This window comes from Chiloscyllium plagiosum, unplaced genomic scaffold, assembly GCF_037043375.1.
Source record: "Chiloscyllium plagiosum isolate Xiang-an unplaced genomic scaffold, Cpla_swu_hap1 HiC_scaffold_27, whole genome shotgun sequence".
NCBI classification, from domain to species: domain Eukaryota; kingdom Metazoa; phylum Chordata; class Chondrichthyes; order Orectolobiformes; family Hemiscylliidae; genus Chiloscyllium; species Chiloscyllium plagiosum.
In genome coordinates this window covers 13397848-13449142 of record NW_028270165.1, presented here as the reverse complement: position 1 = coordinate 13449142, position 51295 = coordinate 13397848, and the positions used below count along the sequence as shown (strand labels likewise).

General features: G+C 46.5%; 1 protein-coding gene, 1 long non-coding RNA gene and 1 pseudogene across 10 annotated transcripts; 1 reads left to right on the top strand and 2 right to left on the bottom strand.

Moving 5' to 3' along the window:
- Positions 1–720: 720 nt before the first annotated feature.
- On the bottom strand, positions 721–2900 carry LOC122545312 (uncharacterized; annotated as a pseudogene). Its single transcript, XR_015751122.1, has 2 exons — positions 2796–2900; positions 721–2184 (listed from the first exon to the last, which is right to left on the bottom strand). The product of XR_015751122.1 is annotated as an uncharacterized LOC122545312 (transcript).
- Positions 2901–3096: 196 nt separating this feature from the next.
- On the top strand, positions 3097–29271 carry LOC148143166 (uncharacterized). 4 transcript variants are annotated; one of them, XR_015751125.1, is made up of 4 exons: positions 3097–3335; positions 4109–4236; positions 15294–15498; positions 28656–29271. It is a non-coding gene; the product is annotated as an uncharacterized LOC148143166 (long non-coding RNA). The 4 variants fall into 4 exon arrangements; XR_015751123.1 differs by having other exon boundaries at positions 4109–4390; XR_015751124.1 differs by lacking the exons at positions 3097–3335; positions 4109–4236 and adding an exon at positions 13318–13449.
- Positions 29272–31110: 1839 nt separating this feature from the next.
- Positions 31111–46959, bottom strand: LOC148143165 (uncharacterized). Of its 5 annotated transcripts, none has more exons than XM_087974060.1 (2): positions 46648–46959; positions 31111–33016 (listed from the first exon to the last, which is right to left on the bottom strand). In XM_087974060.1, exon 2 carries the CDS (start codon positions 32606–32608, stop codon positions 31556–31558), a length of 1053 nt encoding a protein of 350 aa, XP_087830186.1. In that variant the 5' UTR covers positions 32609–33016; positions 46648–46959; the 3' UTR covers positions 31111–31555. The 5 variants fall into 5 exon arrangements, with proteins under 5 accessions (XP_087830186.1, XP_087830187.1, XP_087830183.1 ...); XM_087974061.1 differs by lacking the exon at positions 46648–46959 and adding an exon at positions 40417–40438; XM_087974057.1 differs by lacking the exon at positions 46648–46959 and adding an exon at positions 34379–34492.
- Between the last annotated feature and the right edge of the window lie 4336 nt (positions 46960–51295).

The window sequence follows — 51295 nt, the reverse complement described above, 5'->3', positions numbered from 1 at the left end:
TAATATTCTATTCTTTCATGGTGATAAGATGGCAGGGAGGCATTGTTCTGAAAACATTACTATGTTGACAGTTATTCAGAGGTAGCTTTTGATGCAGAAATAGGCCTAAAACACTGCTAGTAGCAAGGGCTGGTAAGGGATGAAGGTGTGAAAAAGCAGGAATGAGTCAAAAGAGGTGTTTTAACTTATTCTATTTTGTAATAGTAAAATATACTACAAAACTGCAATTTTATGAATGAACGAATAAAGCTATGTTATAGGAAAGAGTTATGAGTGAATGAAATGGGAATGCAGTATTATTAGATATAGGGCTCCTGTGAGCAGCTTAGAAAAGAGTTATGAATGACTAAATAGAAAGCGTTTGAGAGTGGGTTAGTAAAGAGACCTATAACACAATATGTCACACCATGTTATCATCCTGGCGGGGTTGGAGAAACTGGAGCCAGATTTCTTCGGAGTCAAACATGACAGATACACACCTCCTGACTTCAGTACATGCTCCAAATCAGTAAGTGTGTCTTAATAGGTGCTCAACTCACCAGGGAATATAATGCCCTCTTGAATATTAAGGGAAACAGTGAGGACTGCAGATGCTGGAGATCAGAGCTGAAAATGTGTTGCTGGAAAAGCACAGCAGGTCAGGCAGCATCCAAGGAGCAGGAGAATCGACATTTCGGGCATGAGCCCTTCAGGATTCCTGAAAAAGGGCTCATGCCCGAAATGTCGATTCTCCTGCTCCTTGGATGCTGCCTGACCTGCTGCGCTTTTCCAGCAACACATTTTCAGCTCTTGAATATTAAGACAAGTAACACCCACAAAGCATCCAAATGTTCACTACTCAGTGTGACTGGATTGGTGTCTGAGCAGATGGCATGACTGACCTAATCCCTTCCCGCACTCGGGGCAGGTGAACGGTCTCTCCCCAGTGTGGATAGGCTGGTGTCTCCGCAGGGAAGACCAATCAATGAACCCCTTCCCACACACTGAGCAGGTGAACGGCCCCTCCCCGGTGTGGACCCGTTGGTGACTCTGCAGGTTAGAGGACTGAATGAATGCCTTCTCACAGATGGAACACGTGAACGGTCTCTCCCCAGTGTGGACCCGCTGGTGTCTCCGCAGAGAAGACGAATCAATGAAGCCCTCCCCGCATATGGAGCAGGTGAATGGTCACTCCCTGGTGTGGACCCACCGGTGTCGCCGCAGGGTGGATGAATCGCTGAAGTGCTTACCGCACACAGAGCAGGTGAACGGCCTCTCCCCGGTGTGGACCCGCTGGTGGTTCATCAAGGCAGAGGACCGTGTGAATACCTGCCCGCACACTGAGCAGGAGAAAGGCCTCTCCCCGGTGTGGACTCGCTGGTGGGTCAGCAAGGCAAAGACTGGGTGAACGCTTTCCCGCGCATGGAGCAGGTGAACAGCCTCTCCCCAGTGTGAATCCGCCGGTGGGTCACCAGGGTGGATAACTGAACAAACGCCTTCCCGCAGACAGAGCAGGTGTACGGCCTCTCCCCGGTGTGGACCCGCTGGTGACTCTGGAGGTTGGAAGACTGGTTGAACGCCTTCCCACACACAGAGCAGGCTTCTCCCTAGAGTGGACCCGCTGGTGACTATGCAGGGTGGATAACTGAACGAACGCCTTCCCACACAAATTGCATGTGAAAGGCCTCTCCCCCGTATGGACCCGCTGGTGGGTCACTCGGGCGGATGAATGGGTAAACCCCTTCCCACACACAGAGCAGGTGAACGGCCTCTCCCCAGTGTGACGGCGGCGATGGCTTTCAAGCAAGCATGGGAATTTGAATTCCTTCCCGCAGTCTCCACATTTCCACGGTTTCTCCATCACGTGGGAATCCCCACCGCCTTCTAGTGTTGACAATCAGTTGAAGGACCATTCACAAATGTAAGGTGTTCTATGTCTTGCTGCTGCGAACGGGATGTTGCTATTGCAGACTTTGTACCCGCTTAAAGCTCTTCCCACAGTCAGTTCACTGGTACACGCTCACTGAGGCCTGTGTACTTCAGCCTCACTGAAGTTTGAAACATTTCAAAGCAGACAGGACAGAAGAGAAATAAAATTTCCAGTGAGATTCAAAAGACTGATAACATTCCTATGCCAGTGAATCAATTGTCTCGATCAGATCTTGTTTTGAGATTTATGGCTGCAATTCCATCCATTCTCATATCCTGTAAAATAGAGAATACAGAAGACATCACTATTTACAAAGGATAGAAATTCCAAACAGACAATTCTGGTTCCTGTGGAACATTCTTTCTTCTCAATGCCACAGTGTCCCTCCATTCTCACTAGGTATTATTGCCCCATGCTCCACATTCTCCTAAAAATGCTGAAAAATGTTGACTGATGGATCTATGCTCACCTCTTCCTGCCCTGGACATAGGTTGTCACAGATTGAACCAGGAGTGAGCCATTCAGCTTCTGGGGTTTGCTCTGCTGTTCCATAAAATCATATCTGTGCTGCTTTGGCCGTCACTCCATTTCCTGCTGTTCTCCATAACCTTTCATATCCCTGTCATTTAAAATTCTCTTCAATTAAGTCTTGAATACATTCCATGAGCCAGTCTCCATTACCTTCTGTGGGGGAACATTCCATAAACTAACAAGAAAAGAATAAATTCCTCATTTCTCCCTGAAATGGGAGACCACTTCCAGGCAGGTGGAAACTAGCTAGTTTAGAATCATGTTCAGCATGGACTGGATGGAATAAAGAGTCAGAAACTGAGCAGTTTAACCCCAGAATAGAAAGGTGGGTGAGAAAAGAAAGTGCCGTACTCACAGATAGTGAACAGAGAAAGGAAGTTGCAGTCTGAGGTGAAGCTCAATCTTCATTCAGGGAGAGAGGAGCAGCATCAGCTTCAGAAGCTCATTGTCAAACTTCCGCATTCAGTCAATACGGCGGTTCTGATTGGCCTGCGGACCAGTCTCCTTCCGGTCATCCAGGGATTCCAATTGGCTCACAGTTTACCTGTGTGATGTCATAACGCGTGGTCAATAGAAGAGAACCATCTTGGAACACGGGATCGTCATCGGCCGGCTCCCTCCGGACGTCCCGCCCCGTATGAGGACGTCACAACGCGGAAGTAGTGCGATCAGTTTCAGACTGAGACCTCCCCAACTCTGGGCAATATCTGGGAGCAAAGCAATATCTCCCCCTTTCTATTCCTCATTCTGGGAGGGAGAGAGAAGAGGGAAGGCACTGTACACTTGTACCAACTGGCGGCGGATAGTGTGAATGCAAGCGAAGAGGTTTCAGATTCGCCCTCTCTTAAGGCTTTCTGATCCTCATGGCATTTATCAGAACTGGAACGTGAAAAGGGTCAGAGATTTGTCTAGTGTTATTGAGTTGTTAAACATTCAACGTGCTCTTCGTGGTTTTCTCACATTCGATTATAATTAATTGTTGTAATTATGTGTTGTAGCTATGTCATATACTTCCAATTATGCTGTTATTGAAGGGGACGGTAAGTGAGCATTGGACAGAGTCATAGAGATGTCCAGCGTGGGAACAGACCCCTCAGTCTAACTCGTTCATGCTGACCAGTTAATCTGGATAAATCTAGTCCCATTTACCAACACTTGGCCCAAATCCCTGTGAACCTTTCTTAATTCATTCACCCACCCATCCAGATGCCTTTTAAATATTGTAATTGTGCAAGCCTCCACCACTTTCTCTGCAGATCATTCCATTTGTACAAAGAGAGTCCATTCATCAGTCTAACAATGGCAGGGAAGAAGCTCTTTCTGAATCTGTTGGTGCATGTGTTTCCAGATTCTGTATCTTCTGAAGTTGTGAGAGAGCATTAGGGGGTTGGCAGCATTTCTGCGGCAAAGAGAAGTGTAGGTGGAGACCATGGATGGTAGGTTGACTTCCATGATGGTCTGCGATGCGCATAAAACCTTCTGGGTATCTTATCATTCTGGACAAAGCAATAGCCGGACTAGGTTGTTACACATCCAGATAGAACACTTTCTATAGTGCATCTGTAAAAGTTAGTGAGGGTCATTATTGACACACTGAATTGCATAAGCCTCCTGAGGAAGAAGTGTTGTTGTGCTATCCTGACTGAGATTGCCCCTTCATTTTTCCAGATGGTGAGAACAACCCACCGTGCAGTTTGCATTGCTGACAGAAAGCAGTTTGTGTTCAGCAGCAGCTTAGTCATTCACGCACTAGGTGCTGTGAGATTAAAAGTACGGACAGCCATGAGGAACCAGAGGTATTTCCAACCGACATTCAAACTGATCAATCTAAACCTTGAAGTCTCAAACGAAATCTAAAAGTTCACTTCGCCAAAAGCTAATGGAGGCATCCTCATAAAATTACCAGATATACTTGGAATCCTGAGAAGAATTCAAGTGAATCCTAGAAAGGTATTGCATGTCTTGGACTATTCCCAGTAAGTGAATGAACTATCAAGATTCATATAAAGATTTGTGGGAACTATGGCAGGGAAGGAAAGAAAACTAGATTTACAATTTAATGCCATACATACTATTCTGCAAAGTTACTCCTGTTGATTAGGTTTTCACATTTTTAAACAAAAAAAAAGTTGTTCTTCCAGTTAATGACTGGGTTTTCAAACTTCTCTTCAAAATTAATAGTTTTTCTCTTCAAACTGAATGATTGTAACAAAACTGCATCTCATTGTTGAATTTTGAATCTGTAGGATGTGCTTGGTAAAGTTTGAATGAACAATATTTCAAAGTGAATTTTATCATGTTAAGTACCAAGACGTTCTGGAGAGGAAAGACTTGTCCTTGTGTGTTTTGCAACACTTAATCAAGGTCAGTTCAATAGAAGAAGCAGACAGGTTGATGCTCGAGTTGACAGCTCGGGCAAAACAGCTGAAATAATGCAGGCAGTAGCACAGCAATTAGGGTTCGAAAGTTAGCCAAAAATATACAAACAGGTTGGAAAGTTTCTTCAGCTTTCTTTAAAAAAAGTTAACAAAATAAGTGTTGGTTCTATAGAAAATGAGTCTGGAGATTCAATAACGGAGTATAAAGAGATGGTAGATGAATTGAAAAGAGCTTGAATCTGTCTTCACTAGAGAGGATACAAGTAACACCCTGGAACTAGCTGTAAATCAGGAATTGAAAAGGAGGGAGGAACTGAAGAAAATTACAATTACCAGGGAAACTGACTAAACTGTTGGAACTATAAGTTGACAAGTTCCGGGTACCTGAAGGATTTCATCCAAGACTCTTAAAGAAACACTAACCAGTGAAATAGTTAAAACATTGGTTTTAATTTTCCAAACGCCATTAGTTTCAGGGAAGGTTTCTTTAAATTGGTAAACTCTTTTTTCTTCGAGGAGGGAGACAGAGAATGGGAAACTGCAGACCATTTACCTTAACATATGTCATAGGGAAAATGTCGAAAGGTATAATTAAAGATGTTATGACAAGGCACTTGTATAAGTTCAAGGTAATCAGGCAGCGTGAATGTATTTTTGTCAATGGGAAATAATGTTGTAGTAATGTTTTTGAAGAACTGCCTCTTCCCAATGCGACTGAGCTGATGAATCTCCAGTGCTGACAGGGAATGGTATCCCTTCCCCCAGTCCCCACATTCCCACGACTTCTCCGCAGTTCTGGTGTCCTTTTGGCTCTCTGTTTCTGATGAACAAGTGAAACTGTGATCACACTCAGGAAACGTGTACAGTCACTCCCTCCTGCGAATAGTGTAATAGTTCTTCAGTCTGTGTAACTGGTTAAAGCTCCTTCCCACAGTCAGCTCACTGGGGGACTCTGTCTGTCTGTCTGTCTGTCTTTCTCTCTCTCTCTCTCTCTCTCTCTCTCTCTCTCTCTCTCTCTCTCTCTCTCTCTCTCAACAAGGCGAAAAGATGTACAAAAGTTGAGCAGCGAGACAAAATGCAAAAGCAATAAAACAATTGTGGCTGTACCCTTTTTTTCCCTTTTGGCACTTGGACATTTAAATGTATAAATAACACCATCTCCAAAAAACGTATTACGCATGCCTGCCAGTGTCAGCAAAACACTGGGCATTGTCATCGCTGTCTGGAAAAAACGGCGCGCGATCTTCTCTTGATGGACCAATAGGACGCCCAGGAGGACCAGAAAGAGACTGGTCTTCCTGCCAATCAGAGCCATCCCATTGACTGAATGCGGAAATTGGACCATGAGGTGCTGAAGCTGCTGTTCTTCCTCTCTCTCTCTCTGCATGAAGATTGAGCTTTAACCAGACTGCAAATTCTTTCCTCTGTCCAATATCTGTGAGTGCGGTACTCTCTTTTTGCACCCGCTTTTCCATTTCTTTTTCGTTCTGGGGTTCAATTGTTGACTTGCAACAACTGAAAGGAAAGGGAGTGAATCCGGGAGGGGACAGACTCTGGAAACGTTGGTCCAGGTCTGTGTCGTAATGGGCAAAATAGACAGGCAGCAGGCTGCAAGACCACAGCAAGCCAGGCAACATCAGGAGGTGGAGGAGTCGATATCTTGGTGTAACCTTTGTTCAGGACTGGAATTGGGTACAGGGAGTGATACAGAGAAAAGGGGTGCTTGGGACACGATGGTGAAGTGGGGATAGGTGAAGACAGGTGGAGGGTGCGACCTGATTGGTCAATGGGAGGAAGGAATCTGGTTGGTGGCAGAGAGGAGTGCAAAGGAGGGGTCGAGGCTGAGAAAGTAATCGGGGGATGGGAAGTGAAGTTATTTGAAATTGGGGAACTCTGTGTTGAGTCCTCTGGGCTGTAGGCTGCCCAGGTGGAAGATGGGGTGTTGTTCCTCCAAGTTGTGGTTTAGTTTGTTGTGGCAATGGAGGAGGCCAAAGATGTTCATGTCAGAAATGGAGTGGGAAGGGGAATTAAAATGGGTGGTGACGGGGAGGTCTGGTCAGCCTCTGCGGACCCGGCTGCAATGCTCGGTGAACCATTCCCAAGTTTATGCTCTGTCTCCCCGATGTAGAGAATACCACAATTTGCAAATGGATACCGTAATGTGAAGTTATAGCCTTTGTTGTGAAAAAAAGCAGAAAGGAGGTGTATTGTTTAAACGTTAATGTATTGGGTTGTGGAGAAAAGGAGAACTGCAGATGCCGGAGATTCGAGTCAAAATGTGGCACTGGGAAAACACAGTAGGTCAGGCAGCATCCAAGGAGCAGGGGAGTCGATGTTTCGGACCCGACCCCTTCATCATGAATGCTGTATGGATGTACAAAGGGGCCTCGGCGTCCTTCGACACCAGTCAATGCCAGTTGTCAGACAGGCGCAGCAAGCAATCAGCATGGCAATTGGTATTTTGCCAAGAGGAATTCTGTTGTAAAGTGCAGATGCTTTCCTCCAGTTAGGTGGTCGTTGAATATATCCAAGGCTGCATTCATCTGATTTTTGAACATCAAATAAGTGAACGCAAGAAAATGATTTTACAGAGTTACATTTAGAGTCATACAGCACAGAAACAGACCCTTCAGTCCAACTAGTCCGTGCTGACTATATTCACAAACGAAACTAGTCCCACCTGCCTGCGTTTGGCCCATGCCCCTCCCAACCTTTCCTATTCATGTATTTATTCAAATGTCTTTTCAATGTTATTACTGTACCTGCACCCACCACTTCTTCTGGACATTCATTACACACACAAACCACTGTATGCCAAAAAAAGTTACCCATCATGCCTTTTTAAAGTCTTTCTCCTCACCCCTTCAAATTTGCTGCCTAATCTTGAAACCCCCACCCGAGGGAAAGGATACACGGCGGTCACCTCATCTATGTCCCTCATGATTTTATAAACTTCGGTAAGGTCACCTCTTAGCCTCCTATGCTCCAGTGAAAATGTCCCAGCCTATCCACGTAGATGTTGGCAGATTCATATCCAGTTATGATCTGTTGAATGCTGGTGCAGGCTTGAAAGACCAAATAGCTTACTCCTGATTCCAGTTCTCACACTGTGTCCAGGACAGCAAGAGACCATAGGACGTAGGAGCAGAAATTAGGCCATTCAGCCCATCGGGTCTGCTCCGCCATTTAATAATGGCTGATGGGTTTCTCAACCCCATTCTCTCACTTTGTCCCCGTAACCCTCTATCCCCTGAATATTCAAAGTCTCCATCTCAGTCCTAAATATCCACAATGACAGGCCTCCACAGCCTTCTGTGGTAGTGAATTCCATAGATTCACCACTCACCACCATACCACTTGAAGGCTGTACCCACTGGTTCTAGTCTCTCCAACCAATGGAAACATCTTCCCAATGTCCACTCTATTCAGGCCGTTCAGGATTCAGTATTGTTTATGTTTCAATTAGAACCCCCCTCCCCCCAAGTGTGGGCCTGTTAACCAGCATGAACCAGACCCTGCAGGTTGTGGTACAGCAGGGATTAGGTTGAGCAAACTGAGAATGGAGGGAGATTATGTGGGATGGAGATTTTCAAATTCTAGGGAATGAGAGAGGAAAAAAGAGTTCACTATAAATTAGAATTGATTGGATGGGCTGAAAAGCCAAGGAGTGGCAGATGAAAATGCGTGGTTTGCATTTTGGTCAAGCAATGCAGGCAGGACTGACACACTTCAGAGGGGTGTTGTAGAACAAAGAGACCTTGGAGTGCAGGTTCATAGTTCGTTGAAGGTGGAGTCGCTGTAGACAGGATAGTGAAGAAAGCATTTGGTATGCTTTCCTTTATTGGTCAGAGCATTGAGTATAGGAGTTGGGAGGTCACGTTGCAGCTGTACAGGCCATGTTTGGAAGACTGCATTTGTTTCTGGTCTCCCTGTTATTGGAAAGATATTGTGTAACTTTGAAAGGGGTGAGAAAATATTGACAAGGCTGTTGCCAGAGTTGGAGGGTTTAAACTACAGGGAGAGCCTGAATACACTGGGGATATTTTCCCTGGAGCATCGGAGGCTGAGGGGTGACCATGTTGACATTCATACGCGGCATGGCTAGGGTGAATACCCAAGTCTTTACCCCAGGGTAGGGGAGTCCAAAACTAGAGGGACATATGTTTGAGGTGAGAGGGGAATTTTAAAATTCTTCTGATTGCGTACATGAATAGAAAGGATTTAGAGGGATATGGACCACATGCAGGCAAATTGGACTAGATTAATTTAGGATACCTGTTTGGCACAGACAAGTTGGACCGAAGGGTCTGTTTCCGTGCTGTATGACTTTAATCGTCTTCTATGAAAGCAGAAATCTGATGGTGAAGACTGGAGTTTCAGGATGTTTTGCCCTTACTGGGAGCAGAGATGTTTGACTGAAGTGTGTTGGTGTTAATGTCTTGATGTTCCATTTTGCTCCCACCTTCCTGGGGACGTTAACCATTTCGTATCTGGTTGTTCATCAAGAAGCTGCATTGCACCCTGAATTGACAATTTTTTTTTGCTGAGTGAGGCAATACTTCCTTCGAGTTACGCTGTACCAAGGATCCAGTTACAAAGGGACAGCTTGGTGGTGACAAACAGTAAAGAAGGTGAGGTGGGATGGGTGGAGAGTGTGTGTGCTTTGAACTGTTTAAAAAGCAGTTCATTTTTCTATGTTTTTTTGCCAGGGGGCTTCTGAAGCTGTAACAAAGCTGGGTCACAATAAAGGTTACCCGAACTTACTGCCGGGCTCAGATTCTCATTGAAAGCTTTGAGCTCCAAGAGTTTTAATTTTTAAAGCTGCTCATTTCTTTCAGCCTGCTGCACTAAGTTTCCAATGTCGCATATCAAATGGAGCAGTGAATGAGAAGCTAGTATCTTGAGAAATTGGGAATTTTTCAGACGTGCAGAGTAAGTCATTTCATTGGCATTGTAAAGTATAATAGCAGCACCGGGAGGTGTGGGCTGTATTCATGAGATACGATATGGAGGGGCTGGTATTGGAGTGGGGTGGATAGAGTTAAATATCTCACAACACCAGGTTATAGTCCAACAGGTTTATTTGGAAGCACTCGCTTTTGGAGTGCTGCTCCTTCATCGGGTAGCTGTGGAGCAGGGTAATAAGACAGAGATTTTATAGCAAAAGATCACAGTGTCATGCAACTGATAGGATATATTGAACAAGCCTAGATTGCTGTTACCTCTTTCATCTTTTAGAATGGGTTGCAGGTTTTGGTTCATTAATATAAATCTTTTAAATCACATTCTCGAGATGACTTAAGGTTTTATAAAAAATAGGTGACATCTCAGTTCAGACAATGCTTTAAAGGTGTGAGGTTCGAGTCTATCAGTATCCCAATCTTGAATCAGACTGGTCCTATTTCCAAAGTAGGAATTTATAAAATATTACATGGATTGACTGCCTGCAGTTTGCGTGGTAACAGTTGTTATTTTGTGATCCATTCCAAGTGAAAATTATCCTCTGCGCAGACATGGGTGAACAGTCTGTTTTTGTGCATTGTGCGGGATCAGGCTAGCAGCTTTTAAATCCTTATGTTCAGCAGCAGAAGCAAACTGTAGATCAACAATCGTATTCTGAGAGTGGTACTTCCAGCCCTGGTTAATCCCATTGGGTCAACAGAGAGAGAGAGGGAGAGGATGTCACATCTAAAGTTCATACAGAATAGTTGTTTCGGTTGTTCAGCCAGTTGAGTTGGTTCTGCACTCAGATGAGACTGGATATTGCTTTTTAATGGATCATAATTGAAACAACAATGGAACACCTTAAATTCAAGGAATTTTGATGGGCAAATCGAACCTTGAAGAGATAATGTTCTTCCATTAATAACGTTGGGTGACCCAAATTAGACATTCTTAGTGATAGCTCCACAATCATATTCCTGCTGGATTTTTTTTCTGGGCAAACAATTTCAGATGAGAGCAATTCTGTATCCTGGGAAGGCAGTGAAATAAAAAACGGTTGTTTAAAGCATTTTAACTGTGGACCCACGAGCTCTTGTCCATTAAATCTCTTTATTTGCAGAAATAGCCCTTGAAAATGTTCACGTCCCTTTAAAATGCAGATTGCCCCCTTTAGATATGACGCCGTTCCGTTAGATGTCGGAATATCACCCATGAATTAATCTAAAAGCCAGGAGCAGTTACCCTCTCAGCATTTAGGACTGTGTACACCACCCCACTGCATAGATCTGTAACCAGGAGCAGTTACCCTCCCAGCGTGTAAAGCTGTGTACATCGCCCCAGTGCATTGCTCAGTAACATTGTGATAAATCACTGCCCAGCGTGGGGAAACTTGCAGCCCATACTGGAAGTGACGGGATGGGTAGCTCCCATTCATTTCCAGCTCCATCTCTCCATCGTGCCCTGACAAGGGAGTGCTATGGGTGTGAACATCACTGCCAGAGAGAGATGGCGGGCGAATCACTTTAAATATCACCACATGCGATGCGTTTGGGGTATAGACAGAGAGGGGAAGGCTAAGAGAAAGTGTCATGGAGGTTGTGTTCCTAGTTTTCAGAATGCTGAAGTGAAGACACTTCGATAACACCCTGTAACATGAGCCTGTCTTCCCAGGAAAGATGGGAAAAAGGGATACTGGTGTGACGTCAGCTTAGCATATGTTCTGCATCTTTGTAACTGGAATTAGAAAAAAAAAAAAAAAAAAAAAAAAAAAAAAATGGGCCTGATGGCATTTATCCTAGGATTCTCTGGGAAGCAAGGGAGGAGATTGCAGAGCCATTGGCCTTGATTTTTATGTCCTCTTTGTCTACAGGAGTAGTCCCAGAAGACTGGAGGATAGCAAATGTGGTTCCCTTGTTCAAAAAGGGGAGTAGGGATAGCCCTAGTAACTATAGGCCGGTGAGTCTCACTTCTGTTGTGGGCAAAGTCTTAGAGAGAATTGTAAGGGATAGGATTTATGCACATCTAGATAGGAATAATGTGATCAAGGATAGTCAGCATGGTTTTGTGAAGGGCAAGTCGTGCCTCACAAACCTTATTGAATTCTTTGAAAAGGTGACGAAGGAGGTTGATGAGGGGAAAGCGGTAGATGTGGTATATATGGATTTTAGTAAGGCGTTCGATAAGGTTCCCCATGGTAGGCTACTGCAGAAAATACGGAGATATGGCATTGAGGGTGAGTTGGAGGTTTGGATTAGGAATTGGCTGGATGGAAGAAGACAGAGGGTAGTAGTTGATGGCAAAGTTTCTTCATGGAGTGCCGTCACTAGCGGTGTTCCGCAAGGATCTGTTTTGGGACCATTGCTGTTTGTCATTTTTATAAATGACCTGGAAGAGGGGTTAGAAGGTTGGGTGAGCAAGTTTGCGGATGACACGAAAGTCGGAGGAGTTGTTGACAGTGAGGAAGCATGTGGCAGGTTACAGCAGGATATAGAGAAGCTGCAGAGCTGGGCAGAAAGGTGGCAGATGGAATTCAATGTAGCTAAGTGTGAGGTGATTCACTTTGGGAAGAATAACAAAAAGATGGGGTACTGGGCTAATGGTCGGATACTTGGTAGTGTGGATGAGCAGAGGGATCTTGGTGTCCATGTACACAGATCTCTGAAAGTTGCCACCCAGGTAAATAGTGCGGTGAGGAAGGCATATGGCGTACTGGCTTTTATTGGTAGAGGAATTGAGTTCCGGAGTCCTGAGGTCATGATGCAGTTGTATAAGACTCTGGTACGGCCGCATCTGGAATATTGTGTGCAGTTTTGGTCGCCATACTATAGGAAGGATGTGGAGGCATTGGAACGGGTGCAGAGGAGGTTTACCAGGATGTTGCCTGGTATGGAAGGAAAATCGTATGAGGAAAGACTGAGGCACTTGGGGCTGTTTTCACTAGAGAAAAGAAGGTTTAGGGGTGACTTGATTGAGGTGTACAAGATGATTAGGGGGTTAGATAGGGTCGACAGTATGAACCTTTTCCCGCGTATTGAGTCGGGTATTACAAGGGGGCATAGCTTTAAATTAAGGGGGGGTAGATATAGGACTGATGTTAGGGGTAGGTTCTTCACTCAGCGAGTCGTTAGTTCATGGAATGCCCTGCCAGTAACAGTGGTGGACTCTCCCTCTTTATGGGCGTTTAAGAGGGCATTGGATAGGTATATGGAGGATAGTGGGTTAGTGTAGTTTAGGTGGGCTTGGATCGGCGCAACATCGAGGGCCCAAGGGCCTGTACTGCGCTGTATTCTTCTATGTTCTATGTTCTATGTTCTATCTGTCTAAATTGAGCCGTGAGCTTTCCCAATGTAGACAGGGCTCCTGGAAACGTGGCAGTGTCGCCCCTGCAGCTGCAGAGCGAGACAGGAGAGTTTGTTTTTGTGAATGAGCAGTTGTAGCGCGAGGTGGCTGTTGCTTGGTGACGGTGAGGCTCCCCCGGCCCCGCCCATCCCCCCGTGCAGACGTCACGCGGGGGCGAAGGCGGTTGGGAGGAGAAGTCGCTCGAGCGGGGAAGCGGCGGGAGGGCGGCCGTTAGGAAAATGGCGCCGTGCGGCCCGGGGCAGACACCCGTCACTGGGCACCGCCGCCTTCCTGGCGCAGCTGCTGTGTCACGGCCACACCGGCCGGCTGTACAGCAGGCAGGAGCCGGTGAGCATTCTGGAGGCGGATGGGGTTAAGGGCCTGCTTGGGAACTCGTCGGCCGCCTGGGTGGTGGAGTTCTACTGGTCGTGGGGCCACCTGGAAGGTACTGGGCCCGGGAGGTGAAAGGTGAGGCAGGTTGTGGGGGCACGGAGGGGAAGGAATGTGGGGCCTGTCCGTCATAGTGACATTTTACACTCACTTTCCATCAGCTTTTACTGGGGCTTGTGCTGTTTACCCTCACTGTTTGTGGGAGGGGAAGGAATGTCCGTCCCGTCCCGTCCCGACACTCTCGTTCCATCTGCTTTTACTGGGGCTTGTGATTTTTACCCTCACTCTTTTAATCCTTGTGCTGTTTATCCTCTCTTTTTCAAAATCCCTGCGCTGTTTACTCCTTGCTATTACCTGTGCAATTCCCCAGCATGTATATGTTCCTCAGTCATTGAAGGGGTAGGATCCTGTTGAGAATGGTTAGTAAAGCATGTGGTGTACTAAGCCTTGTTAACAAGGACATACACTAGTTTGTAATTTGTCAAGGTATGCTTCTCATAGAGTTGTACAGACCCTTTGGTCCAACCTGTCCATGCTGACCAGATATCCAAAATTAGTGTTGACAGTATAGTGCTGGATAAACACAGCAGCTCAGGCAGCATCCAAGGAGCAGGAGAATCGATGTTTCGGGCATAAGCCCTTCATCATAATGAAGTGCTTATGCCCGAAACGTCAATTCTCCTGCTCCTCAGGTGCTGCCTGACCTGCTGTGCTTTTACAGCACTACACTCTCTCTCCTCTGATCTCCAGCATCTGCAGTCCTCACTTTCTCCTAGTTGATTTCAACATTACTGCGAAGTCTCTTCCATGGATGCCTCCCTGGAAGAGGTTCTACTCCTCTGTCTATAAAGATCTGAGAGTCCCTCTCTCACTGTAACCCCCCCCCCCCCCCCCCCCAAGTCCTCTCCTCTGCCCAGAATTTCTTCAGCCATGTCCTCAAACAATTTGACTACCACAGCCATATCTCCTTTCTCATTGCTTAGCTATGGAACCATCTGATCCCACATGGACTTCAGACCAACCCAATTTGGACCTGAACAGGATACCCCAGTACACACTACAAATCCAAAACCTTCACCAACGATTCTCTTTTTGGATCCTCCACTGCACACTATCAGCCATCTACTTTACCTGCAGTCAGTCCTGCCCAAGCTCAGAGCCTCACTTTTCCCAGAACTGCAACCCAGATTCTACATCCTCAGAAAAGATTCCTGTTGAAGGGCTTATGCCCAAAATGTCAATTCTCCTGCTCCTCTGATGCTGCCTGACCTGCTGTGCTTTTCCAACACTCTCAACTCTGATCTCCAGCATCTGCAGTCCTCACTTTCTCCGAGATATCCTAAATTAATCTAGTCCCATTTGCCAGCACTTGGCTCATATCCCTCTAAACTCTTCCTATTCATATACCCATCCAGATACCTTTTTAAATGTTGTAATTGAACCAGCCTCTACAACTTCCTCCGGCAGCTCCTTCCATACACGCACCACACTCTGCATGGAAACGTTGCCCCTTAGGTACCTTTTATATCTTTCCGCTCTCAACCTAAACCTATGCCCTCTAGTTCTGAACTTTACCGCTACACTGGGGAAAACACAGAGATTGAGCAGCCAGACAAAATGCCAAAACAATAAAATGTCAAGCCATGTGGGAAAGAAAAATTGTGGCTCTACCCTTTTTTCTCCTCTTGGTATTTGGACACTTAATATCTGTCAGTAACACTAGTATCACCACAAGAGCATATTGCAGGGCGCGTGTTCAGTGGTGTCACCAAAATATTTGGCATGTTCCTTGCTGTCGGCAGAAAAGGCGCAAGATCTTCTTTTGATGGACCGATAAGGAACACTGGAGAACCTGAAGGTGACTTGTCCTCTTGCCAATTAGAGCTCCCCTACTGTCTGAAAGCAGAAGCTGGACCATGACCTTCTGAAGCTGCTGCTGCTCCACTCTCTCAGAATGAAGATTGAGCTTCAGCCCAGACTGCACCTTCCTTCCTCTGTCTAACATCTGTGAGTACAACACTCTTGTCTCACCCCTTTTTCTATTTATTTTTCATTCTGGGGTTTAATTGTTGAGATCCAGCAACTGAAAGGAGAGGGAACAAATCCAGGGAGGGGGCAGACTCGGGAAATGTTGGTCCAGGTCTGTGTCTCAATTGGCAAAATAGACCGGCAGGAGGCTGGAAGAATGCAGCAAGCCAGGTAGCATCAGGAGGTGGAGAAGTTGACGTTTCGGGTGTAACCCTTGTTCCAGACTGGGGATGGGTGTAGGGGAGGATGCAGAACAAGGGTGTGCTGGGGACAGGGTGGTGAAGTGGAGATAGCTGGAGAGAGGTAGAGGGTACAACCTGGTTGATAAGTGGGTGGAAGGAATCTGGTTGGTGGTAAGGAAGAGTGGAATGGGAAGGACTGGGAAGGGAGTCGGTGATGGAAAGGGAGGTTATTTGAAATTGGAAAACGCGGTGTTGAGGCCTCCGGGCTGTTGGCTGCCCAGGTGGAAGATGAGGTGTTCCTTTAATTTACAGTTTGGTTCGTTGTGGAAATGCAGGAGGCCTAAAGTGATGATGTCGGGAAGGGGAATTAAAATGGGTGGTGACTGGGAGGTCCATTCGGACTCTGCGGCTTCAGCTGTGGACCATTCCCCAAGTTTACGTTTGGTCTCCCCGATGTCGAGAAGACCACATTTGGCAAACACATGGCAAATACAGTACCGCAATTTGAAGTTATTGCCTTTGCTGTGAAAAAAAAACAGAAAGGAGGTGCATTGTTTAAATGGTGATATATTGGGATGTGGAGAAGATGAGGTCTGCAGATACTGGAGATCAGAGTTGAAAAGTGTGGTGCTGGAAAAGCACAGCAGGTTAGGCAGAATCCGAGGAGTAGGACAATCCACGTTTTGGGCATGAGCCCTTCATCAGGAATGATGTATGGATGTACAAAGGGGGTTCAGTGTCAAGCGAACGCCAGTTGTCAGACAGGTGCAGCAAGCAATGAGCAAAGCAAGTGGTACATTAGCAAGAGGAACTGAGTTCAGAATTGGGGATGTCTTCCTGCAGTTAGTGGCTCATTGAATGTATTCAAGGCTAGGTTCACTTGATCTTTGAACAACAAAGAAGTGGATGTTTATGGGGGGAAAGCAGAAAATGGTTTTAAGATCAGTACAGAACAGTTAGTCATACAACACAGAAACAGACCCTTCAGTCCAACTACTCCATGCTGACTATGTACTGAAACTAAACTAGTCTCACCTAGATTGGCCCATATCCCTCAGAACCTTTCCTATTCATGTACTTATCCAAATGCCTTTTAAACATTGTAACTGTACCTGCATCCACCACTTCCTCTGGACATTCATTCCACACAAACCACTCTGTTTAAAAAAAAAATCATGCCCCTCATGACTTTTTAAACCTTTGTCCTCTCTCCTTCAAAATTGCTCTCTAATCTTGAAACCCCCACCCAGGGAAAGGGCCCCTGCCTTTCATCTCATCTATCCCCTTCATGATTTTGTAAACCTCTATAAGGTCACTTCTCAATCTCCTGTGGTCCAGTGAAAACGAGTGTGGTGCTGGAAAAATACAGCTGGTCAGGCAACATCCGAGCAGCAGGAAAATCTACGTTTTGGGCATAAGCTCTGATGAAGGACATATGCCTGAACCGTCGATTTTCCTGCTTTTCAGATGCTGCCTGACCTGTAACTTTCTAGCACCGCACTCTGGACTCTGATCTCCAGCATCTGCAGCCCTCACTTACTTCCAGTGAAAACGTCTCAGCCTATCCACCGAAATGGAAGTAGATTCATATCCAGTTATGATATGTTCAATGCTGGTCCAAGCTCGAAAGACCAAATGGCCTACTCCTGCTCCCAATTCTGACACTGTGTCCAGGACATCAACAGACCACAAGACATAGGAGCAGAAATAATGCTATTCTGCCCATCAGCTCTGCTCCATCATTTTATCATGGCTGATGAGTTTTGTCAAACCCATTCTTCCACTTTCTCCCTGTAACGCTCAATCCCCTTGATACTCAAGAACCGATCTGTCTCCGTCTTAAATTTTCTCAGTGACTTGTCCTCCACAGCCTTCTGTGGCAATGAATTCCATAGATTCACTGCTCTCTGGCTGATGAAGTTTCTCCTTGCCTCTATTCTGAAAGGTTTTCCCTTTACTCGAAGGCTGTGCCATCGAGTCCTAGTCTCTCCTAACAGGGGAAACATCTTCCCAATGTCCACTTTGGCCAGGCTGTTCAGTATTCTGTATGTTTCAGTTAGATCCCCCTGAGTGTGGACCTGTTCATCGGAATGATCCAGACCCTTCAGGATGAGGTTCAGCAAAGTAAAAATGGAGGGAGAGTGTGTGGGATGGAGATTTTCAGCTTCTCAGGAATAAGAGAGGAAAGAGAGTTCATTATGAATTATAATTTATCAGATAGGCCAATGGGCCGAGGAATGGTAGATGGAGTTTAATTTAGAGAAATGTGAGGTGTTGCATTTTGGAAAGGCAAATTGGGACAGGACTTATACACTAAATGGTCAGGTCCTGGGGAGTGTTCCTGAACCAAGAGACAGGGAGTGTAGGTTCCTTTCCTTGAAAGTGGAGTCACAAGTAGGGATGGTAGTGAAGAAAGTGTTTGGTATGCTTTCCTTTATTGGTCATTGGATTGAGTATAGGAGTTGGGAGGTTATGTTGAGGCAGTACAGGAGATCTGGAATACTGTATACAGTTCTGGTCTCTCTACTATAGGAAAGATGTTGTGAAACTTTGAAAGGGTTTTGAAAAGAGTTACAAGGCTGTTGCCAGAGTTGGTGAGTTTGAGCTACAGGGAGAGGCTGAGTAGGCCAGCAATGTTTTCCCTGGAGTATTCAAGGCTGAGGTGACCTTAGAAGTTTCTAAGGGGCATGGATAGGGTGAATAGGGTTTGTTCCCAGGGTAGGGGAGTCCAGAACAAGAGTGGCATAGGTTTAAGGTGGGTGAGGAAAGGGACCTGAGAGGCATTTTTTTCATGCAGAGGGTGGTGTATGTATGGAACAAACTAACAGAGGAAGTGGAGGAGGCTGGTACAATTACAACATTTTAAAAGGCATCTGGCTGAGTACATGAATAGGAAGGGTTTAGAGGGATGTGGCCTAAATGCTAGCAAATGAGACGAGATTAATTAGGATATCTGGTCGGTACGGACGGGTTGGACGGAAGGGTCTGTTTCCATGCTATATGATTCTAATCGTCTTCGGTGAAAGCAGAAATGTGGTTATGAAGAATGGACTTTTTTGCCCTTAGTGGGAGCAGAAGAAGTTACAGTAAAATCTTTCAATTGTGAGACTGCAACTGAGTACACCCGGGATTTTGGTGGGAGATGGGAATTCATTGCACTGTGGAATGCAGCCCTACCCTATCCACACATTTCTGCTGGTGGATGAGACCAGGTCTCAAGATTAGGGGGAGTAGATTTAGGACAGACATTAAGAGGAACCACTATTCCCAGAGAGTCATGAATCTATGGAATTCTTTGCCTGTGGAAGCAGTAGAGGCAGCTTCATTAAGTATATTGAAGACACGGTTGGATGGGTTTTGCATGGTCAGGGACTTAAGGGTAGTTGGTACAATGCAGGGAGGAGGAGCTGAGATGATGGATAAATCAGCCATGATCTTAATAAATGGCGGAGCGGACTGGGCGAGCCAAATGGCCTACTCTTGCTTCTATTACTATGAAACTATAACCCTGCATTTCCCATGGTTCACCATGGCATGTTGGAACCGGCGGTCAATGAGTTGAGCATCCCTGAATACTTCTAAGTGCCCGTCACGTTCCTCCTCATATGAACAGATCCTGTGTATGCGTAGGGCTTGTCCATAAGGGGATGGCTGTTTTGGGTGGAAGCTGGAGAAGTGTTGCATCGTGAGGTTATGTGTGGGTTTGAGGTGTGTGTGGTGCTGTGTTGCTGCCCATCCTTGATGGAGATGCAGGTGTCCAAGAATGAGACAGATAGTAGAGAATAGTCCAAAATGAGTTTGATGGTGGGATGGAACATGTTGATATCACTGTATAGCTTTTTCCGTGACTCCTCTCCATGCGTCCAGAAGAAGAAAGTGTCGTCAATGTACCTGGTGTATAGTGTTGGTTGGAGGTCCTGCGTAGAGAAGTCGTCTTGTTCGAACCTGTGCGTAAAAATGTTGGCATATTGGGGTGCAAATTTGGTCCCATGGCTGTTCCATGTGTCTGAAGAACTGGTTGTCAAAGGTGAAGATGTTGTGATCGAGGATAAAGTGGATGAGTTGTAGGACGGTGGTCAGAGATTGGCATTGAGTAATGAGGCTGTTGCCGTGATGCCGACATTATGAGAGTACTGGTCCATGGGTGCTGAGTTTCTGTAAGAAATCTGTAGTGTCGTGACAAAAGCTAGGGGTTCCCTGAATGATGGGTTTCAATGCCTTCGACATTGTGTGAGAACCTCTCCAGCTGAGTCGTATTGCCAGGGATGTGCAAGTTAGGATGGATTAGCCATGGGAAATACGGAGTAAGGGGGTAGGTATGGGTGGGATGCAATATAGAGGGCCAGAATGGAATAGATGGGCCGAATGACCTGCTTCCACGTTGTCAGGATTCTATGATGCCCCCAACAAAGGAGAATTTTATCTGCATCTATCCTGTCAAGCCCCTTTCAGAATTCTACTGGTTTGAATAAGATCACTTCTGGTTCATAGAGGTATACAGCACGGTCCAACCCCTTCATACCGACCAGGATTCCCAAATTAAACTAGTCCCATTTGCCTGCATTTGCCCATATCCCCCTCAACCTTTCTCTTCATGTACCCATCTAAATGTTGTTTAAATGTTGTAGCTGTACCTGCATCTACCACATCCTCAGCAAGTTCATTCCACATGCAAACAACACTCAGTCAAAACGTTGCCCTTCAGGTTCCTTTTAAATCTCTCTCCCTCTCTCATTAGAACAATATGAGCCCCCACCCCACCGTTTTGAGCACCCCGATGCTAAGGAACAGCCCTTTGCTATAATCCTTACCTCCACTCCTCAGATTTTATAAATCTCAATGAGGTCACCCCTCAACCTCCTGTGCTCCACCCTCTCCTTATAACTCAAACCCTCCAGTCCTGGTGACGTTCTGGTAAATCTTTACCAAACCCCCTCTAATAGAGTTCTTCCTATTACAGGGTCACCAGAACTGTACTCAGTACTCTAAAATGACCTCACCAACATTCTGTATAACCTCAACATGATGTCTCAACTCAGAAACTCAACAGCATGAACAATGAAGGCATTTGTGCTAAATGCCTTCTTAACCACCCTACCTACCAGTGATGCAACTTTCAAAGAATTGTGTACCTGAACTCCTACTCCCCCATGTCTCTCTGTTTTACAACATGACCCAAAACCCTACCATTAACTGTACAAGTCCTGCCTGCCCTTGTTTTAGCAAAACACAATCCCTCGCTTTTATTCATAGCACACACACACACACACACACACACACACACACACACACACACACACACACACACACACACACACACACACACACACACACACACACCCCAACACTCCACCACACACACTTTACCAAGCATGCGCACATGCTTACATGCACTCTCCACACAAACCCACATGCACACAATCAGACTCTCTCATGCATGCATGGACACACACACTTAACTCTATGAGATTACTTTGTATTGGCAGAGTTATATTTGCAGATTCATTCAATTTGGCTCAACTAGCACACAATTTGCAGGCAGTCAATCCATGTAACATTTTATAAATTCCTATTTTGGAAAAAGAACCAGTCTGATTCAAGATTGGGATACTGACAGACTCGAACATCACACTTTTCATGCATTGTTTGAGCTGAGATGCCACCCTTTTTTTTAAAATAAAACCTTAAGTCATCTCGAGAACGTGACTTAAAAGAGAAGCGAGTCAAACAGTCAGGGCAGGCAGGGACAAGGTAGGACTAATAAGTTAAACTGCATTTATTTCAATTCAAGGGGCCTAACAGGGAACGCAGATGAACTCAGGGCATGGTTAGGAACATGGGACTGGAATATCATAGCAATTACAGAAACGTGGCTCAGGGATGGGCAGGACCAGCAGCTTCATGTTCCAGGGTACAAGTGCTACAGGAAGAATAGAAAGGGAGGCAAGAGAGGAGGGGGTGGGGTGGCATTTTTGATAAGGGATAGCATTACAGCTGTGCTGAGGGAGGATATTACCGGAAATACATCTAGGGAAGTTATTTGGGTGGAACTGAGAAATAAGAAAGGGATGATAACCTTATTGGGATTGTATCATAGACCCCCTAATAGTCAGAGGGAAATTGAGAAACAAACTTGTAAGGAGATTTCTGCTATCTGGAAGAAAAATAGGGTGGTAATGATAGGGGATTTTAACTTTCCAAACATAGACTGGGACTGCCATAGTGTTAAATGTTTAGATGGAGAGGAATTTGTCAAGTGTGTACAAGACAATTTTCTGATTCGGTATGCGGATGTACCAACTAGAGAAGGTGCAAACCTTAACTTACTCTTGGGAAATAAGGCATGGCAGGTGACTGGGGTGTCAGTGGGGGAGCACTTTGGAGCCAGCGACCATAATTCTATTAGATTTAAAATAATGATGGAAAAGGATTGACCAGATTGTAAATTGGAGAAAGGCCAATTGTGACGGTATTCGGCAAGAACTTTTGAAAGCTGATTGGGGACAGATGTTCGCAGGTAAAGGGACGGCTGGAAAATGGGAAGCCTTCAGAAATGAGATAATGAGAATCCAGAGAGAGTATATTCCTGTTAGGGTAAAAGGAAAGGCTGGTAGGTATAAGGAATGCTGGATGACGAAAGAAATTGAGGGTTTGGTTAAGAAAAAGGAAGCATATGTTATGTATAGTGAATCCTTAGAGTATAAAAGAAGTAGAAGTATACTTAAGAGGGAAATCAGGAGGGCAAAAAGTGGACATGAGATAGCTTTGGCAAGTAAAATTAAGGAGAATCCAAAGAGTTTTTACATATATATATTAAGGACAAAAGGGTAACTAGGGAGAGAATAGGGCCCCTCAAAGATCAGCATGGCGGTCTTTGTGTGGAGCCGCAGAAAATGGGGGAGATACTAAATTAGTATTTTGCATCAGTATTTACTGTGGAAAAGGATATGGAAGATATAGATTGTAGGGAAATAGATAGTGACATCTTGCAAAATGTCCATATTAGAGGAGAAAATGCTGCATGTCTTGAAACCACCTAAAAGTGGATAAATTCCCAGGACCTGATCAGGTGTACCCTAGAACTCTGTGAGAAGCTAGAGAAGTGATTGTTGGGCCTCTTGCTGAGATATTTGTATCATTGATCGTCAACAGGTGAGGTGCTGGAAGACTGGAGGTTGGGTAACGTGTTGCCACTGTTTAAGAAGGGTGGTAAGGACAAGCCAGCAAACTAGAGACCAGTGAGCCGAAGTTGTTGGAGGGAATCCTGAGGGACAGTATGTACATGTATTTGGAAAGGCATCGACTGATTAGGGATAGTCAGATTGAGTTTTTTGAGGAAGTAACAAAGAGGATTGATGAGGGAAGAGTGGTAGATGTGATGTATATGGACTTCAGTAAGGCGTTCGACAAGGTTGCCCATGGGAGACTGATTAGCAAGGTTAGATCTCACGGAATACAGGTAGAACTAGCCATTTGGATACAGAACTGGCTCCAAAGGTAGACGACGGAGGGTGGTGGTGGAGGATTGTTTTTCAGGCTGAAGGCCTGTGACCAGTGGAGTGTCACAAGGATCAGTGCTGGGTCCTCTACTTTTTGTCATTTACCTAAATGATTTTGGATGTAAGCATAAGAGGAACAGTTAGTAAGTTTGCAGATGACACCAAAGTTGGAGGGGTAGTGAACAGCGAAGAGAGTTACCTCAGATTACAACAGGATCTTGACCACATGGGCCAATGGGCTGAGAAGTGGCAGATGTAGTTTAATTCAGATAAAAGTGAGGTGCTGCATTTTGGGAAAGCAAATCTTAGCAGGATTTTTTCACTTCATGGTAAGGATCAATGAGGCAAAATGAGGACTGCAGATGCTGGAAACCAGAGTTTCGATCAGAGTGGTGCTGGAAAAGCACAGCAAGTCAGGCTGCATCCGAGGTGCAGGAAAATTGATGTTTCAGACAAAAGCCCTTCGTCAGGAATAAAGCTCTATTCCTGATGAAGGGCTTTTGCCCGAAATGTTGATTTACCTGTTCCTCGGATGCTACCTGACCTGCTGTGCTTTTCCAGTGCCACTCTGATTTAAACACTTAATGGTAAGGTCCTAGGGAGTGTTGTTAAACAAAGAGACCTCGGAGTGCAGGTTCATAGCTCCTTGAAAGTGGAGTTGCAGGTAGATAGGATAGTGAAGAGGGTGTTTGGTATGCTTTCTTTTATTGGTCAGAGTATTCAGTACAGGAGTTGGGGGGTCATGTTGTGGCTGTACAGGACATTGGTAGGGCATTTAAGAGGCATTTGGATGGGTATATGAATAGGAAGGGTTTGGTGGGATATGGGCCAGGTGCTGGCAAGTGGGACCAGATTGGGTTAGGATATCTGGTTGGCATGGACAAGTTGGACCGAAGGGTCTGTTTTCATGCTGTACATCTCTGTGACTCTGTGTTCTGGGATTTACATATTAATGAACTGAAACCTGCAACCCGTTCTAAAAGAGGAAAGACTGAATAGCAACCTAGGGTTGTTCAATATATCCTATCAGTTGCATGACACTGATTTTTTTTCTATAAAATCTCAGTCTTATGATCATGCACCACAACTCCCCGATGAAGGAGCAGCGCTCCAAAAGCTAGTGCTTCCAAATAAACCTGTTGGACTGTAACCTGGTGTTGTGTGATTTTTAACTTTACCCACCGCAGTCCAATACCGGCACCTCCACCACAATTCTAGTGAACACAGCCCACACCTCCTGGTGCTGCCAGGAAACATTACAATGCTGATGAAGCGAAGCACTCTGCACTCCTGAAAAACTTACAATTTCAAACAAAACTAGATACTCATTCACTGCTCCTGCTGATACATGACATTGGAAATTCAGTGCAGGAGGCTGAAAGAAAGGATCAGCTTTAAAACAAAACCTCTTGGAGTTCAAAGCTTTCAATGAGAGTCTGAGCCCGGCGATAAGTTCAGGTCACCTTCAATGCGACCCAACTTTGTTACAGCTTCAGATCTCCTCAACAAAAAGACACATAAAAGATAGCTCAAGGTCAAAGCTCACACACTCCCCACTCCACTTTCTTTCCTATTGGTCACCACCGAGTTGTCCCTTTGTAATTGCATCCTTGGTACAGCCGTAACCCGGAGGAGGTATTGCCTCACCCAGCAATTTCATCCCATACACTGCATCCAAGTCAGTTTCTCCCCACACATTTGCCCGGCTGGGGCAGTGTTGAGTCAACCATATTGCTGTGGGTCGGCAGGGCACAGGCATGGGTAAAGCTCTTACTGCACTCTGGGCAGCTGAAGGCCTCTCCCTGGCATGGACCCACTGGTGCCTCAGCAGAATGAATAACTTGTATAGGCCTTCCTGCACTCTGTGCAGAGGAACAGCCTTTCCCGCAGTTGCCACACTTCCATGGTTTCTTCATGGGGCAGGATTCCTCAGGTTTCTCCATGGCCAAAGCTTCAGCTACAAGTGAGTGACTGTATAGCAACTTCATGCCGTGAATTCCTCTTTCCAGGCTGTTTCAGGTTCCAAACTCCAAGGTCATGTTGCGGCTGTATAGGACATTGGTTAGGCCATTGTTGGTATATTGCGTGCAATTCTGGTCTCCTTCCTATCGGGAAGATGTTGTGAAACTTGAAAGGGTTCAGAAAAGATTTACAAGCATGTTGCCAAAGTTGGAGGATTTGAGCTATGGGAGAGGCTGAACAGGTTGGGGCTGTTTTCCCTGCAGCGTCAGAGATTGAGGGGTGACCTTACAGAGGTTTACAAAATTATGAGGGGCATGGATAGGGTAAATAGACTAAGTCTTTTCCCTGGGGTCGGGGAGTCCAGAACTAGAGGGCATATGTTTAGGGTGAGAGGGGAAAGATATAAAAGAGACCTAAGGGGCAACTTTTTCACACAGAGGGTGGTACGTGTATGAAATGAACTGCCAGAGAATGCGGTGGAGGCTGATATAATTGTAACATTTAAAAGGCATTTGGATGAATAGGAAGGGTTTGGAGGGATATGGGCTGGGTGCTGGTAGGTGGGACTCTATTGTGTTGAGATATCTGGACGGGTTGGACTGAAGGGTCTGTTTCCATGCTGTACATCTCTATGACTCTTATGATAATTGGTCAACGAGTTAAGTCATAAAGGTTAGGTCATCTTTATCTTGAGATACAAAGGACTTGCAGCTTGCAGAGTGTGGTTAGTACTTTCTCATTGGTCTACTTCTGCATTCTAGTGGTTTTAGTAGTTAGTTGTTTATACAGCTATAGACACAAGCAGCAGCTCATCACGTAGCAATGCAGAAGCCATCTTGTGCAGCTCCTTCAGCCATTTTATCCTACCTTCCAGAGGCCCCATATCCTCTCTCACTCCCTCCATTCTCACTTTGTTGAACCTAATCCCTGCTGTACCTCATCCTGAAGTGTCTGGTTCTTACTGATTAACAGGTGTCACAAAGCTAGTACCTTTTTTTCCTAAAAGATGTTCCTTGGCTCAAGGAGACTGTGTCTTTGACTTTTTTTCCCAGAGGGGTAATAAACTGGGTCAATCTCCGAGCAGTCTGGTTTGGTACAGAGATGAAAAGGATTTTAAGAGGCCTTTTGTTTATGTAAACTGATGAGATTTCAGGCCAACGTGGTCATTTTAGAAGTGACCTGTATAAAAAAAGGGACGTAGTCAGCTCTCGAACTGGTTGGAAGTTCAGGGAGCTGTGTGGAAACTCTGTCTCTCTTTTCTGCCTCTCAACTTCAATCTGTAAGTATGTGTTCTATTTATACTGGTTTTCAAATTGAGTTTGCTTATTGGGACTGTTGTATATATTCGAACAGCATAATTAAGTCTAGTTGGATAGGCTGAGTTCTGTAGGGGTTCTTTATTCTGATCTTTGTGTTTTAATTGTGTAATTTTGTGAATAATTGTTGTCTGTTTTAAAATCTAGTAATCAACCAAGCTAACTTGCTCCAGGTAATTTTTACTGTACACTTACTGAAACAAATTGCAAAGTTATAGTGTGGGGCTGCCTGCTTAAGAATGTTTTGCATGGTCTGGTTTAGTCCATAACACAGGCCCCCACACAGGGGAGATCTAATTGAAACATACCGAACACTGAACGGCCTGGGCAGAGTGGATGTTGGGAAGATGTTTCCACTGACAGAAGAGGCTAGAAACCGAGGCCACAGCCTTTGAGTAAAGGGAAGACCTTTTAGAACCGAGATAAGGAGGAACCTTTCAACCAGAGAGTGGCGAATCTATTGAATTCATTGCCACAGAAGGCTGTGCAGGCCAGGTCGCTGAGGATATTTAAGACTGAGATAGATAGGCTCTTGAGTATCAAGGGGATCGAGAGTTACGGGGAGAAAGCGGGAGAATGGGATTGAGAAACTTATCCGCCACGATTGAATGGTATGAAGATACCTGATGGGCTGAATAGCCTAATTTTGTGCTCCAATGTTTTATGGTCTCTTGCTGTCCTTAGACTCATGAGGGTGAGAATTGGGAGCAGGAGTAGGCCATTTGGTCTTTCGGGCCTGCACCAGCATTGAACAGATCATAACTGGATATGAATATACCTACATCGAGGTGGATATGCTGGGACACTTTTCACTGCAGCACAAGAGGTTGAGAGGTGACCTTAGTTTATAAAGTCAAGAAGGGATATTGATGTGCATGGCAGATGCTGTTTCCTTCGGGTGGGGGTTTCAAGATTAGGGAGTACATTTTTAAGGTGAGAGGAGAAAGATTAAAAAAAAAAGACATGAAGAGCACCTTTTTCTTTTGGTTTAAGTGTGGAATCACTTTCAATGTCCTGAGGAAATGGTGGATGCAGGAACTGTCAACATTTAAGACATTTGGATAAGTACATTAATAGGAAAGGTTTGGAGGGATATAGGTCAAACTAGATGGGACTAGTTTAGTTTGTGAATATAGTCAGCATGGACTAGTTGGACTGAAGGGTCTGTTTCTGTGCTGTATTACTTTGTAACTATTCTGTACTGGTCTTAAAAACATTTTTTTAAATTTCCCCATCACCATCCACTTTGTTCAAAAATCAGATGAATTCAGCCTTGAATATATTCAATGACCCTTCACAACTGCAGGAAGACATCCTCACTTCTGAACTCAATTCCTCTTGCTAATATATCACTTGCCTTGCTGATTGCTTGTTTCACCTGTCTGACAATTGGCATTGACTAGTGTAGAAGGACGCTGAGCTGCAAATGTGTTGCTGGAAAAGCGCAGCAGGTCAGGTAGCATCCTAGGAACAGGAGTATCGCTGTTTCGGGCATGAGCCCTTCTTCAGGAATGAGGAGAGTGTGCCAAGCAGGCTAAGATAAAAGGTAGGGAGGAGGGACTTGGAGGAGGGGCATTGGAAATGCGATAGGTGGAAGGAGGTTAAGGTGAGGGTGATAGGCCGGAGTGGGGGTGGGGGTGGAGAGGTCAGGAAGAAGATTGCAGGTTAGGAAGGTGGTGCGGAGTTCGAGGGTTGGGACTGAGACAAGGTGGAGGGAGGGGAAATGAGGAAACTGGAGAAATCTGAATTCATCCCTTGTGGTTGGAGGGTTCCTAGGTGGAAGATGAGGCGCTCTTCCTCCAGCTGTCGTGTTGCAATGGTTTGGCGATGGAGGAGTCCAAGGACCTGCATGTCCCTGGTGGAGTGGGAGGGGGAGTTGAAGTGTTGAGTCACAGGGTGGTTGGGTTGGTTGGTCCGGGTGTCCCAGAGGTGTTCTCTGAAACGTTCCGTAAGTTGGCGGCCTGTAGAAGGCCCTTTGTACATCCACACATCATTCCTGATGAAGGGCTCATGTTGGAAATGTTGACTCTCCTGTTCCTCGGATACTGTCTGACCTGCTGTGCTTTTCCAGCGCCACACTTTGACTCTTAACCTCTAGCATCTGCAGTCCTCACTTCCTTCACATCCCAATGTGTCACTTTTAACAATGCAACTCCTTTCTGCTTTTTATTCCACAGTAAAGGCTATATTACCACATTGTGGTAATGCAATTGCCATGTGTTTGCCAACTGAGAACAGATCTGGACCAACATTTCCGTAGTCCGTCCCCTCCCTGGATTCACTCCCTTTCCTTTCACTTGCTGTAAGTCAACAATTGAAGCCCAGAATGCAAAACCAGAAACGGAAAAGAGAGTGCTGTACCTCACAGATGTTGGACAGAGGAATGAAGTTGCAGTCTGGGGTGAAGCTCAACCATCATTCAGGGAGAGATTAGCAGCTTCCAAAGCTCATTGTCCAACTTCCGCATTCAGAGAATGGGGAGCTCTGAATGGCAGGAGGTCCAGTCTCTTTCCGATTCTCCAGGGCTCTCTATTGGACCATCAAAAGAAGGTCACAAACCGTTTGTGCGGAAATCTAGGAGAATGCGCAGATTTTTGCTGACACCGAAGAGCATAAGCAGTCCTTTGCTGACTCTGTGACTCTTGTTCTACATAGTTGGAACCTATATCACAAGACTAGGAATATGCCATTCACCCATTACAGCCTGTATTCAACTGTGGCCTAACTGCGCATATTTCAATGCAGGTTCAGAAAGGTGTCTGCAGCTTTTTAATAAAATTGAAGATGCTTTAATGATGTTTCTGAATATATAATTTTAGCTATTCTTCATTTTAAAGATCAGCCATTTCTCATACACCCCCATCTCTCATATAGACTCATCAACATCCATTCTCTCTCTTTTCTGAGAAAGTCTTGATACAGCAATCAAAGAAGTCTTGAGGCACAAGAAATAACAGGTGCTGGGGGGAAAAAGGGAAAGAGAATGGCTGGGGGTCGAGAGAGAGAAAATGGACAGGGGTTGGGGGGACAGGGAGAGAATGGACAGCGGGCAGCGACACCACAAATCCCACCTTTCCCAGGACTACAGCAGTCACTTCTCAATATACATGTGGTCATGGCAGCAGAATCATATAATCCCTGCAGGCTATTTGGCCCATTTAATTCACACCAAACTTCCAAACAGCTTCCCACCAGACCAACTCACCTACCATATAGCTCTGCAGCTTCCCCTGGCTTATTACCCTAAACTGCAGATTGTTGGACTGTGGGTAGAAACCGCAGCACCCAGAGGTAAACCATGCACAAAGTCCACACAGACAGTCCTCAGAGGCTGGAATCAAACCCAGGTCCCTGGCAATGTGAGGCAGCAGCACTAGCCACAGAGTCACTGTGCTGCCCATAGCTTTGGGGTTCTGCTTTGTCTTTGTAGTTTCTGACTGGCTGTCGTCTCCTGACATTGTTGGACCACACCCCCTGCAGCCTCCCTTTCCCACTTCTCTAGCCCTGAGCACATTGGTTCCTGAATCCTGCTGCCAACTGCAGAGAACAGAGACGATCTCTGTCACTATTGTCCCTTACCACCACCACCTCCTCCCCCCCCCCCCCAAACTTTGTTCTTCCTCCCACCACCCAGCCAGTTAGCTCCTCCCCCCTGCAGCCCTCTCTCAGATCCTCTTTACCTGCGTGATTCACACTCATACCCACCTGATCCTGTCCACTGACCCAATGAGAAGGCTCTGTCTGGAGATGAATGACCATTACCCGGAATAAAAAACTGGTTAAGTTTTCCCCTGATGTGTATGCAGCCTGGCTTCCAGCTCCAACTCTGAGCTGAAGGTCTTCCAGCATGTGTTTGCTCTCATCCAGAGCCTCCCACCTTCTGCAAAGCAAAAGATAAGTTCCACCCAGTATGCTCCAATGCATGTTGTATAACTGCTCAATTGTTTTTAGTGGCCAAGCAGAGGCTGATAGCCAAGTTCAGAACCCATGAGGATGGTCTCAACAGGGACCTTGGGTCACTCCACTACATTATACACTCACACGCTCTCTTACATACACATGGTCTCTCAGACACACACATACAAACACACCCCACACACGCCTTCTCAGAGGCTTATACTCCATCACACAAACGTTACCAAGCATGCACACTTGCAAACACATACACATGGGTCTATGTGGTGAATTTGCATTTGCAGATACATTCGATGTGCGCTTTGAGCAGAAATCGGCAGGTAGTCAATCCATGTATTATTTTATAAATTCCTACTTTGATAATAGAACCATTCTGATTCAAGATTTGGATACAGACACACTCAAACTTCACACCTTTCATACATTGTGAGAGCTGAGATGTCACCTATTTTTATAAAACCTTAAGTCATCTCGAGACTGACTTAAAAAATATTCTGGGATTTATACATTAATGAAGCAAAACCTGCAACCCATTCTAAAAGATGAAAGACTTAACAGCAATCCAGGTTTTTTTCAATATATCATTTCTGTTGCATGACACTGTGATCTTTTGCTTTAAATTCTGTGTCTTATGATCCTGCTCCACAGCTACCTAATGAAGGAGCAGTACTCTGAAAGCTAGTGCATCCAAATACACCTGTTGGACTATAACCTGGTGCTTTTTAACTTTACCCACCCCAGTTCAACACCGGCCCCTCCACATCGTTTCTAGTGAACTCGGCCCACACCCTTTACTGCTGCCAGTAAACTTTACAATGCTGATGAAATGGTGCAGTACCTGCACTCCTGAAAAATTTACAATTTCTAACGATAGTAGCTACTCATTCACTACTCCATCTGATACACGACATTGGAAACTTAGTGCAGGAGGCTGAAAGAAATGAGCAGCTTTAAAACAAAAACCATTTGGAGCTCAAAGCTTTCAATGAGAGCCTGAACCCGACGTTAAGTTCAGGTAAACTTTACTGTGACCAACTTTGTTACAGCTTCAGATTCCCCCCAGCAAAAAGGCATAGAAAAAGTAGTTCTTTTTAAAAAAACAGCTCAAGGTCAAAGCGCACACACTCTCCACACCCAACACCACCACCAACCCGTTGCTCCTTCAATCCTCCTGCAATGGCGCGTGAACTCGCTGGTGGCTCCGCAGGTTGAAGAAGCGTGTGAAACCCTTCCCACACTGAGAGCAGGTGAAGGGCTTCTCGCCCGTGTGGACCCGCTGGTGGTTCAGCAGGTTGGAGGAATTGCTAAAAGCCTTCCCGCACACGGTGCAGGGGAACGGCCTCTCCCCCGTGTGGACCCGCTGATGGGTCAGCAGGTGGGAGGAACTGTTGAAGGCCTTCCCGCACTCTGGACAGCTGAAGGGTCTCTCCCCTGTGTGGACACGCCGGTGGGTCAGTAGGTTGGAGGAATTGCTGAAGGCTTTCCCGCACTCTAAGCAGCTGAAAGGCCTTTCACCCGTGTGGACCCGTTGGTGGTTCAGCCTGTAGGAGGAACTGCTGAAGGCCTTCCCACACTCGGGGCAGCTGAAGGGCCTTTCCCCGGTGTGGACCCGCCGGTGGGCCAGCAAGGCAGAGGAATAGCTGAAGGCCTTCCCACACTCGGGACAGGAGAACGGCCTCTCCCCCGTGTGGACCCGCTGGTGCTTCAGCAGGTCAGAGGAATTGCTGAAGGCCTTCCCGCAGTTGGGACAGCTGAAGGGCCTTTCCCCTGTGTGGACCCGCCGGTGGGTCAGCAGGGCAGAGGAATCACCGAAGGCCTGTCCGCAGTCAGGGCAGGAGAATGGCCTCTCCCCTGTGTGGACCCGCTGGTGCTTCAGGAGGTCGGAGGAATTGCTGAAGGCCTTCCTACACTCGGAGCAGCTGAAGGGCCTCTCCCCCGCCTGGACCCGCTTGTGGGTCAGCAGGGTGGTGGAACTGCTGAATGCCTTGCCGCACTCAGGGCAGCTGAATGGCCTCTCCCCTCTGTGGATCTGGTGGTGCTTTAGCAGGTCAGAGGATTTGCTGAAGGCCTTCCTACAGACTGGGCAGGAGAATGGCCTTTCCCCGGTGTGGCTGCGCTGATAAGTCTCTGGGGCAGACGGGGCATGAAAGCCTTTCCCACAGTTACCACACTTCCATGGTTTCTCCACAGGGCGGGATTCCTCCAGTTTCTCCATGGCTGAAGCTTCAGCTGTACGCAAACACTTGTACAGCCCCTCCCCACTGTGAATTCCTGTTTTCAGGCCGTATAGCTGTTACACGCTCCACGCTCAGTGCGCTGCAACAGTAGGGTCTCTCATCTAGTCCCATTGATGCTGAAAAAGTACTCAAACAAGAACCAAAAAGTTTGTTTCCTTCTCACAGAATCATGGTTGAAAATTGTTGCGGTCCTGATGAATTGGGTGACTGTCAGACATTGATGTCAAAGTGAGGACTGCAGTCGCTGGAGAGTCAGAGACAAAAAGCGCAGCACTGGAAAAGCACAGCAGGTCAGGCAGCATCCGAGGTGCAGGAGAGTCAATGTTTCCGGCATAACGCCTGTACCTGTTCATTTTGAAACTTCTGTCTTCAGATCTTCAAATACGCTGCAAAAAGAAATTATAAAATTCATCACTGTCAGTGCAGGGTAGAAATTCAGAACAAGCAATTCTACTTTCTGCAGAATATTCTTTTCTTATTTCACAAAATTGAAAACACCATCCCACTCTCTCCCCCTCTGTTCTCACTCTGCTCTAATCAATTCTTACGGGGCAACCAACAAGGTGACTTTGTCACTGTATAAGTTCAAAATTAATATGAAAGAAGTCTTCGATAAGCTGTTGGCACTTAGAAGTTGAAAAGGCACTGGGACTTGATGAAATATATCCAAGGATCTTGAAGAAAGGGACGACAGAAATTGTGGGAGCATTCAACATAATTCAACAGTCTTCCATGGAACTGGAGGAAGTGACTGGAAAACTGCAAACACTTTAGCCTTGTTTAAGAAAGGTTGTAAAGATATACTCAGCAATTAGAGGGCAGCCAGTTTAAATTTGGTGGAAAAGCAGAAATAGTTATTCTGGTCAAAATTTGTAGTCACATGGAGAAAGGTGGATTAAGAAGAGCCAGCGTGGGATTGCTGAAGGGGACATTGCATTTAATTAACTTGATGGTGTTTTTTTGCAGAAGTTACAGGCTTGACGAGGATAACACCTCAGCTCTCCTCTTTGTTATCCATCCTGGCTGTCCTAGGGAGTCTGGTACATCTACAGCCTTGACGTAATGCTGAATTTGAGGGGATAAAAGCACTAAAGTGTGACTTCAAATTACTTGGCTTCACGGGTTTTGCTATCATATCTCTCCCATAAACGCTGACAGAACAGGCTGTGTGCAGGAGTCTGCTGGGCACCATCTTCATTAATCAAAAGGGAAAGAGCTATTGATTCAGCACCTCAGTAAATCTTGAGGCAGTCTTAGCTCCTATGCACATGTTGGGATACATGTCAGGAGATGTTTATATTTTGCTTCTGTACTTAGAATTCAGAAATTGAAGCCAGTGTACATTTTTAAAATATTCAAGATTAAAAGTACAGAGGAGATCAATATTATACAACAATCCAACAACCCCGTCCCAAGACAACAGGCGCCTGACCCTCACAAAGCTGGCGGCCGGTTGCCCGGGCAACCCGAGAGCTTCTTCGCCGGTGAAGTAAACACTGAGCCTGTGGGGCTTCTATTGGAGGCCTGAGCCTCTCCCTAGGAGTTTATAAACTCCCCAGTCTCCCTCCTCCCGCGGTTCCCAATCCTACCCTGTCTCACTGTCTCCTCTCCCCGGGGGCAGGAGCCAGGTCTTGGCGCTCGGGCCTGGCGACCTCCCCGGGATGTTCCTGAAACCTGGTCCTGTTCTGAAGGAGAATCCCCGGACCCGAAACACCTCCTCACATTCCTCCCGACACGAGCTGCCGGACCTGCTCAGCTTTTCCAGCGGCTCCTGTTCTTGTTCCTTCAGCCGCCGGCGCCATTCCTCTCCCACACTCAGTCACACTGTCTTTGTCCCATTGCACATGCGCCAACTCAGGGGGCGGGTCCCTCCTGGTGACGTCATCACCGCCGAAGTGGCGGAGTCCTCCAAGAATTCGGTGACAATGGGGGCGGGGCGATCGCTTTCCCCGCCCCCAGCCACTTGAAAGGTGAGTTTCTTTTAAGTTTGAACGTATTTTCTTTCAATTTTCAGAAATGTTATTCCAGATCTCTGGAAGGCTGAAGCATTGAGAAACGTTCAGACATAAACAAACGGATATGAATAAATTTCATAAAAATAGGTAAGGTAAATTGCGAAATAAACCCAGCACAAAATATCAAAAAGAATAGCAAGAGCTTGTATTGGAATGCTGAAGGGAACAGAATCGCTGAAGTAAATGTTGGTCCCTTGGAAGGTGAAACCGCTGAGTTAATGGGGGAACACTGAAATAGTAAAGCTGCTAAATCAAAACTTTCCTCAGCTTTCACATTGGAGGACAGCAATACTATCCCCATTGGAACAGGCAAGTCAGAGGCTGTAGAAAGGGTAGAACTTAAACAATCAACGTCGATAGGTACACTATCGGGATTGAGGGCGGACAGGTCCCCTGGGCCTAATGGCCCACATTCTAATGTACTAAAGGCAGTGGATACGTTAGTTACAATATTCCAAAATTCCTTGGACACAAGAAAGATTTATTGAGTTTATTTAAGACTGAGATAGGTAGATTCTTGATTGTCAAGGTGATCAAAGGTTACGAAGAGAAAGCGCCAGAAAGGAGTTGACTTCAGCCATGATTGGGTGACGGAGCAGACTTGCTGGGCTGAATGGCCTCTGATATCTTATGAATCCACTGGAGTGGAAAAATACTAATGTAACACCTGTATTCAAAAAGGGAGAGAAGCAATACGTGAGAAATTGCAGACCAGTTAGTTCAACAGCTGTTAATGGGAAGTTGTTAGAATCAATTATCAAGGAAGCAATATCAGGATGTTTGGAAAGTCAAAACTCTTTAGATAGCTCCTTTCAAACTACTACCGTTAAGAAGGTCAAGAGCAGCAGTTACATGGGAGACCATTACCTGCAAGTTCTGTTCAAAGACACTCACTATTGGAGCAGCACACTCATCTCAACATACAGAGATTGCAAAGATAAAGATGGGAGAAACCATTGGAGAGATTTGAAGACTAAAATGAGAATTTTAAAATTTGGTTGTTGCTTGAATGGGCACCAGCACAGGTCAGTGGACACATGAGCCACAGAGGAATGAGAATTGTTGCCATGATACAAGAGCAAAGTCTTAGATGATTTCAAGTTTACAGAAGGGCAAATGCGTAAAATTATTGATTGCAGCAGTGAAGTAGTCAAGCCTGGAGGTAAGGAAGGGACCAAAGATGATTCCGGCAGCAGCAGCTACTTTGGGAATGGGACAGGCTCGAATGAGATGACAGAGGCGGATACAGGAGGCTTTGTGCTGGCACAGGTCAGAAGCTCCTCTCAGAATCCAATGCAGCAAGTTATGAACAGCCTGGCTGAATCTGAGAGTTATAAGGGAGAGAATGGAGGCTGAGGAATGAAGATGGATGCAAAAACTGGAAACCAGTGGCTTCATTCTTCCCAGTGTTTAATTGGAGTGGATCCATCAATATGAAGAATTTCAGCAACCAGATTGGACCATGAAACTGGTGAGTTTTGAGAAGGTTTGTAGCTCAGGGTGAGGTTCTGGATGTAGGTTTGCTCGCTGAGCTGAAAGGTTCATTTTCCATCACTATACTAGGTAACATCTGCAGTGAGCCTCCAGATGAAGCACCAGTGGTGTAGCCCACTTTCTATTTAGATGTTTGGGTTGGTGATGTCATTTCCTGTGGTGGCATCATTTCATATGGCAATGTCATTTCCTGTTCTTTTTCGGGGGGGGGGGTGTAAATGGGATCCAAGTCAATGTATTTGTTGATAGAATTCTGGTTGGAATGCTATGCTTCTAGGAATTCTCATGCGTGTCTCTGTTTGGCTTGTCCTGGGGTGGATGTGTTGTGCCAGTCGAAGTGGTGTCCTTCCTCATGCATCTGTAAGGATACTAGGGATAGTGGGTGATGTCTTTTTGTGGCTAGTTGATGTTCATATATCCTAGTGGCTAGTTTTCTGCCTGTTTGTCCAATGTAGGGAACACCACATCCATCCTCGGATAAGGGTCTGTTTCTGTGTTGTCTGACTTTAACTCTTCTTTTACTGGTCATCACAACCATTTTCTTGCCTTCCCCAATACCCATCCAATTCATTGTTGTTTAAAATATCAGATGAACTCAGCCTTGAATGTATTCAGTGACCCCATACCTGCAGGAAGACATCCCCACTTCTGAACTCAGTTCCTCTTGCTAATATACCACTTGCCTTGCGCATTGCTTGCTGCACCTGTCTGACAACTGGCATTGATTGGTGTGGAAGAACATGTTGCTGGAAAAGCACAGCAGGTCAGGCAGCATCCAAGAAGCAGGAGAATCAGCCCAAAACGTCGATTCTCCTGCTCCTCTGATGCTGCCTGAACAGCTGTGCTTTTCCAGCAACACTCTCAACTCTGATCTCCAGCATCTGCAGACCTCAATTTCTCCTGGTGTGAAAAAACGCTGAGACCTCTTTGTCCATCCACACAACATTCCTGATGAAGGGCTTGTGCCTGAAACATCAACTCTCCTGCTCCTCGGATGCTGTCTGACCTGCTGTGCTTCCAGTGCCACATTTTTTGACTCTGATCTCCAGCTTCTGCCATCCCAATATATGATCATTTAAACAATGTTTTGTGCTGTTTTCTTTTTCCACAACACCGGCTATAATTTCACACTGAGGTAATACATTTGCCATGTGTTTGCCAATTGAGACACAGACTTGGACCAACTTTTCCAGTCTGTCCCGTCCCTGGATTCCCTCCCTTTGCTTTTAGTTGCTTCAAGTCACAAATTGAACCCCAGCATGAAAAAAAAGAGAGTAGAAGAGGGGGAGAGAAGAGAGATCGCTGTGCTCACAGATGTTGGACAGAGGAAGTTCCAGTCTGTGGTGAATCTCAATCTTCATTCATCGAGAGAAGCAGCAGCAGCTTGAGAAGCTAATGGTCCACCTTCAGACAATAGAGAGGCTGTGTTTAACAAGAACACTAGACTCCTACCGGTCCTCCAGTACTCCTCATTGGTCCATCAAAACAACATAGCACCGTTTTTGCGGACAGCTACAAGCATGCGCGGTGTTTTTGCTGACACTGAGGAGCATGCGTAGTAGACTCTGTGGAGATGGAGTTACTGACAGTTTCTAACTATCCAAAGGCCAATGGGAGAAAAAAAAGATAGAGCCACACTGCTGTAGGTCTGGAGTCAGTCATGCGTAAGCCAGACCAGGGAAACAATGCAGCTGGGACGGCTGAGTGAATCCTTTCCCCTAACAACAGTTTCCTTCCCTAAAAAGGACATGAGTCAGTCAGATGGGGGTTTTCTTTGCCCCGAAAAATGGTTTCATCGTTAAATACTGAACTCCAGGTTTCTGACCGAATTCCAATTCCGTCATCTCCCGCGGCAGGATTCGCCGGAACTGGGTTGTTAGTCCAGTTGATAATGGCACTAGGCTGTCATTCCTTCAACCCCCTGTGATGGCAAATGAACTCGCTGGTGCCTCCGCAGGAGGGAGGAGCAGGTGAAGGCCTTCCCGCACTCGAGGCAACTGAAGGGCCTCTCCCCTGTGTGGACCCGCCGGTGGGTCTGGAGATTGGAGGAATCGCTAAAGCCCTTCCCGCAGTCGGGGCACCCGAAAGGCCACTCCCCCGTGTGGACCAGCTGATGTCTCAGCAGGGCAGAGGAATCACTGAAAGCTTTCCAGCACTCGGGGCAGCTGAACGGCCTCTCCCCGGTGTGGAGCAGCTGGTGCTTCCGCAAGGTGCCCACTTGACTGAATCCCTTCCCACACTCGGGACAGCTGAAGGGCCTTTCCCGCGTGTGGACACGCCGGTGGGTCAGAAGGTGGGAGGAATTGCTGAAGACCTTCCCGCATTCGGGGCAGGGGAATGGCCTCTCTCCTGTGTGGACCCGCTGGTGGGTCAGCAGGATGGAGGCCCGGGTAAAGCCCTTCCCACACTCGGGACACCTGAAGGGCCTCTCCCCTGTGTGGCGCCGCTGGTGCCTCAGCATGGAGGCGGCCTGGGTAAAGCCCTTCCAGCACTCAGGGCAGGAGAATGGCCTCTCCCCCGTGCGGACCAGCTGGTGCCTCAGCAGGGTGGAGGCCTGGGTAAAACCCTTCCTGCACTCGGTGCAGGAGAATGGCCTTTCCCTGGTGTGACTGCGCTGATGAATCTCCAGGGCAGACGGGACACGGAAGCCTTTTCCACAGTCGCCACACTTCCACGGTTTCTCCACAGGGTGAGATTCCTCAGGATTCTCCATGGCCAAAGCTTCAGCTGCACACAAACACGTGTATAGCCTCTCCCCACCGTGAATTCCTCGTTCCAGGCCGTATCACTCTTCCAGGCTCCACATTCAGTGCGGTTCAACAGTGGGTCTCTCATCCAGTCCCACTGATGCTGAAAATGTACTGAAACAGGAACCAAAAAGCTTTGCTCCTTCTCACAGAATCTAAGTTGAAAATTGCTGAGGTCCTAATGGATTGAGTGACTGTCAGATATTGATGTCAAAGCGAGGATTGCAGATGCCGTACAGTGAGTCGAGAAGTGTGCTGGAAAAGCACATCAGGTCAGGCAGCACCTGAGGAGCAGGAGAGTTGATGTTTTGGGCATCTGTTGATTTGAAACTTCTATCTTCAAATACTCTGTAAAAAGAGATTACAAATATCATCACTGTCAGTCCAGAATAGAAACTCAGAACAAGCAATTCTACTTTCTGCAGAATTTTCCACAAAATTGAAAGCACCATCCCACTCTCTCTCTCTGTTCTCACTCCCTTTTAACTAATTCTCCTGAAGGTACTGATTCAGGATCTTACTGGGGCAGAAAAGCAAAAATATCAAAACTGACATCTCTCTGAAGTTTGGATAACTCCACCTGAAAGTTAATATCTTCCACGACATTGGGATGCTGCTGCTGAGAGCGAACAGGTCTAATTTTGGGAAGCAAACAAAAATGTTAATTCAGGGTGAACCTGCCATGCAGCTTCTTGAGGAACAACCAGATACAAAATGGTTAACGCCCCCAGGAAGAGGGGAACAAAATGAGACATCAAGGCGTTAACACTGACACCAGAGAGAAACTGAACATACAGATGTGGCAAACATTAGTGGAAAGCCAGAGTCATAGAGATATACAGCACAGAAAATGACCCTTCAGCCAAAGTCTTCCAGATATCCTAAATTAATCTAGTTGCATTTGCCAGCACTTGGCCCATATGCTTCTTAACCCTTTCTATTCATACACCAATCCAAATGTCTTTTACATACTGTAATTGTACCAACCTCCATCACTTCCTCTGGCAGCTCATTCCAAACATGCACCAGGCTCTGCGTGAAAAATTTGCCCCTTCTGATGCTTTTAAATGTCCACCCCACCCACCCTCACCCTAAACCTTGTTACTACCTCGTCCTGGACTCCCCTATCCCAGGTAAAAGACCTTGTCTATTTACCCGATCCACACCACTGATGATTTTATACAAGTCTATAAGGTCACCCCTCAGACACTGCCGCGCTAGGGAAAACAACCTATAGTTCCATCTTCACTCACACGGGTAATTAAGATTCATAGCGGAGTTTGTTCACTCCAGTTGCTAAAGTGAACAAATGTCCTTCCCTTCTCTCTCTCGCCCCCAGGATGAAGAGTTGCCCAGACGGAAAGAGTTTCACTCTGAAACTGACAGGGCCACTTCCGCGTTGTGACATCAATAATGATTCACAAGGGCGGACCGAGGCCAACACCCAGCCCCCGCACTGCGCCGGCTCCGGACTCCGGCGTGCGATTAACCCGCATTACGCCTGCTCCAGATGGCCGGCGTCCCACTGACCTGCATTACACGTGCTCCGGAGGGCCTGGATCCGGCTGGCCCTCGCTGCGCCCGCTCCGGACGGAAAGCGTCCGGCTGACCCTTACTGCGCCTGCTCGGATTGGATGGCGTCCGCTGGCCCTCACTGCGCCTGCTCCGGACGGACGGCGTCTGGCTGGCCCTCACTGCGCCTGCTCCGGACGGACGGCGTCCGGCTGGCCCTCACTGCGCCTGCTCCGGACGGACGGCGTCCGGCTGACCCTCACTGCTCCTGCTCCGGACGGACGGCGTCCGGCTGGCCCTCACTGCGCCTGCTGCGGATGGCCGGCGTCCAGCTGACCCTCACTGCGCCTGCTGCGGTCGGTGTCAGACTGACCCGCATTACGTCCGCTCCGGACGGCCGGCGCTGCCCTGCACAGTTGGGAAAATCCCTTCCCTTCAACAAATCCCCATAGTGTGGAAGCAGGCAATTCGGCCCAACGAGTCCACACCGACCCTCCAAAGGGTAACCCACCCACACCCATTCCTCTACATTCACCCCCTGACTAATCCACCCGAGCCTGCACAACCCTGGCACTATGGGTAATTTAGCATTGTCCAGGTAAAGGTGGATTGGCAAAGTTAAAAATCACACAACGCCAGGTTATCATCCAACAGGTTTATTTGAAAGGAGTAGCATTTCGAGCGCTACTCCTTCAGGTGGTTGTGGAGAATAAGATCATAACGCATAGAATTTATGAAAAAACATGACAGTGCCCTGCCACTGAAATGATCTATTGAACAAACCTGGATTGTGTAATCTTTCATCTTTTAGAATGTGTTGCAGGTATCACAAATATGTAAATCCCACAATTTCCTGCAAGGCACCTTCGAGATAACTATGGTTTTATAACAAAAGATGACATCTTTCAGTCTGGGGGGATGGGGGGTTGGGGGGGGGATGGGGGGTTGGGGGGGGATGGGGGGATGGGGGGTTGGGGGGGGGATGGGGGGTTGGGGGGGGGATGGGGGGTTGGGGGGGGGATGGGGGGTTGGGGGGGAGGAGAGTGGGGGGTTGGGGGGGAGGAGAGTGGGGGGTTGGGGAGGGAGGGGGGAATGGCAGAACTAGAGGGCATATGTTTAGGTGAGAGGGGAAAGATATAAAAGAGACCTAAGGGGCAACCTTTTCACAAAGAGGGTGGTACATGTACGGAATGAGCTGCAAGAGGAAGAGGTGGAGGCTAGTACAATTGCAACATTTGAAAGGGATCTGAATGGAATATATGAATAGCAAGGGTTTGGAGGGATATGGGGTGGGTGTGAGAAGGTAGGACTAGATGGGTTGGGATATCTAGTCGGCATGGACAAGTTGGATCGCAGGGTCTATTTCTGTGCTGTACATCTCTACGACTATTTCAGCTCAGACAATGCATGAAAGGTGTGAGATCAGAGTCTGTCTGTATCCTAACCTTGAGTCAGGCTGGTTCTATTTTCAAAAGTTGAATTTACATAATACTACATGTATTGACTGCCTGGAGATTGTTCATTTTAGGAGCAAAATAGAATGTATCGGCAAATATAATGCTGCAAATACAAATTCACTGCAATGGACTTGTGTGTACACACACACACGCATGAGAGAAATAAAAAGTCTATTTCTGTGCTGCATATCACACAGACATTGAGATAACATGCTTTATTTCTGTGGTTGTAAATGTTGTTGTAAATTATAGCTGGGGACTAATAGTTAGATGTAAGGGACAGAATTCCTCAAAATAGGGCACTATAAGAATCCTGGGAGAACCCTATTCTAGTTTACTTACTAGTGAACAAACATTAAGCACGAGGATCTATTTATTTTTAATTTTGATTCGTTTTTCTTGTTTGATTCCCTGCTATGACAACACTGTATCTGAATGGTTAACAGGCTGAGAGATGGTGGGTTGGGTCTCAATTGACCCAATGTTTTATTGTTCCAAATGGTGTAAAAATGGGTGTCAAAGCTTCAGCAGAAATCCAGCAGAGCTGACAGGCCAACATCTTACTCTAAGCGAACAGGGAGATCAACAGAGGAGAGAGAAATCAGGACTTGAAATCTGAGCTGACACCAGACTACCCTGTGATCAATGCTTTGATTAGCAGTGCCAACCCTCTACCTTGACCTCGCTTCCCATTTGACTACCCCCTCAATATTCAGGATCCAATCCTTGTCATCCTGAAGCTGGGTTAGCCATGGGAAAAGCAGGAGTAGGCCATTTGTCCTGTCAGGCCTACTCTGCCATTCATTAAGATCATCGCAGCTCCTCCTCCCTGCATTGTCAAAGCTACCCTTAATTCACCAACCATGCAAAAACCCATCCAACTGTGTCTTCAATATACTGAAGTGGCCTTTACTGCTTCATTGGGCAGAGAATTCCATAGATTCTCTCCTAATGGGTGTTTGAAAGCTACTCCCCCTAATCTTGAGGTCTAGTCTCACCCAACAGCAGAAATGACTGGATAGGGAAGGGCTGCATCCCCAAAGTGCAATGAATTCCCACTTACCCCCAAAATCCCGGACGGACTCACTCACTCAGTTGTTTGCTCATAAATGAAAGATTTCACTGTTACAACTTCTGCTCCCAGTCAGGGCAAAACATCTTTGACAGCTGCTCTGAAAGTCCAATCTTCACAACCACACTTATGAATCATTCTCCTCTCACCTCAAATATGCACCGTCTAGTTTTGGACTGCACCATCCCGGGGAAAAGATCTTGGGTATTCACCCTATCCATGCCCGTTACAACGTCAATGCCCTCAGTCTCTGATGCTCCAGGGAAAATATCCCTGGCCTATTCTCCCTCTCCCAGTAGTTTAAACCCTCCACGTCTGGCAACAACCTTGTAAATCTTTTCCAACCTCTTTCAAAGTTTCACAACATCTTTTCTATATCAAGTAGACTAGAATTGAATGCAGTGTTCCAAAAGTGGCCCAACCAATTTCGTGGACAACGGCCACATGACCTCCCAACTCCCATACTCAATGCTCTGACCAAGAAAGGAAAGCATACTGAATGCCTTCTCTACTATCGTAGCTACCTGAGACTCCACTTTCAAGGAATTATGAACCTGCACTCCAAGGTCTTTGTTCAGCAACACTCCCCTTAACTGTGTCAGTTCTGCCTGGATTGCTTGACCAAAATACAACTCCTCACATTTGTCTAAATTAAACTCCATCTCCCACTCCTCGGCCCAATGACCCATCTGCTCAATTCCCATTTATAGCAAACTCTCTTATTCCCTAGAAGCTGAAAATCTTAATCCCACCTAATTCCTGCTGCATCTCATCCTGAAGGGTCTGGTTCATGCTGATACACAGGCCCACACTCTAATTGAAACATACAGAATACTGAATGGCATGGACAGACTGGATGTTGGGAAGATGTTTCCATTGGTAGGAGAGACAAGAACCTGAAGGCACAGCCTTTGAGTAAAGGGAAGGCCTTTTGGAACTGTGATAAGGAGAAACTCCTTCAACCAGAGAGTGGTGAATCTTTGGAATTCATTGCCACAGAAGGCTGTAAAGGACAGGTCATTGAGAATATTTAAGACCGAGGTAGACAGGTTCCTGAGTATCAAGGGGATCAAGGGTTACGGGGAGAAAGCAAGAGAATGGGCCTGAGAAACTTATCAGCTGCGATTGTGTGCTATCAGCAGACCTGATGGGCTGAATGGCTTAATCTCAGCTCCAATGTGTTATGGTCTCTTGCTGTCCTGGACACAGAGGGTGAGAATTGGGAGCAGGACTAGGACATTTGGTCTTTCGTGCCTGGACCAGTATTGCACAGATCATAACTGGATATGAATATACCTACATTTTGGTGGACAGGCTGGGACATTTTTCATTGGAGCATAGGAGGTTGAGAGGTGACCTTACTGAGGGTGATTAAATCATGACAGATCTAGCTAACGTGAATGGCAGATGTCCTTTCCCTTGGGTGGGGGTTTCAAGATTAGGGAGCAAATTTTGAAGGAGAGAGGAGAAAGATTTGAAAAACATGAGGGACATTATTTTTCATTTTACACAGAGTGGTTCGCGTGTGGAATGAATGTCCAGAGGAAGTGGTGCAGTTATAGCATTTAAAGGACATTTGGATAAGTATCTGAATAGGAAAGATTCAGAGGATATGGACCAAATACTGGTAGGTGGGACTAGTTTAGTTAGAGAACATAGTCAGCATGGACTAGTTGGACTGAAGGGGCTGTTTCTGTGCTGTCTGACACTGTAACTGTTCTATGCTGGTCTTGAAACCATTTTCTTAATATCCCCCATAAACATCCATTTCATTGTTGTTCAAAATATCAGATGAACTCAGCAGTGAATACGTTCAATGACCCCCCTAACAGAAGGAAGACATCCCCACTTCTGAACTCAATTCCTCTTGCTAATATACCACTTGCCTTGCTGATAGCTTGCTGCACCTGTCCGACAACTGGCAGTGACTGGTGCAGAAGGACACTGAGGTCCCATTGTACATCTACACATCATTGTTGACGAAGGGCTTGTGCCCAAAACATCAACTCTCATGCTGCCTGATTAGCTGTACTTTTAGGAGAAAGTGAGGACCGCAGATGCTGGAGATCAGAGCAGAAAATATGTTGGTGGAAAAGTGCAGCAAGTCAGGCAGCATCCAAGGAGCATGAGAATCGACGTTTCGGACATGAGCCCTTCTTCAGGAATGAGGAAAGTGTGGCAAGCAGGCTAAGATAAAAGGTGGGGAGGAGGGACTTGGAGGAGGGGCGTTGGAAATGCGATAGGTAGAAGGAGGTTAAGGTGAGGGTGATAGGCTGGAGTGGGGGTGGGGGCGGAGAGGTCAGGAAGAAGATTGCAGGTTAGGAAGGTGATGCTGGGTTTGAGGGTTGGGACTGAGTCAAGGTGGGGGGAGGGGAAATGAGGAAACTGGAGAAATCGGAGGTCATCCCTTGTGGTTGGAGGGTTCCTAGGCGGAAGATGAGGCGCTCTTCCTCCAGCTGTCATGTTGCCATGGTCTGGCGATGGAGGAGTCCAAGGACCTGCATGTCCTTGGTGGAGTGGGAGGGGGAGTTGAAGTGTTGAGCCACGGGGTGGTTGGGTTGGTTGGTCCGGGTGTCCTAGAGGTGTTCTCTGAAACGTTCTGCAAGTCGGCGGCCTGTCTCCCCAATGTAGAGGAGGCCATATCGGGTGCAGCGGATGCAGTAAATGATGTGTGTGGAGGTGCTGGTGAATTTGTGGTGGATATGGAAGGATCCCTTGGGGCCTTGGAGGGAACTAAGGGGGGGGAAGGTGTGGGCTGAAAATGTGTTGCTGGAAAAGCACAGCAGGTCAGGCAGCATCCAAGGAGCAGGAGAATCGTCATTTCGGGCATGAGCTCTTCTTCAGGAATCTGAAGGTGTGGGCGCAAGTTTTGCATTTCTTGCGGTTGCAGGGGAAGGTGCCGGGAGTGGAGGTTGGGTTGGTGGGGGCTGTGGACCTGACGAGGGAGTCACGGAGGGAGTGGTCTTTTCGGAACGCTGATAGGGGAGGGGAGGGAAACATATTCCTGGTGATGGGGTCCGTTTGGAGGTGGCAGAAATGACGACGGATGATACGATGTATATGGAGGTTGGTGGGGTGGTAGGTGAGGACCAGTGGGGTTCTGGCCTGGTGGCGATTGGAGGGACGGGGCTCAAGGGCAGAGGAGCGGGAAGTGGAGGAGATGCGGTGGAGAGCATTGTCGATCATGTCTGGGGGGAAATTGCTGTCTTTGAAGAAGGAGGCCATCTGGGTTGTACGGTATTGGAACTGGTCCTCCTGGGAGCAGATGCAGTGGAGATGAAGAAATTGGGAATATGGATGCAACTCTGATCCTCAGCATCTGCAATCCTCACTTTCTCCACATCCCAATGTATCACATTTAAAAACGCACCACCTTTCTGTTTTTCTTGCCACGGCAAAGGCTATAGCTTCACATTGAGGTACTGCATTTGCCATGTGTTTGCCAACTGAGACACAGACCTGGTCCAACATTTCCTGAGTCTGTCTCCACCCCAGAGAATCACTCCCTTTCCTTTCAGCTGCTGCAAATCAACACTATATGAACAGGGATATCGGCTGGGTGCTGGCAAGCGGGACTAGATTAGGTTGCAATATCTGGCCGACATGAACGAGTTGGACCGAAGGGTCTGTTTCCGTACTGTCCATCTCTATGACTATAATTGAACACCAAAATGAAAACTAAATGGAAAAGGGGGTGAGAAAAGAAAGTGCTGTACTCACAGATGTTGGACAGAAGAAGCAAGTTACAGTCTGGGCTGAAGCTCAATCTTCACAGCAGCTACAGAAGCTTATGGTCCTCCTTCTGCATTCAGACAATAGGGGTGCTCTAACTGGCAGGAGGACCAATCTCCATCCGGTCCTCCAGGCTTTACCATTGGTCCATCAAAAGGAAGTCGCGTGCCGTTCTTCGGACTTCGAGGAGCATGCGTACTACTTTGCTGACACCGGTGAGCATGCGCCTTCCTCGCTGACACCTCGGAGCATGCGCAGTGTGCGCTTTGGTGACTACTGTTACTGACAGATGTAAAGGATCTAAAGGCCAAAAGGAGAAAAAACGGCTGGAGCCACAATTTTATTTTTCCCTGTAGCTCGACGTTGTATTCTTTTTGCATTTTGTCTGGCTGCTCAACTTTTGTAAGCCTTTTCACCAGGGCAGATGAAGTTGTAAACTGGAGGGCATCGGTTTAAGATGAGGGGAGAAAGATTTAAAATGGTCCGAAGAGGCAACTTTTTCGCAGAGGGTGGTGTGTGTACGGAATGAACTGCCAGACGAAGTGGTGGAGGGTGGTGCATTTACAATGTTTAATAGGAATCTGGATGGGTATATTAATACTGAGCTGAAAATGTGTTGCTGGAAAAGCGCAGCAGGTCAGGCAGCATCCAGGGAACAGGAGAATCGACGTTTCGGGCATAAGCCCTTCTTCAGGAATGAAGAAGGGCTTATGCCCGAAACGTCGATTCTCCTGTTCCCTGGATGCTGCCTGACCTGCTGCGCTTTTCCAGCAACACATTTTCAGCTCTGATCTCCAGCATCTGCAGACCTCACTTTCTCCCCTGGATATATTAATAGGAAGGGTTTAGAGGGATATGGTTAGGTTCAGATATGATTAGATTAGATTAGATTCCCTACAATGTGGAAACAGGCCCTTCAGCCCAACCAGTCCACACTAACCCTCCGAAGAGTAACCCACCCAGACCCATTTCCCTCTGACTAATGCACCTAACACTATGAGCAATTAAACATGGACAATTCACCTGACCTGCACATTTTTGTACTGTGGGAGGAAACCGGAGCACTCTGAGGAAACACACGCAGACACGGAGAACATGCAAATTCCACACTGACAGTAACCCGAGGCTGGAATCAAACCTGGAACTTTGCTGCTGTGAAGCAGCAGTGCTAACTACTGAGCCACCGTGCCGTCATTCAAGTAAATTTCTCCCCAGGGGGGAGGAGGGACAGTCAAGAGTCAACCATACTGCTGTTGGTCTGAAGTCACATGTAGGCCAGACTGGGTAAAGAATGCAGCTAGGACAACTGAGTGAATCCTTTCCCACAATGGCAATTTCTTTCCCTAAAAAGGTTATGAGTGAATCAGATATCTCCCCCCCGCCCCACCACCAATTCTGAACTCAAGACTTCTGACCGAATTCCAATTCCGCCATCTGTCGTGGCGGGATTTGAACCAATGAGTCCCCAGAACTGGGTTGATCGTCCAGTTGATAATGGCATTTAGCCATCTCTCCTTCAATTCCCCCGAGATGGCACATGAACTCACTGGTGCCCCTGCAGGTGGGAGGAACTGGTGAAGCCCTTCTTGCACTGGCAGCAGGTGAATGGCCTCTCCTTGGTGTGGATTCGCTGGCGTGTCCACAGGGTTGCACATCTGACTGAATCCATTCCCACACTCCGGGCAGGTGAATGGTCTCTCCCCAGTATGGACCTGCTGGTGCGTTAGTAAGGTGGAAGAATCGACAAATTCTTCCTGCACACACAGCAGGTGAACAGTCTGTGGTGGTGTAGTTTTGATCCCCCAAACTGAGTAAATCATAAAAGTGCCTTTCACAGTCAGTGCCCTGAATCTTCCTCACTTGCGTATCTGTGTCTCAATATTCTTCCTGCCACACCAGTATCCAAAATCTCTCATGCAGACAAAAACAAATTTCTTCTCGATTGGTATGGGTGCTGATATTCTAGTCCCAATGAATCAAGTGGCTATGTCAAAAGTTGATGTATCATTTGCTTTCAGATTTCTTTCCGTATGTCTTCCTGCAAAAAAAAACAAATTGCAAAATAAGTGATCATGGTCAGTACAGTTAAAGAAACATAACATTGGTGGCAATTCTTGTAGATTGCCAGATGATCACATATTTTCCAGGACACGAACCTGAAAACCCTCATGCAGCCAGATAGCCCTAAGTGTATATGGAGGACTTCCTAAAGGAGCTAATAGGAGCTACGGTGACAGGTACTGACATCCCATGCTCCAAACAGCTTGTCTGTCATTGGCCAGCTGCCTGGAGTCACACAAGACTATTGTTCAGGAATGTAATATTAAACAAATTTAGCTTAAATCTTTCATCTTTTCAAAAGTTACATTCTCAAGATAGCTTGAACAATAGGTGCCATCTCAGCTCAGATAATGCATTGAAAGTATGAGGTTAAAGTCTGTGTCCCAATATTTCTATGCTACCCATGCCCTTCATGATTTTATAATTCCCTATAAGGTCACCCCTCAGCCTCCAATGCTCCAGAGAAAACAGCCCCAGACTTTTCAGCCTCTCAATATAGCTCAAATCCTCCAACCTTGGTTACATCCTTGTAAATCTTTTCTGAATCCTTTCAAGTTTTACAACATTCTTCCAATAGGAAGGAGACCAGAATTGCATGCAATATTCAAAAAGTGGCCTAACCAACATCCTGTACAGCCGCAACACGACCTCCCAACTCCTATACTGAATGCTCTGACCAAAAAAGGAAGGCATACCAAACATGTTCTTCACTATCTTATCTACCTGTTTCAAAGGGAGACTCCCTCCCTCTGGGCAACATCTGGGAACAAAGCAATGTCTCCCTCTTTCCATTCCTTATCCTGGGGGGAGGGGGGGGGGTTTGGATTCGCCCACACTGGGGAAACAGTATCAGTATTCACCCTATCCATAACACTCATGATTTTGTAACCTCTATAAAGGTCACCCCTCAACCTTTGATGCTTCAGAGAAAACCAGTCCTTGCCTATTCATCCTCTCTCTTTACCTCAAACGCTTCAACCCTGGCAACAGCCTTGTAAACTTTTTCTGAATCGTTTAAGTGTTAAATCCTTCCCAAAGCAGAGAGACTGGAGCTGAACATAGTATTCCAGAAATGGCCTCATCAATTTGGGATATCTGGTTGGTAAGGACGTGTTGGACTGAAAGATCTGTTTCTGTGCAGTGGAGTTTTATGGCTCTATGGTAGGGATATAACCCATGTCTACATTCCCCCCTCCATCCTGCCACTTGTTGTGTGGTTCAAACCGTGGATCTCAGTTGGTCATCAGACTCTGACAATGTCCAAATACCCTGAGGCATTTCTCATAAGCTACCAGGATTGTAGCCGCAGTAAGAAACTTTATTTTTCCTGATTTTAATTGTCCAACCTTCAGCACTGGAAGAGCTCTCTCTTTTACCCATGTAATCATCCTGACAGCCTCACTGGGAAGGGAGAAAGTGGAGCCAATCTTTACACGGGCAGATTTCGTCACAGACTCAGAGGCAAGGACTGCAGATACTAGAAAGTCAGTGTCAAAAAGTATGGCACTGGAATGTGATGAAGGGCTTATCCTCGAAACATCAACTCTCCTGCCCCTCGGATGCTGCCTGACCTGCTGTACTTCTTATAGTGCCACACTTTCCAACTCAGATTTCTCCAAAGAGTCAAACATTTCAGGTATATACCTCCTGATGTCACCGCATGTTCCAAATCGTTAAGAGCCTCTTAATAGATGCTCAACTGACCAATGAATGTGTGCTATCTTGAATACTAATACAAGTCACACCTACACAAAGAATTTAAAAACTCTCTACTTGGTGTGGCTGAAGAGGTGTCTCAGCAGATGGGACGACCGACTGAAGGCCTTCCCACACACAGAGCAGGTAAATGGCCTTTCTCCGGTGTGCACACACTGGTGTACCCGCAAGGTGGAGGAATCTGTGCTCCCTGCAGGTGGAGCAGGAGAACGGCTTCTCGCTGGCGTGAATGTGCTGGTGAGTTAGCAGGGAAGTCGAATGGGTGAAGTCCTTCCCACAAACTGAGCAAATTAATGGCATCTCCCCGGTGTGAACCCACTGGTGAGTCACCAGGGTGGATAGGTGAACGAATGCCTTCCTGCACACTGAGCAGGTGAATGGCCTCTCCCCGGTGTGACCACAATGATGGGAATCAAGCAGACAAAGGAATTTGAATTCTTTCCTGCAATCCTCGCATTTCCACGGTTTCTCCATCACATGGAAATCCTGATCTCTCTCCAGGTTTGACAATCAGTTGAAAGACCACTCACACGGAATGTGTTCTGTCTCTTGCCACTGCAAATGGGATGTTGCTATTTCAGGCTGTGTATCCGCTTAGAGCTCTTCCCACAGTCAGTTCACTGGGACACTCTCACTCAGGTCTGTGTGACTCAGTCTCACTGATGATTGAAACGTTTCGAAGCAGACAGGGCAGCAGAGAAATAATAAATCCTGAGAGATTCAAAGGCTGATGATGATTGTCTCTATCAGATCTTGTTTTGATATTTCTGCCTGCAATTCCTTCCCTTTCTCATACCCTGTAAAAGGAGATTACAGGAAGCATCACCATCTACACAGGATAGAAATTCAAAACAGACAA

Bases quoted from the DNA above. Each gene is read 5' to 3' on its own strand.
- LOC148143165 (XM_087974060.1), bottom strand. From the start codon at position 32,608: ATGGAGAAACTGGAGGAATCCCGCCCTGTGGAGAAACCATGGAAGTGT.